General features: G+C 36.0%; 5 protein-coding genes across 12 annotated transcripts in view; 1 reads left to right on the top strand and 4 right to left on the bottom strand.

Moving 5' to 3' along the window:
• Positions 1-21,061: 21,061 nt before the first annotated feature.
• Positions 21,062-23,269, bottom strand: LOC113105716 (UPF0462 protein C4orf33 homolog). Of its 2 annotated transcripts, XM_026266976.1 has the most exons (6): positions 23,141-23,269; positions 22,531-22,742; positions 22,162-22,222; positions 22,026-22,077; positions 21,588-21,787; positions 21,062-21,496 (listed from the first exon to the last, which is right to left on the bottom strand). In XM_026266976.1, exons 2-6 carry the CDS (start codon positions 22,709-22,711, stop codon positions 21,397-21,399), a joined length of 594 nt encoding a protein of 197 aa, XP_026122761.1. In that variant the 5' UTR covers positions 22,712-22,742; positions 23,141-23,269; the 3' UTR covers positions 21,062-21,396. The 2 variants fall into 2 exon arrangements, with proteins under 2 accessions (XP_026122761.1, XP_026122753.1); XM_026266968.1 differs by lacking the exon at positions 23,141-23,269 and having other exon boundaries at positions 22,531-22,961.
• Positions 23,270-23,321: 52 nt separating this feature from the next.
• On the top strand, positions 23,322-35,182 carry LOC113105689 (sodium channel and clathrin linker 1-like). Its single transcript, XM_026266927.1, is given in 22 exon segments — positions 23,322-23,345; positions 23,934-23,975; positions 24,081-24,148; positions 25,447-25,496; positions 25,810-25,882; positions 26,142-26,197; positions 26,623-26,752; positions 27,991-28,113; positions 29,755-29,825; positions 30,123-30,213; positions 30,305-30,378; positions 30,577-30,754; positions 30,862-30,960; positions 31,561-31,632; positions 31,723-31,797; positions 32,961-33,106; positions 33,206-33,224; positions 33,227-33,406; positions 33,652-33,848; positions 34,194-34,272; positions 34,376-34,471; positions 34,983-35,182. Coding segments are annotated over 21 exon segments (1,974 nt in total). The 5' UTR covers positions 23,322-23,345; positions 23,934-23,941; the 3' UTR covers positions 35,046-35,182.
• Positions 35,183-36,207: 1,025 nt separating this feature from the next.
• Positions 36,208-44,546, bottom strand: LOC113105697 (clathrin light chain A-like). Of its 3 annotated transcripts, XM_026266940.1 has the most exons (7): positions 44,255-44,546; positions 41,759-41,787; positions 40,884-41,001; positions 40,676-40,787; positions 39,397-39,450; positions 38,009-38,044; positions 36,208-36,921 (listed from the first exon to the last, which is right to left on the bottom strand). In XM_026266940.1, the coding sequence occupies exons 1-7, from the start codon at positions 44,439-44,441 to the stop codon at positions 36,750-36,752; spliced, it is 708 nt and encodes a 235-aa protein (XP_026122725.1). In that variant the 5' UTR covers positions 44,442-44,546; the 3' UTR covers positions 36,208-36,749. The 3 variants fall into 3 exon arrangements, with proteins under 3 accessions (XP_026122725.1, XP_026122732.1, XP_026122741.1); XM_026266947.1 differs by lacking the exon at positions 38,009-38,044; XM_026266956.1 differs by lacking the exons at positions 38,009-38,044; positions 39,397-39,450 and having other exon boundaries at positions 44,255-44,543.
• Positions 44,547-45,104: 558 nt separating this feature from the next.
• On the bottom strand, positions 45,105-48,634 carry LOC113105679 (sialic acid synthase-like). The gene is made up of 6 exons (XM_026266916.1): positions 48,406-48,634; positions 47,535-47,750; positions 47,182-47,281; positions 46,442-46,596; positions 45,947-46,213; positions 45,105-45,545 (listed from the first exon to the last, which is right to left on the bottom strand). The coding sequence occupies exons 1-6, from the start codon at positions 48,535-48,537 to the stop codon at positions 45,336-45,338; spliced, it is 1,080 nt and encodes a 359-aa protein (XP_026122701.1). The 5' UTR covers positions 48,538-48,634; the 3' UTR covers positions 45,105-45,335.
• A 9,967-nt stretch (positions 48,635-58,601) lies between these two features.
• Positions 58,602-71,903, bottom strand: part of LOC113105655 (bifunctional UDP-N-acetylglucosamine 2-epimerase/N-acetylmannosamine kinase-like) — a 19,550-nt gene continuing 6,248 nt past the window's right edge. For 2 of the 5 annotated variants that reach the window (XM_026266903.1, XM_026266869.1), the window contains exons 2-14: positions 71,377-71,400; positions 69,531-69,739; positions 66,769-67,223; positions 66,458-66,610; positions 63,990-64,202; positions 63,676-63,763; positions 62,796-63,006; positions 62,184-62,231; positions 61,278-61,407; positions 60,980-61,201; positions 60,450-60,632; positions 59,459-59,575; positions 58,602-59,369 (exon numbers count right to left, since the gene is read on the bottom strand). In XM_026266903.1, the coding sequence (XP_026122688.1) occupies positions 59,134-59,369; positions 59,459-59,575; positions 60,450-60,632; positions 60,980-61,201; positions 61,278-61,407; positions 62,184-62,231; positions 62,796-63,006; positions 63,676-63,763; positions 63,990-64,202; positions 66,458-66,610; positions 66,769-67,223; positions 69,531-69,700 (2,226 nt within the window). In that variant the 5' untranslated portion in view covers positions 69,701-69,739; positions 71,377-71,400 and the 3' untranslated portion in view covers positions 58,602-59,133. The remainder of the gene's footprint in view (positions 59,370-59,458; positions 59,576-60,449; positions 60,633-60,979; positions 61,202-61,277; positions 61,408-62,183; positions 62,232-62,795; positions 63,007-63,675; positions 63,764-63,989; positions 64,203-66,457; positions 66,611-66,768; positions 67,224-69,530; positions 69,740-71,376; positions 71,401-71,903) is intronic. The other 3 variants (XM_026266894.1, XM_026266877.1, XM_026266885.1) reach the window with 2 other exon arrangements.

Raw genomic sequence — 71,903 nt, 5'->3', positions numbered from 1 at the left:
TCGAGCATAAATTCCAAGGTGGATATTTTGACATATTTCGTAGGTATTTGTCGGCAATAGAGCAAAATTAAGCAAATTCGATGTTCAAGTGTTTTGATCAAAACACTTGAAAACGCCAGTACTGAATTTGGCTCTTTCACATCTTTTTGTTTGTTCAAACTGCGATTTGTATTTGTTTGTTTAGGTGCAGGAGGGACTTCGAGGAGAACTTCGCAGAAGAGAGCTCAGTTCATTGTCGCTGTCCGTTATACGTGTCTCTCTCTCTCTCTCTCTCTCTTTCTCTCTCTCTCTCCGCACCGCACAGCACACAGCGCGCGAGTTAACAGCTACTGTTCAGCTTTTCCGCATCTTGTGTTTGGATGCTTTAATGTATAAATCGACAAGCGGTAATTAAGGCTTAAAAACACGTGGAAAAGATAAGCTTTCGTGACGGTGCACATCAGTGGCCCGTCAACTGTCCTGAGCATCTTTTTAGGCTGGCCTCAGCCAGTCATTTATATAAAATATCAAGGTGAAAGTCATCATAGCTTGCTTAGTATAGACCCAGCTCCCAACCCAATTTTCAGAATTGATTAACGGCGATAATTTTTTTATCGCCCGATAAGAGTCTAGCGTTAACACAGCACGTTAACGCCGATAACGGCCCACCACTAATATATATATATATATATATATATATGTATATATATATATATATATATATATATGGTAACACTTTAGAATAGGTGACACCTATTAGTTGCTGATTAGCATGCATATTACTAGATTATTAGCCATGTATTAGTGCTAATTAAGAACATATTAATGCCTTATTCTACTTGACCTTATTCTACATCCCTAATCTTAACCAATAACTAAACCTAACAACTACTTTACTAACTTTTAATAAGCAGCAAATTAAGAATTGATTGAGAGAAATGTCATAGCTAATAGTTAACAAGTCTTATCTATTCTAAAGTGTTACCGTATATATATTAGTAATTGAGTACCATGGTAAATTTCACAGTAGCATAGCAGGACTACAGTCTGTTTTGGTAAGGGAATGTGAGTCTCAGGGTCTCAGACTAGGCTTAGTTTTGGTCTACAGGGTTTCCCTCAAACTCTGTTGTGGGTGTAGCTTGCTTGTGTTGTTTTGTGTATATGTTTGTGGCTCGCGTTCCACTCAAGTTATTAAACACCACAACCCCAGCGGGACGCTCCCTCACTATGATCCCAGTGGGAAACTGACATGAGCCCAGCACACTCCGACACCTTCAGGGTCATGCAAACACACTCCAGAGGTATTCTAGACACATGTACACACACATTCACAATTCACCCGTGACTGGCGCATGGAGGGCAGGCGCTGGTGTGTGTCCTTCTCTCAGTCTTTGGCAAGGCCTCCTTCCATTCCCACTGGGGCCGCTGAGGGTGTGTATCTCTTTGTTCGTGTGGACAGTCCTGCTTTTCAATGTGCTTGTGAGTTGGGCATCTCTGCGTGTGTGAATGTGGGTGTATGACCGTCACGCCTCTCGGTGAGTTAAATCTGTTTCTTCTCACCGCTCCATACACTACATGATGGATGGACTGTTTTAAAAAAGAGCTACTCTCTCTCTCCTTTTTCTGGATCTCCTCTTTCTTTTTCTCATATTCCCTCTGTTCATCTGTCTCTCCCAATACTCCTCACCTCCATTTCACGTTTCAGCACTAGAAAATTTATTTCAAAATTCAGTCATGAAAACGAATCTGTTTGTTTATTAGTGGTGTTTGCTGAGGCAGTTATTTAGGAGTTTCTTCAAGACTTAACACTAGAGGATGCCGAATGTTCATGCTGCTCGCTTCCATGCAATGAAACTGAATGGTGACTGGACCAAGTTTTGTTTGTTTAAAAAATTTAAAAGGGAAGTAAATTATAAATGTTCAATGGAATTATAAATTTTGCCTTAACAACTAACTGAAATAAATATGTGTATGTTGAAGTGCTGACAGAATTAAAAATGAAAGAAAAAAGCACATGACAAAATGTATCAAATTAGTCAAGTTCCAAAAACAAAAAAGGAGACATTATCTCAAAAATGGGACATTTTAGACTGAATGACCAGGTACCAGTGTTGTTCTTTTTAACTATAACTATAAAAAAAATACTAAAAAAAAAAACAATTCTAAATAAATAAAACTAATATAACACTGCCAGACTGTCAAGTTCCAAAAAAATGAAAAAAAATTAATGAATGTGGGAGAAATTGGACAGAAGACAGAAGTCCAAAATAGACAGATGTGACCTGCAGAAGCCATGATTAGAATATTCTGTTGGATTTCAAAGACATTCATTTTAGTCCCTCGGGTTTAGTCCCTTTGGTTGTAATATATACTGACATTTCTGAGTCTCAGCCCACATGTAAATTTGTGATAATTCCAAATTATTTAATTATACTATCAGATCACAGTGTAGTGAGCTGAATTCACCTTCAGCTGATCCAAGATGTTATTAAGAAATTATTCAAAAAGTCATGGCCAATCTGAACTGTGTTTTTTGAAGCTGCAGTAGTTTGTGTGCCCGATGCCCGAATTATTAATTACCTAAAAAAAAGTAAAAGAAAATTGTAGGCCAATTTGAGAGAGAAGTTGACTGAAGACCCATTGCTCTATGCTATCAAACATTGCTTTGCATCATTGCATCCTGACCACTGGCTCAACCAATAATGTTTTTGGTAGGACTAAATAATGTATTTCATGAGCAGAGAAAGGATTTGATATGGATGTGTTTTAGAATAAAAAATCATGCAAGTCAGCAGTACAATGCTCCATCTTGCTCTTTTCTTACACCTTACATCACTTCCAGACAAACCCCATGAGCCTTTACAAGCTGAAGAACATTAAAGAATGACATTTGGTTTTGATGAGCATGTATTGCATACATGTATTTTTATGAAAAAGAAGAGAAATAGTTCCTTGGTGAACTCATGCAGTCCAAATTCAATACAATACAAATCATGAATGATGCCCGAAAACATAGTGACAGTGATAAAAGTATATCAAATGGTGACTTCCATAACACAGAAGTCTTGTCAATATATTTAATAAATGAGTCCAACAGACACGAGTTCATTTGTCAAACCTTAATTGACTGAAAGTGGCTTTGAATGCTTTTTGATTTATTACTTGAATATACAGCGCAGCATTTGGGTCAAAACTGATGAGAGCGACTCCGATGGAAAGACGGTGACTGAATCTAAATCATTCAGATGACACACAGCCTGTATCTCCATCTCTTCAAATTACCGAAATCCCAAATGAAAGAACGCAGCACCCATGAGAAAAGCATGGTGAACGTAGTCCCTGCTTCTTGTGACCTTGACAGGTGGGAGTCCGGCTCAGATTTATTGTGGAACTGGTAAGAAAGACAGACGGACAGAGATAAAAGGGAGAGAAGGTAAAATTTGTTCATGTGACATTTGCTAAAAAGTCCATGCCACATACCATCATTTTAACTCCTCTCTTTCTGTCCCTCTCGTTTTCGCCTCTTGTCAAATTGAACCATGGGGAAATCATGCAGGCCAGACAATTGTAGTGTTTTGAGAAATGTGGTCTACATTCACAAGTAGTTCTCGATGTCAATTAGAGCACCCTTTCTGGCCTCAAAACACCACTAGAATTGTATTTTTTTTTCAACAATAAAACATTACCTTTGCGTGTTCCTAACACTTCTGAAACCATTTTTTTTTTTTTTGGCAGTAGAAATATTTAATAATCTAAATAATATAATTTTACCTGAAATTAGACTTTTTTGTGTGTGTGTGTTAGGGCTGGTAATTTAACGTTAAATTCACATTAATTAGATTAATTTATTATGGAGCAAAATAACCTGTTAAAATGATTAACGCATTTGACGCACTTGCCATTTCATACAGTCGACTGATGAGTAATATGAGGCAGAGCAACAACTTACTGCATGATGGAGCCTAGAGAATATCCCTAAAATTCAAGATATGGGGCAAAATGCCCATTTGAAATATGTCTCATATTTACATCGCATAGTTAAGAAATATCACACGAGAAGTATAGGCTAAGTGCATTATAACACAAGTGCAAATGTGATACATATCTTATAAAACAGTTCACTAAGTTAATATTGTGGTATTTTAGACAATGTTGTCTGTGTTGCTCAATTTTGCCAACCAAAATGTAAAGACAAATCAGAATTGTTAATCCCAGAGCAACCCACAGCGACTTGCTTTCATCTGAAAAAAGAACTTTGGACCAATGGCAACAGTACATTTCTTCTTTTTCCGCAGCCCAGGTAAGATGCCTTTGACATTGTCTGTGGTTCAGGAGTGGCTTAACAATAGGAATACGACAACTGTAGCCAAATTCGTTAACACTTCTGTGTGTGGTGGCTATTGATGCCTTGCAGGGGCGATTCTAGGATTTTTTCAACTGGGGGCACAAGAGGGGCCAGGATTAATACAGAGGGGCCAATCTTGTGTTGTTTGAACTGTATATATCCAAATCATTTCAACAGTTCAGTAACCTTTAAAATCAGTAATAAACAGTGATACCCTATTATATTTTAATAGCAGGTATTCACTGCTCTAAATAAAAAAAAATCAAATACAATTTGTATTAACTTTTCACTTTACAAAAGTGAAAGAAAAACTGTAATAAATAAAATAATCCAATGTATGAATAGTGTACAACTCACAAATAATAATAATATAATTTATTTATAATAGCCTTATATAATATATATATAATAGCCTTATTTATATAAATGCAGAATAACATTAATAATTCGTAGAAATAAATACACAATTATTTAATTAATATAACTAATATAAATTTAATATAATTTCATTATATGTTTTTGTTTATTATCCACATCCCATTCAATTTGCATAGCAGCAGTTGCAGTAAATTTGCATTGATGAATAAACAAAATCAACTTATGTCAAGGCTAATTAATCTTGAGCATATTGATTTAAAAATATCATATATCCATACTTTGTTAGAAAGCTACTTGTTCAAAAAGGTAGCTTTAATTTAACGTAAAATATGTGGATCCTATAAAACAGTTTAGAATAGCTTAATTAGTCCAGTGTTATTTTAGTATTAGTTATTTATTTTGCTATTTAATCATGCATTAAATAATTATGTATGATTTTTTTGAGAATGTTTCTTGGTGTCATCAAATGATGTTTTGTCAATAACTTCTGTCAAGGGAGGGAGAGAGAGCTTTCCAGGGTGCAGACAGCAATCGCGGAGCACCATGGTGATTTTAGAACGCCAACTGAATTTATTAGGAATCTACAGACGCAAATAGACTAAAGGTGTAGAAAAATAAAGACCTATATGTGTATTTTGGACTTTTTTTCACCACAAGTCTGATGTTACTGAAGACAAATCTCAAAATTGACCAGTAAAAAAAACAATGTTTTTGCATGTGTCTCACCCATATAGACTTAAAAAAAAAAGTCTCAAGTGTGGAGTGTTAGATAAACATTACACGATTTGTTTCGTCACCTCACTTGAGTGAAAAAAGTCGCTAATCGACTGCATGATTCAATAATGACTTTATTAGAAGTGCTATTATAGTTTTTTTTTAAACCATTGCTTTAAATTGCGTTGTTGCCTATATCGGCGCGTTCGGCCGGAAAAAAAAAGTAAATCGTAATGCAGTAAACCCCTTTTACATTCAGCATCAGAGGAGCATAGTAAATATAATGATTAGCATCTTGGTCTGCTCTAGGAGATAACATCGTCATCGAGCCTGGTCTGTCTAACACCGAAAGACGTTAACGTTAGTACCAAATACGTCTTGCACTGCAACAACTCGCTAATCGAAAAACATAAGCTATTTAAAACAGGTGGTTTTTTCGTTGGAAAACAGCAGCTCGCTGGTCCTCGTTGAGAAGCATCGCGACGCAATCATGAGTTATTTACTAAACTGAAAGATTATAATTTGAATTTGTGAGTGACAGACAAGTAGAAGGGTGGGGGCCCCCCAGGGGGCCAATCAGTTTTCAGGAGGGGCCAGTGCCCCCATGGCCCCTCCCCTGGCTACGCCACTGATGCCTTGACCCCAGCCTCAGTCCATTCCTTGTGAAGTTCTCTAAAATTCTTGAATCCAGTTTGCTTGACAATCCTCATAAGGCCGCGGTTCTCTCGGTTGGTTGTGCATCTTTTTTTCTACACTTTTTTTGTTCCACTCAACTTTCTGTTAACATGCTTGGATACAGCACTCTGTGAACATCCAGCTTATTGGCAATTAATTTTAGTGACTTACACTGCTTGTGAAGTCTGTCAATGATTGCCAGAGACCATTTTGAATGCTTAGGAAACCTTTGCAGGTGTTTTGAGTTGATAAGCTGATTGGCATGTCATCATATTCTAATTAGTTGAGATCGATAATTGGTGGGTTTTTGCTAAATGTGAGCCAAAATGATCACAATTAAAAGAACCAAAGACTTAAACTACTTTAGTCTGTGTGCATTGAATTTATTTAATACATGAGTTTCACAATTAGTTAAATTACTGACTAACTATACCTTTCGTCGACATTCTAATTTATTGAGAAGCACCTGTATATGCCTTTTTTTCTTACCTTATTACCTTATACCTCAATATCAAAAAATCAACAACATCACTTTACAAATTCCAGATTATTTAACTTTTTATTTAATTATTTGTTTTTGTACCATATTTGTACTGTAACTGTTTTTTCTTGTGTTTGTGTAAGTTTTGTGTGTAAAGACTTTTTATATTTCTGTGTAAAACAGAACAAATAACTCTTTGCAAATTGCTGATTATTTTATTGCTTTGTTGTTTTGTTTTTCTTACCCTATTTTGAAAAAGTTTTTTCTTGTTCTATGAGTAAACCAAGCACAATTTTGTTATTTTTCTGCTTAAAAAAAAAACAAACATTTGGCAACTTGCAAATTATTTTACTTCATTTATTTTTTTATTTTTTTATTATCCTAGTTTGAAAACTTTTTTAATGTGTACGGTAAATCTGTCTTAGTTTTGTTACGTTAAACCAAAAAAAAAAAACTGAATTAAAACTTTTTTTTACAGTTTCTCTCTAGATACCAAGAAATCATAATTGTCTGGATAGGTCCACAGATGGTCCAGCGGTGGTCCACCAGCTCAGAGGATGGTCACCCACACACACAGAACACACACAGTGTGGGATCAAAATCTATTTGGACAGGCTGTCACAATTCTGAGCATAGTAGGGCAGCTGTCTATGGCTGACTGGACAAGGAGCAGAGAAATCACAGCTGGACAGCACACACACTCCTCACTTTCAGCCCTCGGAACCCCAGAGACTTCACCAAGTTTGGTTGTCTGACTGTCTGCAACCTCGTCTGACCAGAAGAGCTGCGTGTCTGGTGTGAGTGTGTATTAAAGACTACTTCTGTTCCTGTCTTGTCCAGTTGCTGTCTCTCTCCTAATCCCACAATCAAATGTGACCCTGGACCACAAAACCAGTCTTAAGTCGCTGGGGTAAATTATTAGCAATAGACAAAAAAAAAACATTTTATGGGTCAGAATTACAGATTTTTCTTTTATGCCAAAAATCATTAGAATATTAAGTAAACATCATGTTCCATGAAGATATTTTGTAAATTTCCTACCGTAAATATACCAAAACCTAATTTCAGATTAATAATAATCATTGCTAAGAACTTAATTTGGAAACTTTAAAGGTGATTTTGTCAGTATTTAGATTTTTTTACACCCTCAAATTCTAGATTTTCAATTAGTTGTGTCTCAGCCAAATATTGTCCGATCCTAACAAACCATACATCAAAGGAAATATTATGATGTATAAATCTTATGGTTTTGTGGTTCAGGGTCACATATGTATCTGTACCTCATTGAGTCCTTCTTTCTGTCTTATTCTCTCTGTTTATGAGAACTTTTGCCTTTTACATTTTAAATATAAAACTTTTAATCTGTTTTAATCAAATAAAGTCTTAATTTCACAAAAAGATTATTATCAAATATATTTTTATGATTTATGTGCATTTCAAACAACTTTCTAAAATTCATAATTGAATAAGTAGGTCATCTAAAAGAGTATAACAATTGACACTGGCATCTCTCTGTGCTTCTATGATACACAGCAATTTTTTTTTTCTCACTTACTCTTTATTTACGCAGTTTGCATAAAGCCCCACCCACAGTTGCATCTCATTGTTAAAATGCCACTCCACATGAATAATTAACCTCCTAAATATGTTATCACTGGCTTCGATTAGCTTACATTTCACAGAATGTTTGCTTTCAAGCAGAGTTTGAATGTTCTGGGTGGATTGTGGTGTCAGATTTGTATCGTGAGCCTTCACAGAACATTGAATGTTTGTTTCGCTTTTAAAATTCTGGATGAACACTAAGGTTTCTACTCCAATGGGCCTTGTATGACTCTTCCAACCTGTGTGCTTGAGAATCTAGGTGTCTGAGTGGGTGGTGTGTGTGTGTGTGTGTGTGTGTGTGTGTGTGTGATCTGACAAGCCTCTAGAAGGGGCTGTCACACATCAGTGCATCTCTCTCTGTCTTTCCACATGAGTCCATCCCACCTTCCGTGTTTCAACTTCTTTCTTTCTTCCTCTCTCCCTTGTGCTCTCATGTAATTATTCCTATCCTCTGTCATCCTGTGTGCGTCACTCTTAATTGTCTCCCTAGCACCGCAACCCAAATTGAATTCTGCACATAGTTCCCCTCTCCATCTCCCCCGTCACTCAACGATCCCGACACAATCGTGCTCTTTCTCACACAAACACACACGGACCAACCATTTCTATTTGTAACTAATTCCTTGCGGGTCTTCAGTGTCTAATGTGAACTTGCTTGTGTTTGGACTTTTTTCCACCCTTTTCTCCACAGTCATTTATATATTTACTCTCCGACTCTGACCTGGTAATGGCAGCGTTTGTTTACCCATTAGATGTGGTCTCCTGTGGTGACAAAATGAACCGTAAGCATGTTGTGTCTGTGGGAGGTGTTGGCATGTCAGCCCCAAGCCAGTCGCCGGCTGTGTCATTACACTCTGAGCCATACACACACACAGTTCATCCACACTGGGTGTCCCTGTCAATCCATAAAGCTGAACAAATCCCAGGCCCACGTTGCTCTGTCATTCCGTCTGCCGGTCATTAGACAGTTACGACGCTATAAACGTTGTGTCTCACTCTCTCACAGAGACTCTGAAAAAACTCATCTAGGCCTGACAAGAGAAAGACACAACGTTCTGTTTCTGTCCGACGTCAAGACAGGCAAGCTATTCTGTTTTTTTTTTTTTTGTTTGTTTGTTTGTTGTTGTTTTTTTTTTTTTTTTTATGTTAAAGGGATAGTTCACCCAAACATGGAAATTCTGCCAATAAGTACTCACCCTCATGTCATTCCAAACTTTTTTCTTTTTTTTCTGTGGAACACAATGATAGATATTTTGAAAAAATGTTTCAGCAATTTTTTTTTTTTTATTTAAAAAAATAAATTGGACTGGACAATAAAAGTCAAAGGTCTCAAAAGGACATAAAGGTACACTGTAAAAAAAAAAATAATAATAATAATTTAAAAAAAAGAATTTAAATTACTACTATTAAGAATAAAACTTACTTTTTTATTGATTGCATGATATTCACACAATAGCAATACATTATTCGTAATTAACTGGTTCTCCCTAATTCCTCTTTTTCATCTTTTAAATGTTCTTTTCTAAAATAGTCTACTGCTTATGTACACTGCTTATGAAAGACTTGCCTTTTTGTGGACATTCACACAGAGATCAGTCCCTGGCTTTTCATTAAACTCACAAACCCTCTGCAGTCTTTTTTCGAACCCCAGTTTGGGAAACCTTGATGTAATGAAACATTCAATGCACTTCATGTTGTAAATAAATCTTGCTATTTGTATTTTTATATCAATATGGTACAGGATTATATTATTCAAAGAAATTTGATAATTGAGTTAGGTCAAAAGTAAACAAAATATGCAATCTAAAAATCTAATGGTCTGATTATATTAGCTAAAATGTGTGATGTAATGGATGACGTTATAACTACAATTTTTGTCATAATGTGGAATCTGTAATGGACTGCAATTTGTAAGTAATCTACCCAGCTCTGATTGCAAGTAATTAAAAATTACAAATTAAATTTAAAAAATCATCAATGACTACTCAATTGTGCCTACAACTTCTAACCGTATTTATTAAGTGATATAATGTTAAAACTAAATAACAAATAAATACATGTAAATTACTGATTAAAGATTTGAAAAAAATTATATAATCATAATTTGTCATGCTTTTTTTTTTACCATAAATCTAGTTTTTACTTACAAATACCATACATTTAACAATATTTTACAGTAAAATAATATATACATATATTATAATACATATAATGTGATGTTAAACGGTTTCATTTTTTCAGATAACATAATTAACAGGTTTTAATGTAATAACAAATGTAAAAATGACAAACTTTTCAAAATTATTTTAAATGTTCAAATAATTTTAACATACTTTTACTGTCTTCTCATTCTAAATCTATGGGTTCGATGTGTTACATTGAGTTTCATACTGTGTCATTAAGAATGGTTTTAATTGCAATGTTTCTATTATCATTTATCAGAAATGGTCATTTAGACACAATGAAAAATGAAACGAGATGCTTGAGGAAGAGTATCCACAAGTTCCAAGGGCTGTTTGTGTGTGCAAGGTGCTTGTGCTTAAAACCCTGTGCTTCATTATATCTTGATGATTTTGCAGACCTTGGCACACATGCATACAAGCTCACACTCACACATAAGTATACACACACTTAAACATATGAAAGAAAGAGCCACAGTGCCATCTACTGATCACACAGCCTGTACTCTCTCTCTATCTCTCTTTCTCGTAGTAGTTGCAGAGATGGCTTCCTCCATCATGCACCCCTCCTATCAATAACAGGTAGACACGGCAGTGCTAGATTGCAGAAGCAGCTTGTTTGTGTTATTGTGAGGCTTTGGATGTGAGTTGAGGGAAAAGAGACGAGTGCGAGTGCATGGAACCGACAAACTGAGGAAATAGTGAGCATGTCAGTGGTCAGCCCCTAATTTCTTAGATATTTCAGATCTACAATTATATTATCATATACAATAAAGAATTATTTTTTATCACATACAGTGAAGATGTTTGCACTTAAAAGCAAAACAGAAGTATTTTTAGTTGTGTTCTAAAACCCTCTTTTTTTATCATCCTCTTTAGGTCTTACAACATGTCCACACTGGAATTGAATTCGATTTTGAATGGGTAAAATATATGTATTTTTAAACTTAACTATTTATAACAGTGTTATTTTATATTATACATATTTCTGTTTAGCTGTATTTTTATTTCAGTTTTAGTCATTTTAGTAATAGAACTCAAAATGATATTAATTTTAGTGAAGTAGAAGTTATCATCTAATGGTTGCCTTAAATTGATTTTTATGCAGGCAGCTCAGCAGTTTGGGAACATCCGCAATGATGATGATAACCCGATTGTGTGGGAGGATTGACATTGTTTTAAATAAAAATAAAACATGCTCAAGAAAACACAGACAGCCGTAGTAGCTGCTGTCAGGAGTTCAGAGCGATGAGGGAAAGAAGTTCAGGTGGGATCAGCTTAAAGACACACTCAACATTCTTATTCACATCTTCCATAACAGGATGTGACAAGTTCTATAAAGGCTCCAAAACTCAAACCTATAAACTTACACAGACGCAGGCAAACATAGATGGCAACATCAAGATCAGGACCCCGTAACCATTTTGGTTAGCAAGAGACCATCAGATCCATGAGTGGATCCATTTAGCCCTTTACATAGCTACACTCCATCCCAAGAGATAGACAGAGAGAGAGAGAGAGAGAGAGAGAGAGGGATGACCATTTTCCACAGCCAGAGGGTCCTATTTATGGTCTTACATCATCTCATACACAATACACCAGCTAATGGCGTGTAATAATCCCCCATAAAGACTTAATGTGCTTAATGTGTGGGGTCAGCAGAACAATTCTTGAAATGACATTACACACAAAAACCTTCCAATCAGACTGAAGAAGCGCCAGGCCATGGCAAACCAAGGATGGTAGTTGTTTTATTGCTGGATCTTCACGTTATTAACGCAATAGTTCACTGGAAAATGAAAATTCAGACATTATTTAATCATCTTCATGTTGATCAAAGCACATATGAGTTTCTTTCTAATGTGGAACTCAAAAGGAGAAGTTTAGCAGAATGTTCAAACTGCTCTTTTCCATTCACTGAGAATCTGCTGGGAGTGTTATTGCCTTAAAATGTGTCAGTATATGGCTTTCCAGGTTTTACATCAAGGACATTAAAAACTGTGGGAAAAAGTACATTTTAGCCTACTTTTATAAAATGTATCCTTTTGTGTTTCACAGAAGAAAAAATGTCATATGTGTTTGGAACAAGATTGTGGTGATTAAACTGTCCATTTAAGGTTTGCCAAGAGCAGAATCACTTCAAGCTGGGTGAGGTGAATGTTAACAGTGAACTTAGAAAAGTTAAAAAATAACTTTCTTTTACCATGTTCAAAGAATAGAGAGGGTGGTGAGATCTAACAGACATGTGAAGTACATACAGTACCATGGTACTGAATAATTACCAAACTCATATACAGTAGAATACAAAGGTACTTCAATTAATATCAGAATATTACCCTTTCTAAATAAGTAATGTGGTGGCACCATGGTAAAGTGATGGTATCAGATAGTAGAAATGAAATTAATGTACCATTATTGTATTTTAATGGTACTTCCAAAAAATATTAAGGGTACTACCATGCAGCATGTCAAAAATACCATGATAGTATCATGTACATGTCCATAATACCAATGTACTTCAAAGAATACCATAATATTATCCTTACTAAAAAGTAAAGTTGCAGTATCATAGTATATTGATATCATGGTATAATATCAGATGCTCATACTTACAATAACACAAGTGCTTAGATATTAGGAAATACCAAGGTATTGAATTTCACCTGGTACTATCATGCTACCATATGCAAAAATAATAATAATATCATGGTAATTTCATGGTATTTTTTTTTTTTCTAAATGCTTTGATTTTTACCATGTTACTGAATAGCATCATATTCATATATCATGTTTTTTTTACAAAGTACACTTCAAAGAATACCATAATATTACACATCAAAAAATGCAATGTGGCAGTACAATGGTATACTGATGTCATCAGATGCTTAAACTTTGCTTTTCGAAAAAGTACCATAGTATCGAAATTCAGGTACCATTGTGTCAAAGCACAGAAGAGAAAGATGAGGGAGAGTTGATGTGTGACTTCCTTAAACAGGAGAGTGAAGGTCACGTCTATGGTCAGCCTGATATAAAGTCAGTGAGCTCTCATTCCGTCGCTGTGGAGATGAAACAGTTGCTAAGGTGTGCTGCTGCTGCTGTGTTTGGTGGCTAGTAATGCTCAGCGTCTGGTCATCCTTGCTCTCAGTGTTTTTTTTTTTTTTAATGTATTTTTTCCTCTAAAATCCCAAGTGCTTACTTCATTCTTCCCTTCTTATCTACTGATGACAGAAGTCTAGTCCACAACTCAGAGAGAACCCTTCACCCTGAAATAACAACACACACACACACACAAGTGATCACGCTTTTCTCTGTCCTCCTCTGTGGATCTGTCTTCGTCTATTCTGTCTTCAGTTCCTAACTATACATCACCCTTTTTTAACTTTTTTAAAAATCTATTTACAATTGAATATACCTGTTTTTTCTTTTAAAGTATATTTTAGAGTTTATTCCTGTGATGAAAAAGCTGCATTCCCAGCAGTCATTAATGTAGTCTTCAGACATTATTCTTTAGAAATCATTCGAATGTGTTCATTTGGTGCTCAAAAGACATTTTTTATGATCGTCAATGCTGACAACAGTTTTAACATTTTTAAAAGATAAAAACTATCATCATGTCATGTTTTCCCAAGAAATGTTAAGCAGCAAAACCTGGTTTCAATTTGACAATAATTTGACAATAATTTGACAATACGTGAGCCGTAATAACTGCTTATATCTGATCTATATATATATTCCCCTTACTTCTTGTATTCAGATTAATTCCTTTGGGACTATTTTTCAGTGCCTTTTAGCCTATGAATTCCAATTCCTAGACTGAGATCCCAAAGCATTTTATATTCTAATTGAAGTCCTCATGATCCCAAATGGAGGGCTCTTGATTCTAAATGACACATTAGATGAATCTTGATGGTGAATTCCCTCTGATCTTGGCACGCGTATCTTTATTTTTAGTGCAGTTTCTCTGAGACGTATGAGCACTTGGAGTCCTGATTAGCTGGTTGCACTCAGCACCTAGTAAAATTAATTGTAATTCATTCACAATGGCATCAGATTCACGCAGATGTCTTTTGGCAGCTGGGATATGTCAATATCAAATATATGCCCTAAAGAAATCACAGGATGATGGTCTTGCTGAAAGATGTTTGCGTATGAAGTCAGTTTTATCAAGCCTGTACTTTTAAATTCGTGTTTATCAAAATGGATATATTTGAAACAATTTCCTTTTGAAGTCAATGTAGTTGTAATGGGTGCAGTCTAAAATGTGTATTTTTGAGATGTTATATTTGGTAATTTCAAGTGTTTTAACTCTTAATCGATCTTAATAGCAGCCTGTGTGAATTTTTCAAAAAGTGACATGACATTTGAATGAATTAAGATCAATGTTGTATCACAGGTGTTTTGTTAATGTTCTTTCTTGTTTCAGTCTATTGAAATAATTGAAAACCGCTTGTTTTTATAAACATTGTAACATCTTAGATGATTCTAGCACATTACCTGTCAGTTCATCAGCACTGAAAACATTCTTTTTCCTTTGTCAGTTTTGAGTTCTGACATGTGGTGCTGTCAGATTGCAGTTTGTGTTGTGTAACTTGATTTGTGTCACATTTATTTGTGCACATTCTGTATGTCTCTCTGGTAATTGTTATCTGTAATTACCCTTACAACAACAAAAAAGAATTCTATAATAACCATTTTTTTGCCATGAGTACCACAGTTACTACAGTTATTTTTGTTAGGGTTAGAATAAATGAATAAATATTCTGAAAGCTTGGTCTGTTTACAGGAGGTAACATTTTAAAGAGGGTCATATGATGTTGCTAAAAATAACATTATTTTGTGTATTTGGTGTAATGAAATTTGTGTTTATGTGGTTTAAGATATAAAAAAACATGTTATTTTCCACATACATTATTGTTTCTCCTCTGCATTTCTGAAACACGTCAATTTTTACAAAGCTCATCATCTGAAAAGTGAGGTTTGCTCTAATTGGCCAGCTATCCAGTGTGTTGTGATTGGGCGAATATCTCAAGTGTGTGATGGAAATATTATGCCCCTTGCCATATTGTGATGCTGTGTGTCCTGGTCAGAACACCGAAGTGACAAGACAATAACAATAAAACCCATTACAAACCAGCTATTTGTTGCATCCAGTGGGGACATAATTACAGATTGTAATGATTTATACTGTGTTTTTACGTGTTGCATTGCATCGTGCTGTGTAAACATAAAACCATGTCTGCATTTATGATTGGAGAAACAACAAATAAGCCTACTCTACACTGCTCAAAACTCACGTTTGAATCATAAGTGGCAAATCCTTTACATATGTAAATGTACTTACAGACTGTTAGTCAGGACAGCTGCCATTGTAGTCTACTCTTCCAGGATCAGGAAACAGTCCTCAATAAAATGTGCTGCACACATCTGAATATTTGGGTTGAACTGTACTGGAACAGTGTTGTAAATACAACTTAACCACTTATTTCTAGTCATGTGCTCTTTTGGATGACCAAACAAAGTATAGTTTCACTTTCACAATGAAACACACAGCACCTACACAACATGGCAGCAGGAAAAATACTACAGCGAGAATTAAAGTTACACCTTCTTTCTTTGTGTGAACATTTGGGCGGTGTTATGCAAATCTTCCCACATTGTGACATAGACATGAGGGGGCGTGTTTAAACAAGGTGTTTAGGGGAGCGTGGACGAGTCTTAACTTTTATAAAGAACATCTCTTTGGGTTGGAGACTTTACGGATCTTATGAATTCACGAACAGCATGTAACAATCCAAAGAAATTTGAAATCACATCATATGACCATTTTAAATTATGTAGATTTACTTATTTCTAGATTAATTCTGATTAATTCTATTTGACTGTTGCTACAATATTTCGTGAGTGTTTATACCTGCAATGAAGGTGGTTTAGACATATAGCTGTTTCATGATTGTGCAAATTACATTTAAATCAAGAAAGTTGAGAACCAAGATACATTTTAAGTAAATAAATCTAAAATAAATAAATAAATGAGAAACAGTCAGAATTACAGTGTAGGTGGAAATATTTTCCTAAGGGCGGATAAAGCAGAGGATTAGAGAGAAAATCGGGCTAGAGAGAGAGAGAGAGAGAGAGAGAATAAAAGGATTCAGACAGATATATATGAAAATATGCTTTTCCATATGTTTTCCTTTGGATTCACCAAAGGACCTCTTTTTATTTGAGCTTTGTTTCTTGGAATTTTAGCAATTGCTTCTGTTTTATTTTCTTTTGTTAAATATGGTTAGTAATTTTTGCTAGCTTAACAAACGTGATTTGTGTGATTTTTATATTTCTTTGGCAATAAATATTTAATATATTTTAAAATTAAATGAGCTTAAAAATATAAATTAAATTAATTTTTAAAAAAACAACAGGTTTTAAATTTGAGCTTGGCAAATCCAGTTAACAAAACGATTTATGTTCATAATTAGTAATTAAAAAATTGTAAGTAAAAAATTCTTTTACAACAGTAATATTTTTGTTTTGATTCAAGGAACCCAATTTCAGTCAATTGTCTGGCTTTGCTTATTGTCATTTGTCCTTACTCACCAGGACCACAATCTTCTTTATTTTCTTCTCTTCGCCAATCATGGTGTGCTCAAGGTGTCCTCCGAAGACAGTATCAGACATTATGAATGCTTGTTGATTTTGTCAAGGTAATAACCTGAGCAGTACATGTCTTAGCTCTTAGATAATTGGATAATGAGAAACTTCCGCCATGAAACAGATGGTACAGGTCTGAAAGCAAAGTGACACAAAAAGATTGTCTGAGCTTTTCTGACTTTAATTGGAGTGCAAGAAATGATCCTATTGGACATGCAGATGAGCATTTCTCTCAGCAGAAAAAGAAACAGAGTTAAGTGGAGTGAGACGAGTCAGTTTTATCTTATGCCTGCTATATATGCTCTATGGAATTCTGATATCACCACAGCCGGAAGATAAAGAAGCATATGACTCAGCCAAAGCAATAATAAAATTTTCCCTCTCTCTCTCTCTCTCTCTCTCTCTCTCTCCCAGGTTTAGTCACCTTCTTTATTGTGGCTTATGAAATATAATAATAGTATGATAGTACTTGACAAGCAATTAATGCCCTTTTGTTTTCTGTTTTTGAGGAGCTTTTTAATCGAGAAAAGGGCAAGATGCCTCAGACATTTTCTATTAATTAAGCAAAGAGACTTGTTTAACTAATTGATGAATTTCCATTGACTACTTAGATTTTTTCAAAATGGTTATTTAATGTTTTGTAGGGTAATCAAGATGTTGCACAGTCCATTAATCCTTATTCAACATTTAATTAGAAAGCTTTCTAAATGCTTGCAGAACCACAAATATTCCTGCATACAAAGGTCATTTAAGACGTATTATAGAAGACATTACAGAATATGATTGCGAGTATAATTTTAATTTTCAAACAAAAAAAATTAAATAATAAAGACACACGCTGATGTATTATTGGCACAGTACTAACAGTTAACCTTTGCTGCACCAACTAAAAAATAATTCCAAACAAAGCCACAGCAGAATTAAACCTGTAGTGCCGTTCCTAAATGAAATCAGTTTAGTGAATAATTCAATGACTCACCTCTACTTTTTTTGTACCTAAATAAATAAGATTTTATTCAATATCACCCCTTATACCCTAATTTACTATAACATTACTCCACTAATATAGTCCCCTGAATGAGCGCATTAAAATGAGTGAGTGATTTTGGTTGGACTATGGTTTCAGACACCACTTCAAATGGCTGTAGGCTAGCTGCGAGAAAACTGTTAGTGTCCTGACATATTAATTTCCATGTGTTAGCATGGTATCTGGCGTACTGTGTCCGAATTTGCTTGCTTATTTTCAATCACTCATCCAGTAGATTATGTTAGTGGAGTAATAAAGGAAATAATGAATGAGGGTATGAAGGTGCTTAAGTCTTATTTATTCAGGAACAAAACAAGTATAAGTAGGTCATTGAATTAATCAAGGAACTGAATCTCTGATTCTCCAAAATATCAATAACTAATTTTAGACAAAAATCGAAGTTATGGTCTTTTGCCTTTGCACTGCAGTTTTGTTTAGCTAGTTTGTTTTGTCAGTGATATTAATCAATAAAAATCTGTGCACATCAGGATGTAAATGTTTTTTTGGCTGTCTGACTGCAGCATTGGTCTTCAGCTCACCCATCTGTGGCTCTCAGACAATTGGAAGTTGATATTCCATCAAACTGACCCTCGTGCACAAACAGAACATCTCGCTGTGAATTAACCACTTTATGAACAACTCCACAGTTACAACGATCGCTTTAGAGCGTGACCTCTAAATGTCTTGTGGAAAGACTCATGGCTCCGTCTCTTGTGTCTCCACTGCCTCATTCTCTTTCTTCATGGGTTTAGTATTGACAGAAAAGCTGAGAGTATCCAGATAACGTTTTCAACCTTGTCTCTCCGCATACTCTCCCATTTATGGCCATATAAAGTTCAATACTGTTATTTTGTGATTTAGTGTCTCTGCTAGCCCTGCAGGCCGTGCCCTCAGTGGACCCGCTCATCTTGTTCTCATCCAGTCATTCATTTTCCTGTGCACCGTGATTGGGTTATACCGAAATGTTCATTCATCACACAGAACGACCTTTATTCCACTATCAATCAGCTGGTGTCGTGCGGGTAAAGGCTCTCCTCAGCAGCCCTCCCCCCTCCAGCACTTCCACACAGCACAAACAGCCTGATAATGTTGTGTTGCCTGCCATCCTCTCTTATTACTGCCTCCCAACTCAGATTTATCATCTTCCCCTCTCCTTAAAATCTGTAAAAATAACCTCCGCTTTGCGAGTGTGGTTCTTCATCATCCTTTAGTTTTAGGCCTCCTTCTTTTATAGTGGCCTTTAATGGGCTTCACTGATGTGCGTGCGTGAGACAGTGTATTGTACTAATGTTTATGATTATGACAGAGTTATAAAGGAAAATATTCTCCCTGACAGCCCCATTTTTATTCAGAAGCGCTTTTTTATAGAAACACGTTTTTGGAGCTCAGAGTGCAATGATTGATATTTTTTTGTGATGAAAAAAAAACTATAAATGTCAAAATTAGCTCTGATGGAAAAGAAAAACGCTTTGTTAACTGCCACTAGACACTATTGCAGGTTCAAAACATTTGTTTGTTAATGTGTTTTCCAATAGATAGGAATCAATATTTTAGTGCAGATATTACCTGCCTGTGACAAATGGATGGAAAGGGCAAAAGCGACAGGTAAACAGGTCCATTATGGATATAATGGAATCAAATAACAAACATGATTCATTCTTATTTTTAAAAAAGGAAGTGACAATATTCACCCCTCCCTTCGGTGTTCAGGGTTGTATCTTATGTGTATTAAGAGTTCCATTTCCCTATAGCTAACGCTGTTCAGCTAGCAAAAATATCTCTGAAAACATGCCAGTACCCAATCTACCCATTCCGTTCTGAACAGATCTCCTGTCAATTATAAAATGTCAGTGCATAAATTCTCCCTGATTTAAAAAAACATGAGTGGAAGGCCATCTGATTGATTTCGCTCTGCTCCTAACAAGAAGCAATTTGTACTCTGCTATTTGCCCCAGTGAATAGATTACATGTGGAGAGAACAACTGCTCCTCCAAATGTGATTACTCAGAGTCTCTGTGTGAAATTTGAGTACGGGCCTGGATGTGATTCTTTCTACTGGGTTCTGTTTTTATTTATATATGTTAAATATATTAGTGATGTGTCCTGCCTCCCTGCATTCCTTACAGATGGACTTGAGTAACATCTTTTTCCTTGCTATAGGCTAATACATATAAGTAATTAAAACATGAATGATACACACATTAATATAATATAAATAATATAAACTACATATTTTATAAGTGTATATATTTAAAGCTTATTAATATATACTAACATAATTAATAAATAAATTACCCTACATTTACCAGCAATTTAATTACATATTAACAGATTAGGCTACATGATGCTTGTTTCTAAACTCTGAGTTTGAGCTAATGACATTGTAACATTAACCCTTTAAAGGGCTCCATTTTCACCAAGTTATGATATCAGAAATGTTTCTGTATAAAACAGAACTAATTTAAAAATCTTTTTAATAAAGCCCTTCTTTCGTTAGCCGTGACCTTCGCTCTCAGGTACCGAGCGCGCATTCAGCTCACGCCGGCAGTGCGCGCTCCAGTCAGAGCTCGTGTCAGGAGTTCGGCAGCGCGAGAGCGGCGGCTCGGTAATTAGTCACTGTTAATATTCATTTAACGGACAGCGGCTGTAATTAAAAACCCGTGTTCCGTTTTATTAGCAGCTAATTTGTAGTTTACGCAAGCGCCTATTGATTATACGCATGGGTTTGTTGAGAGAAGTTAAAGCTCGGCTGCTTATAAAGAGGTTTTATATTATACTTCAGCGAACAGATACTCAAGGTTTCACGAGACCTAGTTTAATATTGCAGCAGACCAAATAATTAAAAAAAGGATTTAAGAAATCATACTGAGGAAGGTTTAGGCACATTTATCTATTATAATTATATCTATTACATTTTCTGTTGAAACCCTGAAGAGACTTTCTGAGATTTTCTACATTATTTTCTACATAATTTTACAATTAGAACATCTGTTACCAAGCTCCAAAACAGAAAAAAAATAAAGAAGGAGAAATTGTTTCATTTCCACATTTACCATCTCCTTTATTTAATGGTTATATTAATTTCAGTCTAAAATTATTAATTCAAATTGAATAGATATTTGGTGCTGAATGGAATATACTTACTGCTGAGTTTAGTGCCACATTTCTGATAAATGATTTATTAATTTGTGATAATAAAAGCCATTTTATTGCCATTACACCCACATTAAAACATGCTACATTATTAACTTTGATTAGACTGCAATGGAGTTTGTTCTCTAACATCACAATGGAACCAAGTTGCAAGTGATTACTGCATAAAAAGGCTAGTTATAAGCCAGTTTTGACTTCATCTGTGATTTTCAGCTGGTCATTTGTCTGCCAAATCCCACAGGTCAGATTCTGGCTGAACCCAGTCTTCTCCCATGATGCTTTGCAGCGTGAAGTCTTGAAAATACTCAAGTCGATGACTGTTCAGATGAGAGAAGAAATCAGAATATCCTGGTGATGTTAAGATCCAATTAAAGGAAACCAAAATCATTTTACGATATCTAAACTTACAAGTCTGGTCCCTGTCCTTCTTGTAGGTCTTCTCTAGGAACAGGATACAGAGCCTCATAGGTCCTTCCTGCTCCAGAGCCATGGATGGCATAGGAATTCATCTTATTAATGCCCTGAGGGAAATACCTCCAAGGTAGAAGTGCTTCTCCCTTCCACTTGTTGCCCTCTATATCGGCTTTGAATAGTAGAGGGAGCTGTTGCTGTAACGGGTAATAGCATAAAAAGTATTACAAAATAACCAGCTTATGGTAAAAAAATGTCATGAAAATACTAATATATTATATATATATATATGTGTGTGTGTGTGTGTGTGTGTGTGTGTGTGTAAAATAATAATAAAACGCTTTGGATAAAAGTTTCTGCTAAATAACTAAATGTAACTGTAAACGTAAAAGCTGAAAACCACAATAAACTGATGTACAATGTGTATTATGTTACCATAAATGCATTATGTTTTCCATTCAATAGCAGAATCAGGTGTTGTCCATGTCTGTGATATCAAAACATTAGTCAGTTACACATTAGCAATGACAAATCTTCATGCTGTCTGAAAAACACTGTAGGCTTAACTTACGGGCAGACTTCCACCTCCAGATACTGCTCAGTGTTGTTGTTCAGGAAAAATGACTCTACCACTGGAAAATTTGTCAAAGAGCAAAAACTGTCAGTTGGAAATTTACAGAAAAACAGCGGAAGGTAGACATTTATATTAGTGTTTCATAAACTTTTTCCTTTAATTTGCGATCAAGTTTCCAAAGTTCAATCTCTTTTACTTCTCTGATAATTATCTGGATAGTCCAAGGATCAGGGCTGCATGTGCATATACAACAAGATAAGCTGATTGCACTATTTTTTTTATATTTGTTTCACATGAAAGTAAGAAACCAACTCTATAAACCAAAATGTACAAATCTGACCACAATTATAGTACAGATGAACATACCCTCATAGTCCCAGAGACCAGGAAACGGCTCTCCAGGTGGTCCAGCGGGTGCAGGGGGGTCATTAAAGAAAGGAGCAGTCACTTGCATTAACAGTCCATCCTCGCCAGGTGAGAAGCGAATCTTTACCGGCTCATGATCCACAGGTACGCTGTCCCAGGTATGCTTGATATGGAACTCCATGGCAGTCAGGAGGATACAACCGACGCAGACACTGTTGAGCATGGTAAAATCTTATTTTCTTCTATCAAGAGCTGAAATAATAATAAATGACTATCTAGCTGAATTTAAAAAATAAAGTTCTCAACAGCTTTACTTCTTATTTGTCTACGTATATATATAAATGTTAAGTATCAGTATATATCCACAGTTCTGTGCTCTAATACATCTTAACCAGCTCAGGACACAGGACTGTCTGATATGAAATAAAGTTCAACAGTCATTGATAAGCTAAACATCTGATATCATAAACCCTGATATCGTGGGAAAAACACTTCCTGATTTCTGGCATATATCAACTAAGCGTCCAACAAAAGTTTCTGTAGTCAGAGGCATAGTCTGTATTAAAAAAAAAAAACGAAAGCAAAATATTTAAGTAAATTAAAGTCTTACCCTATTCCATCACATCGAGGGTCCTCATTTTTTATAGTTCCTCAATTCAAGAGCCATGAAAAACAGGAACTCCATAAAACGCTCGGAACGCAGACGAGTCCAAGTTTCCAGGGGACATTTGAATAAGTTGCATCGCGTCCGTGGAGATGAATCTGATTGGCTGGGAGGCTCTTTAAAGTAAACTACAACGCGGAAGGATTTGTAGGTTCCTGATATCGATCTTTATAAATTAACATTTATTTACGTTTTTCTGCTACTTCTTTAATATATTTTATATTACGCGATGAAAAAAAAGCATTTGTAGTTTTTAAGTTTATATGACAGAGTGTTTAGCACGTTTAAAATGAATGTTGAAATATGTGTAGCCTCTAGCCTGCTAACGTTAGTTAGCCAAATCTCCGCATGGATACCAATGACGCTTAATGCTGTTGCTGAGATTACAGACCGAGTTCGCATTTTCATTTAATCTATTGAAGATTCTATAATTTTGTGATAATCTAATTTAATCATGTACGTTTACTCGATTAGACCAAAATGATAAATGATATGGTTCTACAGAGTCAGTTAATTAATGGTAAACCAATATTCCTCCACAAAGACAGTCTCCAGGGGATTCATTTGTGCTGGTTGTGTCTAAACTGACTGCTTCAGTTAGGCAAATTGTCCCCCGTTGCGTACAACCTGCCTGCCCACCCACTTACTAAATGTTATTATAGTTATGTTGATGATACAGTTTTGCAAAGCATATGGTTTGCAGTAAAGTTTGTCCTAACAAAGTTTATTGCTGTTGCAGATGCAAAAATGACAAAAGAAGTCGAGTTTCTTCAAGATCAAGGTGAAACACAGGCTAGATAACAGAAATAATGGTGTGCAGATACATGCACGGTTTTACAATCACGCATATTCATCAGCACTTGAACTTCGTTTGGTGTTTTATCAGTGAATCGTCTAAACTCTGTCCTGGATCAGTATCAGGATGAAGTTCCTCCTCCTTCCTCACTATCACAGGTTAGTTATATGAGATTTAGAGTTTGACACCCCTGATGTAGACGTGATGTAGATCATCTCTAGATATTTTTTTAGTAAACTCCTATGGTGCATAATTAATTCTTTAAGTGTAAAAGACAGTTCAATAACTACATAAATACAAGTTCTATTATCATTCTCGCCCTCATGTTGATCCAAATATGTATGACTGTTTTCTTCTTCGTGTAATGCATAAGATGTTAAGTAGAATGTGAGAACTAACCGCTTCAGTCATCATTCACTGTTATTGTATTAGATTATATGAGCTCATCCAGTCTCTCTCTGTCTCCTGAATGATTTTCTGTTTCTTAATCTAGATTTTTTTTCCCTCTTATCACAGCATTTATCAATGTTTAGTCCCATGACTTTAGGAACAAATTTTTAAAACAGGATGGTATAAGGACAAGAAAAATGGTTCTGATTCAGAACTGTTCACATTAAATTGTTCTCTGAATGTCTTCGCTTCTAGTTTTTGATTAAAGCCTGTCTTTTCTACTCTTTTCTCATCCTCTCACCATTTGTCTTATCTAATTGCTTTGCGTCTCTATCTTGTCTCTTCTCTCTCTCTCATCTTGCGTCTATTATTCTCATCTTTGCTTGTCTCATCTTTGCTTTATTTCTTCTCTTTGCATTTATTCTTGGATCATCTTGACTGCTCTTTTTTTCTATCCTGTCTCTTCTTTGTTTATATGTACACTTTAACGGTTTAATTATTATTTATTATTAAATGTTGCATGCACTTAAAAAAATACAAATAAAAGAAATTAATATCTTCCTCAGTATTTTTGTTTTTGTTTTTCACGTCATTATCAAAACTATCTAAAAATCTTTCAATCAAAATGCATTTACTTAAAAGGGTAGTTCACCCAAAAATGAAAATTCTGTCATCTTTAACTCACCCTCACGTCATTCCAAACCTGTATGAGTTGCTTTCGTTTGTTGAACATAAAAGAATATATTTTGAAGATGGTGGTTGCCATTGACTTCAGTAGTATTTTTTTTTCCTACTATGGATGTCAATGGCAACCATCAACTGTTTATTACCAGCAATCAAAATATCTTATATCTTCACATAAGAAAGCAAATCATACAGGTTTGGAACGAAATGAGGGTAAGTAAATGCTGACAGAAATGTAAATTTGTGTAGATTTTTTTTTTTTTTTTTCTTGGTCTTAAAAGTCTTAATGTAACTTTGTAAAGCCTGCAGTAATCCTGAATAAAGCCTCTTGGAATATTGTGTGTAGACTAAAAATTCATTCATTTTTTTTTGTCTTTATAAGACTGGTGATCTGGTCATGGAATCTGCAGTTCCCTGGCGCTCAGACAGAGGGTGAGTCTCTACAACCAATTAAAAACCTACTACTACAACCTCTAGCTGAAGTTCCCTAATATTTTAATCATGCATCCAGTTCGTAATTAAAAATCAAAAAACCTTTTCATGAACACCGTACCGCTGTAAATAATCTCATTTTGATAGAGTGGCTCAAACTTGTACTGAACTTAAAGAGACACATTGTTATGAATGTTCTGTTTATTTTTCATACCGTTGACCTTTTTTTTATTGTGTGTGTGTGTGTGTGTACATATGACATAGCTTTCTATAAAAAATACTTTATTAATTATGTAATACACATTGTTTTCAGTCTAATGGCTCCTCTAATTGAAGAATATGACAGACACATACAACAAATGGAGATGCAGCTCAAGTTCTATCAGGTACACAGTGCATGAAGGCTTTCACTATGCTACCCTACACAAACACTTACACACCATAAATGCTCATATTACAGTGAGGTTTAACTACTGTCTGGGCTTGATGGGGCTGATTTCATGCTGTCAGCTTTAAATTGCAGTTTAATTCCAAGTCAAGTGAACTTGTCCTATAATAAGTTTGCCATTCAGGAGTACACTGTCTCTCAATCATGCTCCTCCCACCACTCAGTCACATGCTTGTTTCTCTCTGTCAAACACTTAGAGGCAGATGACAGACGTCAAGGCCAGCCTGGAGCAGGTGGTTAAGGAAAATGAGCGGTAAGATCTTTCGAATGGATCTCCTGCTGATAACCCTCAGAATTGTAACAAAAAAACTCTTGAAATATTTCAGTTTGTGTGCAATGAATCTAGATTATAAGAAAGTTAGCTTTTTATTATTATTATTAAATTACAAAAAATAAAGCACTTTTCCATGTTATTAATTTTTTTTAGATGCACCTGTATATTACAGAAATATTACAATTATAGGAAACGTGCTTTTACATAAACCATGCCTTTAAAAGTGTCTACTTCTAATAATTTGATTTATGTTGATTATATGTTCACCTGCCAATTTATTACTAAGTTCTTGAATGCATAAAAGTCGGTTAATATTTCAGAGCAAATTAAAGCATGTCCACAGATAATAGGTTTACGAAGGTTGACCTTTTGCATTAACTGTGTATATACATTTTTATTCACAGGCTTCATGCAGAGCAGAAAATGTCCATTGAAAAGCAGTTGCAGTCTCTGTCCGCTGGAACAGGAGGAGATGTGACAGTGGACGCAGTCACCATTAGCAATCTAGAGGAGCAGGTCAAGTGTGCCATTGAGGTGAATAGCCAGACCTGTTCCAAACCACCTCTAAACTCCCATGAGTCAGTCTGTGCCACCACAAGCCCACAGGCACTTTCCTGGCCATGTATTCTGACTCGAGGAGTGATCCAGGGTTATTTCTGCTTTAAAGCTTCGTTCTTTAGCTAATAGGTGATAAGATGGCGTGGGTCGTGTTGTGCGGAACGAATGGGTTATAATCAGTGTGGAGTACACTCCAGTTGCTCCTGAGGATTACATATCAACACTTGACATTACAGAGTAATGAGATATTAGTGTGTCACTCATCAAGCATTCCACTTTCATCATGACATAGCCCTCCTTTAGGGGAGCAGTTCACCAGAATGTTATATTGCAAATCACATCTATACCTCTCTAGAGAGCACATCAGGTCAAGTCAAGTCTCAAGTGACTTTTTTTTTTTTGTGGACTTTCCCATTCATATTCACATTTCTAATTTCTTAATTAACTTAGAATTAAGTAATTAGCTCTAAATAGTTAAAAGGAGAATAGTAACTGCATAGCTATATTATATCTATCGGTTACATAATTAAATATAATTTATATATTCACAATGATGTTGCCAATTCAAAATATGCAATATTGTAAATATTGCGAAAATGTGCTAGTTTTCCACTCCTTGTCTTGGAAAAAATTAGGAGAGCTAAAATATTTAAATAACATCTCTTGTTTAAAACTCATTAGCATTAATATCATTAATACTCAGGAGTATTTGCAGACATTTGACATTTTAAAATGCTTTTATAAAAACGAGTCAGTTTGCCTCAAAAATGTATTTAGTCATAGGCAAAACATGTAAAAACTATAATTGCTAGTTATATAATCCTCTTGCATTCAGTGTATTTATACTAAAATATAAGTCCCTTCAGTTACTGTAATTAAATTGTTTATTGAGCTTTGCTTATTTTAATTTTTTTTTCTTCAGAAGTTGTAGAAGAACTCTTCAACCCTGAACCTGCTGTTCAAAAAAAAAAAAATTTTAGTTAGAGAGAAATGTGTTTAGTCCCTGCCAATAAATCTCATGAGCTTGGCATTGCTAGCTTAATAATGCCATGCTCTACAAGTTGTGCTGCTGGGTAAATGTATCAATTAATTTAACATTGTTTCTGTACTCTAACATCGCGTATCAGATAGCAGTGGTATTCAGAGAGAGGATTGGATACACATTCATGAAAGGCCACAATCATAGCATTTATCTTTGATTTGTGTGTCTGCAGGAGAAAGAACGTGCTCTTCAAATGTGGCAGACAGCTTCGCAAGAGTTGGATCGACTTCAGACCCAGCACCAGAGCTCCATGAGTGATGGACAAATACACGCAGTTGAACGGCAGCACATGCAGGTTAGAGTGCTTTCATATTACAAATTTCACATGTTCAAGTTCAGTCTATTTATAATGCATGTAGGAGGTCATTGGTTTTCTTTTTAAACTTGACAGATGTACATTTATTTACATTTATGCATTTAGCACACTTTTTATCTAAAGCGACATATTCAAGCTAGACACTTTTTTTTAATTGTATTTTTTTTAACCAGTATGTGTTCCCTGGGAATAGAACCCACAACCTTTTTGCTCTGTTAATGCAATGCTGTACCACTGAGACAGATTTCCCAGACAGATTTAGCAAATGTTAAGTGTCCATATATTTGGTTTCTGAAAACAGTTCAGTATCCTCTTAAATTTTCTCACTTATTTCTGGCATGTGTAATATGATAATTGAACACTTGAGGGCAGTGTTTAACTACATACAGGCACCGTTAACAGAGCAAACAGACCCGCAGCACTTGCCAGCAATTATGCATAGACCAGAAGGCATGGCGGGCTGAATTATTTGAATATATAAGTTCGATATTAGCTGTTGGCTGTAAAGTATTGGCTTAATTATGGCTGGAAACTTATTATAATACACATTAATTAAATATTGAAATGCTTTGTCTGTGCTCTTACTGACAATCACTGGGCTGTTTTAGAATCAGCTGGCACAGATTCAGCAACGCCCAGAAGCTCCAGCTGACCAATCAGAAGCTGGAATCACTAAGACCGTCTCTTTCAATATGAAAACAATACTGGTTCAAATCTAAATCTACTGTATTTTCCAGTTTTATTGTGAATGTGCCATTGTTTTTTGTTTATTGTAATCAGTTTTATTCCGATTAAATAATTTTGAATATTTCATTAGAATAAAATTAACCATGATTTTTCACAAAATGTAATGACTTTCTCCGCCTTTAAAAGAATAGATTTTTTTTCTTTCTTTTTTTTGAAAGCTCTCTTACTTGCAATCTATTTGTTTGCACATAATTATATAATTACAATATTTAATGTCTATATGTGTGTGTGTGTATGTATGCATATATATATATATATATATGTGTGTGTGTGTGTGTGTGTGTGTGTGTGTGTGTGTGTGTGTGTGTGTATGTGTATGTGTGTTTAGTAAATAAACCCTCTTTATACATATTAGTACATTATCCCATATATATGTCATCGGCCATTTTTCACGATCCAATCAGATCTTGGCCCAATAAAATTAAGCCCCACTGAAAAGTTTGTTTTACCCAAAAATATTGTGTTAGGAAATATATATATTATATATATATATAATTATGTTTTAATATATAATTAAGGTTTTTATTAGGGATGCCAGTGCCATGTACAGTGAGTTGTTATGCAATGGCTTTAAAGGCCTAATCCTTGTACTGTCTTAGTCACACACTTTTTTTCACACTAGTCTGGACACCACCTGTTTGAGTGAGTGTTATTCATTGTTTAGCCTTGTGTGTGTGTGTTGGTTGTGAAGAGAAATACTACTCTATTTCTGAATATTTAATGAGCGGTGTAGCTCTCACACACCCACCTTTTTCACACTTATCTCAGCTCGACCTCCAAACTGTGCTCTCCTTCGTCCTTGTGAATTGCCTTGCAGTGTGTGTTTTTGGTGTTATGCCCGGCCGGCGTTCATGTCTGTCCTGTCACACTCAGACCAATCAGCAGTTCCTGAAAACGGTGGCGGAACAGAGCAGTGAGCTGGAGGAGTTACGCAGCCAACTCAGGTAGCGTTCCAGATGGCCAACTCTTCATGACTTAACCTTGACTCTCGTTCTGTTTGGCTCCTGTGTGTATAGCTCAGTAAGCTCAGTGCGTTTCTCAAGATTCAAACACAACTTTAGTGCAGTCAACATTTACGTCAGAAGAATGAAAGTAGTTTTTCCTCACTGTTCTTGAAATGCATACCACCAACAAATCTTTCTGAATTTAAAAGACTGTAGTGCATTTTTGATCCCTTTCCCTCATCGGTTTAGAAAGTACTGAAAGGTCAACTTTATGTTTATTTTTGTGTGACGTTTCAGGCATGCAAAGCTCAAGCAGAGATCTTCTGTGACTAAAGTGGAGGAGATGACCAGACTCCTGCAGAATGTCCAGAATCAGATGCAGAGGAGGGTGAGAGACAGACAATTGCATATGCTGTTAATGTTGCTATTATTGTCCTCATATAAATGTTCTCTAATGTCATGTCTGTGTAATGGTGCAGGAAGAGGATGCAGCAGAAGCATCTGATCAGAGACTACAACAGCTACAATCAGAACTGAAGCTGCTAGAGGCCAGGTTATACACTACTGTGTTAAATGTTTTGAGTCTGAATTATTTATTTTTTGATTTTAATAGTTAACATTCAGCAAGGTTGAATGAAAGTAAAAAAGAATGTGTGTATATATATATATATATATATATATATATATATATATATATATATATATATATATATATATATATATATATGAAAATAGGGATGTATTTTTTCAGACTTCAAGCTGCAATGCAGGAGTCTGAGTCAGTGCACAGGAAGCAGACGGATAGTGAGCGGCAAGCGGGAGACCTGCAGGGTCGCTGCGCCTCTCTGGAAGAGGAAAAATTTGAAGCCCTCAGTCGCCTCCGTAACTCCATCCAGCTGGCTGAGGAGGCCTCGCTTCAGAGAGAGCAGGTCACACTCCAAATAACCACACCACACGAGCCCAACGCAGGTGCTCTTCTATACCCACCTGACTGCACATAACCTGAAATAACTTTGGCGTGTGTATGTTACTCTAGGCTCAGCTGAGGGAGAAACAGAGAGCAGAAGAGCTGGAGAAGATGAAAGATGCCATGAAGCAGCTGATCCAGGATGCTGCCATGCTCACCAGGAAAGAGGTGAGTGCTGCCAATGTTCTTGAACTTAGCAAAAGCATTTGCAAAAGAATGAGCTTGAGGCATCAGGTTTACTCTTAGACATGGTAAATTAGGCTCTGAGACTACCTAGACAATATTTTAGGCATGATGGTCCTTAGTCAGGGTAGACATCATCAAATTTGACTTTTTTTAATTAGGTTTAGATTAACTGTCGAAGGAACTCAACTTCAGTGTCTCAGTTGAAACTGAAACATTCCATCAAATTCCCCCATCTTGTAAAAGCACCGCCAATGTTACCCATGTTTTACACTGTTGTGTTTCTGTTTGGCAAGTCTTTGAATTTTGGCTTGCACTTCTGACACTAAATCTGATTTTTTTTTTTTTTTTTATGGCACAGCGTTAAAGATTATAAGCAAATGTTCTCCTGTGAACACTGAAAAGCTCTATAACCAGAAATAGCCTGACTGTTAGCACTGGCACAGCATGGTTGTAGCACAGTCAAATCAGCATCCTTCTAGTTTCTAATTATAGCATTTGGACATTCATCTTATCTGTGATCACAGTGTGCATGCATTGTTATTTGCATCTCATTCTGAATGTTTGCTTCTCTTCCTTTTATAGGTTGATAGTGTCCGTAAGCAGTGTAACGTTCAGATTCATCGAATGGCTGAGGAGCTCTCTGCCTTGCAACTGGTGACACTTTCATCAGCATATGAACAGATGTGTATAGCTACAACTGTCACCATTGCATATCAACATTATCTCTTATGGTTGTGTGTGTAGGAATGTGCTGATAAAGAAACACAGATTGAAAGAGCCAACCGGGAAAGAAAAGCTGTGGAAGAGGAGCTGGAAAAGGTACAGATACATGCATTTTTTTACCTACACATAATTAAATGGACCAAGACTGTATGTTGCTGTGATATCACAGTTTGACAAAATTCAAAAAGCTGTATTGGATTTCTGCCAGACATATTGTTTAGTGTTGAGGTCAAATAATTTAATTTTAGTCTCATCCGCCTCAGAATTGTAAAGGTGTGTTTTGGCAAAGCTCAGTCGTGAATGCATGTGGCCTTTCTTGAAGAGTGGCTTTTTTCATATTTTTTTCACATTTGTGGAAAATTTGTGATATTGTTGTCACATGCACACAATGAACAGTCTTTGTCATAAATTCCTGCAACTGCTTCAGAGTTTCTGTAGGCCTCTTGGTCACCTCTATGAACAGTTTCCTCCAGGCTCTTTCCTCCAGTTTGGAGGGACGTCCTGATCCAGGGAGGGTCTGTGTTGTATCAGATACCTTCCACTTTTTAATAATAGACTCCACTGTGCTTTTAGGCATTGATAAAGCCTTTGAAGTTTTTTGGATCCATCTCCTGACTTGTGCCTGTCTACAACTTTATCCCGGAGATATATATATATATATTGACAGTGCCTTGCCACCCATAGTTGATTGTTTGCTTCAGTTGCACTACCAAGGACTGAAATGCTCCAGGAAAGTTATTTTCATGCCGGGCTAATTTAAATGACCACAGCTGATCACAGCTGAAACTTAAATAGTTTTGTGTGTTATTGATAAGGTGTTTAGCTACATCTGATTGAGTTTACAAGTCAGTTTTAGGAGAGGGGTGATCCTTTTTTCAACTCAGTGATTCAGATTTTTTTATTTTTCCTATTTTTTTCTGACAAGCTGGATAAAACAAAAACTGTGTCTGTCTTCATTTCAGACTGAAAAGCAATAAAATGTGATTGTGAAATGTGGTTTTCTTTTTAAAGAGGGGCGATTCTTTTCTATACTGTATATTATATTAAAGTGGGAGTAATTATTTGATTGTTTTCTGAATGATCATGTGACGTTAAAGACTGGCGTAATGGCTCCCATCACAGAAATAAATTACTAAAATATAAAAGTTATTTTAAATTGTAAAAATATTTCACAATATAGTGCAGCCTTGGTAAGCATAACAAATGTCTTTAAAAAAAAAACAATTTGAATAATAATAAATCGTGTGTTTGTGTTGTAGGTCTATAAAGAGGGCCGAGTTGGAGAGCCTGAGATGAGGAAGATGCAAGCTCTACATCAGAGATGTATAAATGCTGAGCGACTGAAGGACGAAACACAACTCACACTCAACAGCACAAAAAACAAGATGAAGAAGATGGAGTTGGAGTGAGAACACACACACACACACATGCTCATAAACTAGACCGAGAGCAAATACAAGGGTGCATCTATAATAGTTAACTGCATTCCCTGGTGTTTGTGTAGGTATTCGGAGGAGCTGTCACGCTGTCACGCTGTCAGGAGGAGGTGCGGAGGCTGCAGTCCGGGCTGACGAGTGCAAGAGAGGAGAGCACAGCTGTCAGTGAAGAGAGACTCCTGCTGCAGCAGGAGAACCAGCAGCTGCACAGAGACATGGAAGCACTGCGCAAAGAGTGTGCGCTCGCTCAGAGACGGGCCAAACATCAGGTTACAAATAATTACATTCTCATATATATAGTCATACAAAGCTGTCAGTTGCCCTAAAAGGGATATTTTACTTCAAAATGAATATTACCCCATGATATACTCACCCTCAAGTCATCCTAGGTGTATATGACTTTTTTCTTTCAGATGAATACAAGTTTCAGTGCTTGAGTAACATAAATTAACGGAAAAACAGAAGCATAAAAATAGAGGAATATCATCGAACTGATTTTTGTTTGTACATGTAGGTGTCTTCCATGCAGCAGGAGCTGTGTGTGAAGGAGCAGGGTTTGGAGTCCAGGCTGAGAGAGATGGAGGAGAGCAGTAAAAACTCCAGCGCTGGTATGACCAGACTGCTGCTCGCTCAACAGAAAACCATCAGCCGCTACAAAGACGAGGCCAAGAACCTCACACAGGCTTTCCAGCAGAAACTCGGCAGCCTCAGGTGAACGCTCAAACACACTTGACACGCACCGATCCAGCAGAAGTGTTGTTTGCTAAGGCAAGACACTCCATTACTGTTACTCATGTTCAGGGTTAGTGATCTAGACAGACCACGAAGTATTAACCTTCGGTGTGTTATTAATCCTGCACGGATAAATGGGTGTGAATGATACCCAGAACACCTTTAATGCTCATGCTTCACTCATTAAATCCTATTACTGTCGTATTGAGAAATAACTACCATTTAACGAGCTTACTGATTAAATATCATTCGAATTCATTGAATAAAGCAGGTGAAGTCTGGATCACAGCATCAGTGAGGTTTAATTAAAGACTGTCATTGCAGGTCAGAGCTGAACAGACAGAAACAGCGTGCTCAGGAACTTGAGATTCAGATGGAAACTGATCATCAGAAGATATTGGAGGTGTGTACATGCAGATTTGTTTGTATTCGGGAAGATATTGTGTGCTGTGATTAGATTTCTGTGGGGTTTTCAGTGAGTCATGTGATGTCATTTTTACCCCTAGTATGAGAGGCAGGTTTCAGAGCAGCAGGAGAAGAACATGCGTCTACAGAGACGTCTTACTCAGGCAGAGCAACGTGCAGCCAGTGCATCACAACAGGTATACACTCCACACTGGATATTTACACACTTCCTGCCTGTTGAATGCAACCGAGGCCGCTCACTTTGTCAGTGACCTTGGTTCTGGAAGTCATTGTCCTACTGGGATTTTAAAAAGCATTCATTTTAGAATTATAAGTCGTGACCCCAACCCTAATGGCTACAAGGGCGATCACTACATTACAGACTTTGATTTGAAACAAAAAAAGAGAATTTTTAATTTAATAGTTCACAATGCTCATACACAACCAGAGTGGATGTGGGTGGGCGCTATATTGTTCACTTTAAGCATGATTTAAAATTCTCTGATTTGTGGAGATTTTTTTTTTTTTTTTTTTGCATAGTTTTCCACCAGAAATTCTGCTGTTGAACAGTCAACTTTCAAGGTTTTAGTTATCGTTAAAAATCAGTTTCCCTGATAGAGAATCTGAATGGGATTTTCACTATGGTACTCTAGAGCTGCTGGATTGAGGGGTGCACAGAATTCCTCTAAACTGCTTTTTCTGTTTCAGCTGAGTGTGATATCACAACGGAGAAAAGCTGCATCCATGATGGATCTTGAGACTTTATCGTAGATGGATATCATCATCTTCAAAAAAGAATCAGCCTGGTCAGTTTGCTGTTGGGATTAACAAGTGTTTAGTCTCAAAAGATTTCACTGGCAGGATTACCCATGTGTTCATTGACTATTAATTTAATAAAAATATTTAAATAAACTGATGGAATCACTGCATGTTGAATGTAATATCCTGTAGGATTTTGTATCAAAGATGGCCTGTGACAAGTTACTACCAAGCCAAAGTATACCACATATTTTATTGTTCTGGTTAGCCATTCTAAGAACTGACCATTAAATACAGTCATTTATGCCAAAGGGGTATTGTATGTTTGATTCGGACTGGTTCACAGACATTTTAAGGTGTGGAGTTTTTCAGGACATTCACAGCGCAGCAAAGTGAAGCTTTACAGTGCTAAAGACACTTAAGTCTATCAAAGTCAAATCAAGATGTCTTGTTTTTAATTAATTCCCTCAAGTTAGTTTTTGTTTTGTTCTTAAACAATCAGGGTTCCCAGAGTTTAAAAAAACCAAATGCCTCAGGAAGACTAAAAGTGTGTTTGCTAGAACAGGAAAAGTCATGGACATTGATACACATTTTTCTTATTGTCAAGCTCTTAAATATTTTAGTAGATATTAATACTTAATCATGGAAGTCTGTTTCTGCCAATGTGGAGTAAAAAGTCATAATGAGAAATGTTCTCATGAGTTAATTTGGGGAGGGGGGGGGGTTGAATAATTGGGATGAATTATGATTCACATTGAGAACAATTCTCATGATAACTTTGCATATAAGAAACATTCTCATTCTAATGGCTTAGCATCAGAATGTCTGTGAATTTGAAGTTCAAAAGCCTAATGTAAAGCCATGATCTAAGAGTAACTCACTCCAAACCTGGATTCAATATTTAAACTTTAGTTCTTACATATACAAATTTATAGTATTTCCCATTATTCATATATATGCAAATATTTAAAATGTAAAAATTGTTGTATTTTCATATTTGGTTTTTAAACCATAATAATTATAGGCATCTAAAATTTTGCAAATTTGAGATTTAATAAAACCAAAATTTGTGTACTTCTAGGGAAACTTAGGTGACAAAGGTTAAAAAAAAAAAAAAAAGGAATTTTTCTTTTCCCAAACAATGCAAACACTTAAGTGGCAGGGAGTCACAAACTAACATTTCAAATGTGTTTAATCATACTGAAACGGGATGGACAACATGAGGCAACATTCACCGGGGTACAGCTCGGTTCTTCAACAACTTGTGCAATCATCTCACAATGAAGTGTAGTGGACCAGTTTTTCTGTACATAGTTTAACACACACAAGCTAATATCCATCATCTGTATACAACATTACACAAGACGTTTAGTACTGTATTCCAAAACATCTTAGGAGGGAAATGCATAGTTTGATAGTGTTACAATGTCACACACTGTCTCTACATGGAAAAATGAACATGGAGTTTGGTCCTTAAAATAGACACCAAAAATAAAACAAATCTAAACATCATTATATATGTATTCATAGATGGAATATATATATATATAAACATATATATATACCCATATCATATTATGTAATAATATAATATAGATTATTCATATATGGAAATTGAACTCAAAGCCATTGGGATGGGACCACAAAGGAATCGATCAATGTTGTGAAACCCAATGGCTGCTGGGATTTGTAGTTTTGAGGCTCCAGAGGCAGCGCTTAGCGGACGAGCGGGGCCTGTTTAAGGGAGATGAGGACAGAACGCATGCGGGAGACGTCCTTGGCCTGCTTGCTGGACTTAGGGTTGAAATCGCAAAGGCGCGCAACGCGCTCCCATTCTGTGCCAGGACTGTTCACATCCAGCTCCGACACCATGGCTTCCTCAGCCGCCCTGCCGATGAAAAATCACAATCAGCGTCGAACAGAAACTAGGAACACTCTCAGACACGTCCCACTTAAGCACACAACCTCTGACCTCCTTCATGCTTTGAGAATTAAAAAAAAAAAATCTAAAAGATTCACATCTTGACATGATCAACAAATTATTTTCCAGAAATTGTGTTTACCAAAAGGAGCTTCTAAAATTGGTTGAAATGTTTCATAAGATTCTTTTTTAGGAGGTAAGAGGCAAGTGTACCAAAGCAGCTCTGTCCTGGGTGAAACTCAATTTCTATTTCCATCCAACAAGAATACATTCATAGAGACATTCTTCAGGTGACCACATAAAAACAGATGGTAGTTTGAGCATCATGCCCCCAACCCACCATTACCAGATCTTGAAGGCAGGAAAAGGTTCCAAAACAGCCAGTCAAATTTTGCAGCAATTCAGCTGGTTAAAATAAGTTGTGGTACTTTGAAAGTCCTTGTATGATGAGACATTCCTCATCTCTTGATGGTCAGAGGAATGTCAAGGAATCACATACGCTAATGAGCCTTCAATGCAGCAATTGACAAGCCAATTAGCTTATTTTAACCACCAAATCTTTGTGCAAAGGCTGAAAGTGCCATGTGTTGGCAGTGACCAAAAGCAGGGCTTTCTGCTAAGCATGGGGGAACTAAACCAAGTTTCTGGCAAGCCAAACACAAAAGAGCTCTGAACATAAAAATCTTCAGAGAGCTTTTTAAGACCATATTTGCCTATTCCCGTTTCCTCCCGGCCCATTACCAACCCTTTCCGCTGCCGTGGACTCCAGTAGAGGTGCATTAGCCTCTCCACTATCACACAATATACACAGCAAAATGGGTATGAAAAGCCAATGAGGTAAATCACGGTCACAATCAACTACATCAACGCACAGGACTAGTGCACCAACACATAACCACAAAAGGACATCCAGAATCTTAATTTTACCAGAAACATGTTGATAATAAAGACAGCAATTCATTGGGGCATTAATTTGCAATAAGTGGTATTTGTTCCTTGAACATATTTGGTTTTCTTGTCTTTATTTTTCCTTTTTCTTTTTTTTTTACTTAACTGGTCTAGGCGGTAGCAAGGATGGTTAATGTGAGTGCTTAAAGGTGCATAGAGAAAAGAAAAACAAGGAGAAACAGATCACAAGTCAGATATATAGAAAACCAAAAGAAATGAGATTTATGCAGATGACCAAAGCAGACATGCACTGTTCAAAATCCAAGTCATCTTAGGAGTGTTTCTAGGTGCGCTTAGCTTGCAGCCGTCATTAATGTATGCGCTACTCGCGGCGTTCAGCAATCTCAACTGGCACTTCAGTTGAGACATTTACCAAGCAAAATAAAAGCAGCTAATGTTTACAGTAGCTCTGCAGTATAGGCAGAAGCAGTAAGAGGTCCATGGTGAACATGAGGGCTGCAGAACTAAGAGGACAGTTCAAGTTCTAGCCTGGGAGAGCTTTGCTCAACTTAGGCACACCGTACTCTAAAATAATCCATCTAACAGAAGCAACTAGGTGTCTGGCTGAAGTATAAGCCATGGGATAAAGGTGCACGAAGTCTTGAGTTATTAAAAAAAGATTAAATAACTCAATATTTGACTACTTTGAGATTGAGCCAACAAACAGAAGAAAGAATTGGTGGTCAACATCAGTAAAACCAATCGACAGTCCTCGCAACAACAGATGATGCAATATATGAAAAAAATAATAATAACAACCCACCATTTTCTATGAACAAGAAAATAAATGACCTAGTGCGCCATTAAGAATAAGCTGACGTTTGAAAAATAAAAATAAATTAAGCAAACCAAGTATCCTGTTAACTTTGACAGAAAAACACAAGGGGGAAAAAAATATTTTTAGCATATGTACTACTGGCTGGGTTTATTTATTGGCTGGCTTTGCTATCAGCTAGACACATAGTTGCTTAGAAATGCACTAGTGCTATATTACAGAAACGCTACTACTGCTCTAAATAGAACTAGTATAATCAATCTCAATTCATATAAACAACATTGACTAATCTCACAATTTATACAAATGATAAGACATATCTTAAATGTCAACAAAATGCAGACATTGTGACAAATGCATGACATAAATGGTTAAACATTTTGTACATTACCATGAAAAGTACCAACAACAAAAAATGAGAAATTAATGAATGGGCAAGGCAGACATAAAATCTGCTATGTAACTTAAACATGGGGGAAGGGACAACATGCATGGTGTGCAAAATGATTTGTCCAATTACTCTTGAAAAAAACACACATATATATATATATATACACACACACACATACATATAAGACCCTGGTTTGAAATATGAAGTTAACCAAGAGTTTGGTTAGAAATGTGGAAGATTACCAGGTGATGAAAAAAAGATAAGATGCAGGAATATGACTTATTGGGAGATGCATGTGAAAAGAAAGGATGTTAGTTTGGCAACATACACATAACCAATCAGATCAGCGAAGGGTTGTTTGTAGAAATCCTCATCCAGCACCCTGGGAGTCCCAGAGGAGAGCAGTGAAGCAGGAGAGAACAGAGAGAGTGGTAAAAAGGAGAATAATAACACTCTTACAGAGCCAAAACACTGCAGTGTTAAGACCAGGCAAAGTACATAAAAGTAGACATACAAGAGAAAAAAACAGAGACAAACATGACATATAGAGACAAGGAAATTAAGCCAACGATTTTACATTCAGAGAAACGACATATTCAGAGAGGGATTTAAGGAGACTTGTCATTTTTATTTGTGCCAAAACATGCACTTGAAATTAAAATAGGAAATGTAACCTTTTACCCAATATCATTTGCTTTTTAATACAAATACAGAAGAATTATGTCAGTACATCTACTGATAAATTTCATTAAAATGCTTCACTGAAGCAGAAAGAGCTTCTCATACAGCTCATTCTTCTAGCTGAATACAACATTTTGTGGCAATCATAGATATAGTAACTGCTTCGGATTGGTCCAGGCTTGATCATGTGACCAAAACACTGCAGAAGTATCAAAGGGCACGATCACATGACCATTCAACAAGGTCAGATAGCTTCTTCACAGTCCTCTTATATCATTAGTCACGACATCATAACATAATTGCCATTAGTCTTAATAATAGGAAGTTTACTCAAAATTATCCTGAATCATTTACTCATTCTACATGTTATTCAAAATTTGTATTAATCACGTGTATATTAAACGTTTCATTTTTGAGTGGACTATTGTTTAAAAGAACAGCTCAACCAAAAAAAATGTTAATTTGCTGGAAGCATTATTGTGGATAATGGATTTTAGCCAGAAGAGACAGTTTAAAGTTAAAATGCTTGATTTAATGGACACACAGCTTTGCTTGCTTCACAAGATGTTAATTGATGAACTTGAGTGGTGTCGATTATTTTGAGGTTTTCATTAGTGGACTCTCATTCTGACGGCACCCATTCACTGCAGAGGATCCATTGGTGAGCAAGTGACGTAAAGCTAAATTCCTCCATATCAGTTCTGATGAAGAACCAAATTCATCTATATCTTGGATGGCCTTAGGGTGAAACATTTTCAGCAAATTTCATTTAAAAATATATATATTTTCTCTTTGAACTTGAGCTCGAATACAACTTGCTGTACAAAAAAATAAGCCATGCACTCTCTAGTGTTTTTCTAATCAAAAAGCAAGAGACAGAAACTATGGCTCTTCTAGATTCCAGCTGCTTGAATAGTGTCGTGTACCTGTTGTTGACTTTGGTCTTCTCCAGCTGCTCGTTCTGCCTGGTGTGCCACTCCTCCAGCTCCAGCTTCGCATTCTCCTTCCACTCGGCCTCCTGCTTACGGGAGTTAGCATCTGAAAAACAGCAGAGGTGAATCTCTCTCAAACCTTAATAACCTTAATAGTTTGAATATATCTTAAGGAGAACATCTACGACTATGCTCAAGCTACCGAGCTGTTCCAGCCTCTCGAGCTGTTCTTCTCTCCACTTCCTCAAGCTCTCTGGCTCCGCCTGCAACCGATCAGCATTGGAGATAGCCATATATGCATCTGAAGGACCGTTACTCTCCTACAGGACACAAAGCAAAAATTAGGAGTCCAAACCATACAGTCCCACTATTCCACTTTATGCACTTCTTAAGAGCATCAACTCATTTGGATCAGTGATGTATCAATTATTTTAAATTAATAAGTTTATTTAAATTGTAAATATAAAACTGTCTTGTTAAAATGTGACTATTAACACTGGGCATTCACTACCCTTCTCAATGGCTAAGTTAACCCTGTAAAGCCTGACATTTGAAATCATAAAAATACATTTTAAAATGGAACAGTTTATCTTTTTTAAAGTTTGCATATGCATTTTATGTATTGCACCATGTTTTATATAACTATTAGTTTATTAATTTATTAATTTAACTATTTATAACTAAATAATTTAATTGCCTATAGAGTATAATACATCAAGAAAATAGAGTTAAATGAAAAAAACACCTTAGATTTATTTAAAATATGCAATTTAGTACAGCTGCTGTTATTCACATAAAAAGCTTAAATTCAGATAGCTTGGAATGCAAATCTCCCAATGACATGACATTTAAACACTGCCATTTCAAAAAAGATATGATGCAATGAGAATTGAGAGATGTACAAATAAAAGTGTAACACGTGTTACAAAGTTTACGTTAAATTATTAAATGTAATCTGTACATGTACATCAACACACAACAGTCTTTGCAGTGTTAATGTGGCTGTAATACACGCAAAAGAGAAAACTAAAGTAATAATATTAACACACTGTGATCTGATTTTAATGGAGTACTTACCCCATGCAGATCTCCATTCAATGCTCCACCTGCCAAGATGAAAAAAAGAGAAGAACATGGATGTTAAAGTCAGTGTCCGATCAATTTTTCATGCATCGAATACAATCCATCTGCATGAATCACCCGCAGTACAATTATTGAGCAAATATACATTACACAAAGGCTGTTTAACCTTTCTGTAGCTCAAACAGTAGAGCATGCTGCTAACAAGAGAAGACCATGGGTTCAATTCCCAGGAAATTCATGATCTGAAAAAAAAAATTTTAAGTCACTTTGGATAAAACTATTGGCCAATTTGATAAATGTATATGATCAAGAAACAGTAGTTATTTTGCAATAAAGTGTAGTCCATAATAAAGCATTACTTTAGTATTTAATTGATGGACAGGATATAGTCTTTCCCCCTGCCTAAATCCCTGGTTTTGCTGACTTATTTTCCTTTCTTTCTGAATCAGTGGAAAACATCAAGTAGCATTTCTTTAATAGAAGCGATTTTATCACTTCTAGCAAAGGTTTTAACATTTTCATCAAGCAATACATACGAAGCAGGCACACAATCAGTAATAAATGACACAAAATGTTTTCAACACATGCAAGTCCATTTTAATCTAAGAATAAATGAACAGACAGTATGCAAGCCTGATTGATTTTCTGCACACTGCACTGCATAATATTTCCAAGACTGTGGTCTTCAGTCATAGACCTAAGACAGACTGTGCCTTTGTGCCTGTGAAACAACATCCCCTTCATCATTTATTCAAACATTTCAGCCAAAGCAACATTCAAACCAACAGCCAGTTAAATGTGAATACCAGACACCTGCATCCATTGGAAATATTCTCCTCATTGCAATTAAGCCACATTTATACAAAAAATATTAACTATTTACTATCAAAATAAAAAATAAAAAAAATAGATGTAACCATAGTACAGGGTGTTTGCTAACCAAAGGCCTCTAAAATATACTAATTTCAGTCTGTATCTGGTAATAAATTAATTTGAAAAGGTGCAATTATAGTTTATATATCTGTAGAGATACATTAAACTGTGTGATGCTTGATTTTTGTCTTGATACCTAGTGTGCTGCCTACCTATATAGACTTTAACTAATTAATTTGAAGTAATTTCGAATGTATGAACTAAAAAAAAATGTAGACCATATTCAACTCGCTTTGGATAAAAGCATCTGCCAACATGTACATGTTTTCGGGAATCACAGAGACTATCAAATCTTTAAAACAAACCTTTTGAGGCATCATAGGAGAGTTCAGATCGATCATTTATGGCCATAACCTTCAAATCAAATATTTATGCCATTGCAGGTGTGTCTAAAATCCTCGCATCAAACATGAAGATGCATTGGAATAAATAATTTCTGACACTTGGTGCAGGCGAGTGGTTGAATCCAATATTTTGGGAATCAAATGTGCATTCAAGTTAATCTGAACACTCAATAAGTTTTTATACTTAAGCATTCAATAACTGAGGTCATAAAATGCTATCTAAATAGTAGGGGTAAAACCCGTGGTACAACACCCACGATACATACCGCGAACTGCCCACTGTTAAAATACTAAAACACCTGAAAAACACTGTTTTATTTGTATCTTTGCTCTATTGTATTTATTTGTTATTAATTTATTTATTTTTATTTGACTAACGTTAAAGTCATTTTCTCCTTGGAAAATAGCACATACCAAACCGAACCTGTCTGTGACGGTAAAACCGTGAACCGACCGAAACGTGAGCAATCTGAACCCTACTAAAGCATCTCGCTAGATTTGAAAATACAGCAGTGGTCTTGTCATAACCAAATCCAAAGGATGGCTGGACACTTCAGCATAAAGACAAGACAATATGAACTCACTCTCTCACTCTCACTCTCTCTCTCCCTCTCTCACTCGCTCACACAGACTTTAGTCCAAAGGTCTTTAAATACTTCAATAAAAACTCCTTCAGCGTTCAAGGAACTGAAATTTCGCTGATCCAAACAGTACTACAGTAATCAATCGACACACACGCATAAAAACATTAAATGTGTGTTCAAAGAGAAAATTATACACTTTGAAGACGAATAAAATTACGATTAAGCCGTTAAATGAGAAGTATAACCGTTACCAGAGGGAGATTTATAAAGAGCTGACTTGACAAAAGATAACGTCATGTTTTTCTGCTTCCTTTAACTACCAGTCCAGTATGTAAACCATTAGGACATTCAAACGACTGTTTGGACACGTTTTCTTTGGCAATGTAACGTTGCTCTACATTAACAGCATAGCACGTATTGTAACGTTAGTTGTTTTTTTGTTTTTTGTTACACACACATCGGGTTAACGTTACTTCACAGACACACAGCTCTGAATAAAGGCTAGCTGGCTAACGAGCGAATAAAGCAGCTCTTTGCTTTAAGTTAGCTGTTTTTGTCTTGGCTGCTCGATTATAAATGGAGTTTGTTTGTTTTTTAGATGTATTATTGTCGATGTCGTGTAAACCCACCGTCTGGGTCATGGCTCAGGGATGAAGGCACTTCTCCGCTGTCCAGGATGCTGAAGCCCTCGTCATTCTCGATGCCCGCGATTTCACTCTCCTGCTGGGCCAGAAACGCTGCCGCAGGGTCCTCGTCTGCCCCCACACCGTTTCCTGCGCTTCCTTGAGGGGCACTAAGCATATCAAAATCGTCCATAGCTCGCTAAATGTGTTTAGACTAAGAACAACTGAAAACACAAATCAGCCTTCTGTCTAACTCGTCGACGGCTCCAATGTCAGTGGGGGAGGTGCTTAACAGAGAACAGACGCATAGGAAACGGCCGCCCAGCCAATCAAAGTTGTGTATTTTTGATGGGCAGTTCTTCTGTCTATACAAACGACAAGAAGTTGAGTAGTCGACCAATAAAATGACTAAATCGTGCCTGTGCGAATCCCGTGACCATCAGCGTGCCCTGATAGGGCGTTGCAGCAATGTGGGATTGCATACGTTTCAATCTATAATGAATATAAACATGCCTTTCGCAAAAAGAAACATGCTGGACATTCAATGTAAACTGAAAGCAAGATGTATGTATAATTTTAGCTGACAGGGAAAAAGACTGCTTTTAAAATAAATAAATACTAGTAATATCCTGCTAATTCAATAACACATTCATGTACCTTGGTATAAATGGTACTCAAAGACAATTATGATAATACCATGTTATACATACATACATACAAAAAAAAAAAAAAAGATTCATGGTATTACCATGGAAGTACCCACAAACAAACAAAAACTTTCATTCATTTATGCATATTAATAAAATCCTACACATCTCGGATATCATTAATTCATCTTCAAAATGAGACAGATTTCCATTGTTTTAATTCCATTATTTATTCAACAGTATTTGGCCAATTTTAACCCATATAAACAAAATTAATTGGGTCTTATGGTATATACAGCATTTGTTATATTATTGCATTTGTGTAATGTCTGCCTAACAATTTTAACTGTGGTTCTATAATAATGCATTTAATTTGGGCTAAAACATGTCAATTTCATTCAGGTCTGATGAAGACGGACAGACTGTGGAGACTGTTTTCCTCAAGCTTTGGCTTTTTTGCCGTAGTTGTCGACTGCATCCTCAGTGATGCTCTCATCCTCCTCGATATCTACTGTCACTTTCTTCCCCACCAACTGGAAGATGACTTCCGGAGCTATACCCTTAGGTTCTGCTACTTTCACAGTCATCATTTCCAGGGTTAGTTCTGTACCTTTTGGGATGGCTGTCTTTGCCACCACAGACTTCCCGAGCTAGAGAGGAGTGAAAGATGGAGAAGAATTATAGAAATGTTTTTTCAGAGTGGATTAGTTGTATACAATGTGGTTGTGCTGTTCAAAACAGAACAACCCACTGACATAAAAAAAGAAAAAGCCACGTTAAAGAAGGAGTAGCAATACTAGGTAGCCAATGGATAAATGTGAAGGTAAAAAAAGAAGAAAAGTTAAGACAGGATGTTTTTGAAGGAAACGGGACAAGAACAGGAATGCAGTTGAAGGAATCATAATTTTTAGAGTTAGTACTTAGGGAAAAATCCCCAACCCTAAGTGTGAGCTATAATAATAGTGATGCTCGTCTCTTAACACCACTCATGGCATGTGAACATACCATGAAAAGGAAAGGAAAGTATTTTAGTTTGTAGCTCTTCTTGTACCTTGTCATGGCATGGCACCTCACAGGGCAGCATGCGTTTCACACCAGTGCCCAAAGCTTTCTCCACAATGCGGATCGATCGCACCAGCTCAGCCAGCTCTGCAGGCTCCAGAGATGCTGCATGATCACTGCCTTTCCAGGTCTTGTCCAAGGTCACATGGCGCTCCACGACCTTTGCTCCCAGTGCAACTGCTCCAACTGTGATGCTGACCCCACTTTCATGGCCTGAGTAACCAATGGGAATGTCTGGAAATTCTTTTTGATATTCCTATAGGTTTGGGGGGGGGGGTTGTACAAAATTATACATATTTTTACTTTAAGGTGACTTTGTGATATTCATTTATATAATCATGATAATAAATTATTTAGCTAACCATATAGTTATATAAGGAAACTTAAAAGTACCAAACATTGGGATTCTGATTTTGATACACAAGTGCTGTACCTGAAATATATAAAATGGCTTCATGAGTTTGAAAAGAGCTGGTTTCTTTACCGTGATAACCCGCAGGTTGACGTCCTCAGGTTCCAGTGGATATGCACTTGTGCACTGCAGAATGCAGAAGTTTTGGTTGTGTTCCTTCACAGTTTCATAAACACGACGCATGGTCTCCATGGACTGCATCCCACTGGATACTACCATGGGACGTCCTGAACACACACAGACAAGCATCAGAAGTTCAGTTTGTTTCGTGATTAGTATTAAGAATATATATTTGAATTAATAACATTTATAACCTATGCATGTTGTGATTTAGTAAAAAAATATAGTATAAACATATGGGTTATATTGTGAAATTATTATTACAATTTAAAACAAACTTTTTTTTACACTTTAATATATTTGATATTGTAATGCCTAAAAAGATTGTGGAAACCTGGATATTTTTTGACAAATAGAAAATTTATATGAAATGGAAATATTTGTAATATTATAAATGTCATATTCCCTCAATTCAATGGATTTTTGCAGAATAAAGGTATTAATACAATTTCAGAACAGTAGTCAGTAGTATATATTTTATTTTATTATAATTTAATTTATATATATTTGTATATATATATATGTGTGTGTGTGTGTGTGTGTGTATGCGTATATATATTTTACAAATTTAATTTATTTGACATTATTAAACATCTTTAAGACATTTAGCATTCAACGTTACAATATCTTACTGATTGTTTGTGATAATATCATTAAAAATAATTATAACAAATAAAAAACACAAACTGTACCTTTTTGAGCAGTTTTTTTGAGGTAGGGAAAGTTGTTGGTGTCTCCAGATCCAACTTTGAAAAAAGGCACATTGAGCTCATGCAGGAATTCTACAGCCATCTTTAAAACACGACAGAAACACTACAGTTAACTTAACATTCTTGGTAAGTATCAAGTAAATGCTGTAATAAAAAAAAAAAAAAAAAGAACAGTAATAATTTCAAGACAAGTACCACCAGATACCAAATCATCCCATCTTTCCTTGTTATCAGCAGTAAGTCTGAAGCCAAAAGATCGTATCAGAAATAAAATAATAAAACAAGTGAGTAGTCTAATATTCTGCGCATGCGTTCTGCGGCTGTAACCCGCTCACCTCGTCCATTCCTGACGCAGTGAAGAAGATGCCCACTTCTTTAGCGTACTGCTGCAGCTCCCTGTACTGCTCGTGACTGAACTCTAGATAGCGCTTGTGCTCTCCGTATGTTTTCCCCCAGGAGTGTTTGGAGGTGTACGGCCGCTCCAGGGCTTTCTTATTGAACTTAAACTCCAGCTCACTCTTCTGAAACTTAGCACAGTCTGCCCCGCAGTCCTAGCAAACGAGCAACAGTTGCATGCAATAAATAAAATACATAAACAATGTAAAATAACAATACCTTAATGTAATGACGACAGAAAAAAAGGAGTAAACAGTCTTATACTACATATGAAGACATTTATATGGTATATTAATATAATATAATTTACATTTTTAATAAATAATTCCATTATGAATGGAATGTACAATATGTTCTCGTGGCTTTCTTTCAGAAAACACAAAATAATAATAATATAAAAACAAAGTTTACAGCACCTGTATCTATTAACAAAATGACAAAACTATGTTTTTGACCGTATAATCTTATTACACGTCTTTATAACTGCAGTTTTGAGTTAAGCGTCAAAAGATATTCCATTGCAAACTTCCAAAGTGTGAGGAAGTGATACGAGACGAAGCAGTTCTGAATGAACATTTCCAAGTATTTAATGCTCCGTATCAGATTCAGCAGCAGGCTGACAGCTGTCCTGACTGTACCACAGTAACTGCTGGGAGGAAGGTTAAAAAACATGAACTATTGCGAGCACTAACTAAACAGCTGCCGTAACAATTAAAAAAAAATCCAAAACTTTTATTATTATTATTTGTAGGCTCATCGCTAAAGATAAATGAATCGTACCGATGTAAATAAATATAAATACACTCATACCTTTGCCATCTTGATCATTTTCTTGGCGATTTCAATGTCTCCCTGATGATTCTGTCCGATCTCTGCAATAATGAAACACGGGTTGTTCCCTCCGATCACTCGACCGGGACATAACTCAAACTTAAGAGGCATTTTAAATCCAAAGGAACACACAAACACACAGCAAGAAAAGCTACAGATATCTTCTTCTTCTTCTTCTTTTGAATTTGCGGCAGCATAGACGCATCACCGGCGTATTACTGCCCTCCTCAGGTCATTTGAGGCCTCGGTTTATCCTTTAAATCCTTGCGTAAAGTCCAGTCTTGTGCAAAAACTTCATAAAAATCTTTGTAGACTCATAGTCCTTTGGGTTAAGAATAGTCTGAACAGATATATTAGAGACTCCAATAGAGAATTTCAATGTTCTTTCTTGGATAATACTTTTACATTCTACCCTACCGAACATAACCTCCAACTCTACTTCACTTTTATTTACTGCACTTCTTGCCATTTCATCTGCCTCTTCATTTCCCTGAACACCAATGTGAGCAGGTACCCAAATAAATCCAACTGTACTCCCCATTTTATTAACTCTATTAAGTGTTACTAAGACTTCTACAACTAAATCTGCCCTGGCTTCACTTTTCCTTCCCTTTAATGCCATTAAAGCAGCACTTGAGTCTGAACAAATTATTCTTTTCCCTGGTCCATTTTCCTCCACCCACTCCAAGGCCAATAAAATAGCCACCAGCTCTGCAGTAATGGCTGATATCTGTTAACCGCTTTCCATTCATTAACTTCAGCTGAGAAATACTTACTCCTATTGCGGTTTTCCTACTTCTTAACTTCATTGAACCATCCGTAAATATCTGCACATACTCGGGCCAGATTTTCTTTAAATGATTATAAACCATATCCACAGGATTACCTTCATATTTCTTTATTTGATCTAAAATACTTAGGTCCACTTTAGGGACTGGCAGTAACCATGGAGGTACTGGAGGCCAAATAATTACTGGCGCGATCATGATATCATTCATCCTGAGCTTCCTTACCTATTGACATCTTCCCACACTCTTTTTTATTTCCATCCCTTTTCTGGAGTTCCCAGTGTTCCTCTAATAAAATCCTAGCCGGGTTAGAACAATTATGACTTCGTAGCTTTGTCCAATAAAACAGAAACAATTTATTCCGTCTGAGCTCTAATGTAGTCTCCCCCATTTCAATTAACAAAGCATTAAGTGGAGTAGATCTCATTGCTCCTCCACAAATTCTCAATGCTTTTGCTTGAACTACATCCAATTTGTTTAAAACAGATTCTGATGCTGATCTATATACCATGCAACCATAATCAATATTAGCTCTAATTATTCCCCTAAAAATCATCATTAAACACTCTCTACTTGCACCCCAATCTATTCCAACTAAACATCTTAAGGTATTAATAACCCTCTCACACTTTTTCACTGTATTATTTATGTGCTCTTTCCAAGTCATTCTTTCCTCAAACCAAACTCCTAAAAACTTAAATGATTTAACTTTTTCTATAGGACTATTATAAATACTTAAAGTCTTATCTAAAAGTTTCCTTTTTAGACCAAACACAACATATTTTGATTTTGATACTGAAATTCTAAAACCCCATTCATCTGCCCATGCCTCTACTTTATTAATTGCTTGTTGTACTTGTTTATAAATATAATTCAAGTTCCGCCCTCTTTTCCAAACAGCTGCATCGTCAGCAAATAATGCCATTCCAAAACCTCTATTTAACTTACTAAAAATATCGTTAATCATTACATTAAATAACACTGGGCTAATAACACTTCCCTGAGGGGTTCCATTTTCCACATTTTCCTTACTGGACATAGATCCGTCTACTCTCACCTGAATGGTACGCTCCTTCAGAAAATCTTTAATCCAATTTAACATCCTACCTCTTACCCCTGCATCATATAGCTTTATCATTAAGCCCTCTTTCCATACTGTATCATAGGCTTTTTCTATGTCTAAAAACACACTCATGACAACTTCCTTATTCGCCATAGCTCTTCTAATATCTAAGTCCAACACTAATACTGAGTCCATAGTAGATCTACCCATTCTAAAACCACTTTGATACGGAACAAAGAATTCCTGTTTCTCAAGCATATATACTAACCTATCCGTAACCATACGTTCCATAATCTTACATAAAACAGCTGTAAGAGCAATTGGGCGATATGATTTAGGATCATCTGCATTTTTCCCCGGTTTTAATATTGGAACAATTGTTGCATGTTTCCATTCCCTCGGCAAAATACTACATTCCCATACTGCATTAATTAATTCCAAGACTTCCTCTAACACGACATCATCCAAATGAAGAAATATTTGATATCCTATTCTATCTCTACCAGGCGTTGTATCTTTCCCCCTAGCGATAGCTTGTTTTACTTCTTCCACTGAAAAATATGCATTCACCGCCCTCATGTTATCTTTATTATATTCAAGTTTATGCTTCTCATTTTTTAATTTCTTTTCTCTTTCCTTTTTACTAATTGGGCTAATGCTTTTAGAACTATGCACCTCCTTAAAGGACTTAACTAATAAATCAGCTTTGTCCTTATTTTTAACTGCTTCCTGTCCCTCAAATTTTAACACCGGAATTTTATTAGTCCGATACTCTCCTGTCATCCTATGCACCAGTGCCCATAACCTCCTAATGTTTGTTTGAGGTCCTAAAGTACTACAAAACTTACGCCAGCTTTCCCTCTTTGCATCTTTTATAACTCTTCTAGCCTTAGCCCTTAATCTCTTATATTCTATTGCACATTCTTCCATTGGAAACTTCCTTACCCTTCGATATGCCTTATTTCGAGCTAACACTGCTTGAGCTACAGATATCAGAGGAGAGGAGTCACTTTCACTGCTTTACACCAAAACTACAGAAATTGCCGTAAATTGTTTCGTCATACAGACCGGAAGTAGACGCATTTCCGCGCATGCGCAGTACAAATCGTGTTTCCGGTACGGATCGAGTAGTGACAAGCATAGACGTATAAATAGCTAGACGCCTCATTGGCCGCTAGACCGCACGTCAACTTCGCCGCCATATTGAAGCGGGCAACTCTCACATCAGGACAGAAGAAAACATACCTGACTCATCGACAGATTGGACACCTACAAACCGTCACACGATAATAAAAACAGAATTCGGGGTGTTATCTTTCACAGGTAAGACTCAGCTGTTCTTTCTCGATGTTTTTTGGTCATTTTTAACATTATGTTGACAGCTTAATTAACCACCAGTGTCAGACTATTAATAATAGATAGCGATATCGCTAGCGTAGTTAGCAGTGAAAGCTGAGACTTTATAAGAATTCAAAGTTTAAATGAATTCTTATTATGTTTTAACTTATATTGCCGTTTATATAATAAACTAATTATGAGCACAATATACAGAGTGAGCCCTTTGACTGTCTAGATTAATGATGGAGCTAAAGCTTCTCTCTTTAATTTCACTACCGTTACTTGTTTACAAAGATTAAGTGGTAACACTTTAGAATACTAGTCCTTTAGTTAATGTTAGTTAATTCATTAACGAACATGAACAAACAATGAACAATACATTTATTACTGTATTTATTAATCTTTGTTCATGTTAGTTAATGAAAATACAGTTTTTCATTGTTAGTTCATGCTAATTCTGAGTGCATTAATGTTAACAAGCACAACTTTTGATTTATATAATGCATTAGTAAATGTTGAAATGAACATCAACTAAAATTAATAAATGCTGTAGAAGGATTGTTCTTTATTAGATAATTTTAACTAAAGTAGTTAACTAATATTAACTAATAGAGCGTTATTAAAAAGTGTTACCGATTAAGTTTATCATCACTTGATTATAAGGATTGCATTGCCTTTCATAAAACTGTGAACTGATTCTATGTATTCTTTTTTTCTTCCCTTTTAGCCATTTGCAAACAGGACAAGGACAGCCTTAAGGAAAGCTGAGGAAAGCTGTTCTCAGAGACGAGACTATACCTCCACAGACTAGTGTTGTGTTTGTACTAAACCCAGAGCATGAATCGACAGAATGACCAGCTCATATTCAAATACTATAGACTGCATTTAAAAAGCTTTGCACAGGCTGTTTAATACTGATAATGTACTGCGTGTGTCTTTACACAAAAACTACATGTTAATAGCCTAGAAATGAAAAACACCAGCTGCAATATCATGATAAACTCATTGTGATGTTGTTATAATGATTATTAATTTTGATTAATATAAAGTTTTTTGAGGGGAGCATCTCATATTCTGGTCTGTGATAAACATAACTATACTTTGAGATTTTGTTGTGCAAGGTAAACCTCACACACTCACACCCAAACATTCATATGTGTTAACATACATGGAAAAATAAATCACTGTTTCAAAATGTGTGTTTTCTGAGTGTGTGTAATGTGCATTATAGAACACACACACACACACACACACACACACATATATATATATATATATATATATATATATATATATATATATATATATATATATGTGTGTGTGTGTATGTGTAGGCCTATATATTATACTTAAGGAGCTCATTAAACACAATTTGGAACTCGTCCACATTTGTTTTGTATTGTGTCTTAATTTGATTAATAATTATTACACAAATAGTATTTTCAAATTACATTTCAAAATTTTATATTTTACTCTTTAATTTACTATTAATTTATTCTTCATTTTTGTATTTTCTGTATTATTCTACCCTTTATATTACATATTATTCTTGCTATTGTTAACCATTTGTTGTTCAGTTATTTATTATGGTATTATTCATATTATACATATAATTTTATGCTATTATAAATCTATTATATCACATATGTTATTGCACTGTTGTACTTGCTTTTCATATTATTCACTTTACTTTAAGTTGTACTATATATAAATTTTAATATAACATATCACTTTTACTATATTTCTACTGTGCACTGTATCAGTGCAGATTTTCATTTTCACTGGATCCATAGCCTCTTGTTGTGGAGTTCCTCTCTAGGCTATATTGTGTCACTTTTTGATTTGTATATACTTGTTTTATTAAATTTTCTCAATAGTAAATTATTAGCGTTTAAAGATGTATTACTTAGATTTTATCACAGAATTTCAAAGGGAATGAGCTGTGTTCTGACCTGAGACACGAAAGAGAGAAAAAAAGAAAGGAAAATGTTGGGATTGAACACAGAGAAAGCAATAAAACAACTACATTTCATTTAATGTATATTCAAATTACATTACATGCATATGTCACAGTTATACACTCTAAAAACGGCTGGGTTATTTTTTAACCCAAAATGCTGGGTTGAGTCTGTTGGGTCATTTTGTTGGGTTATTTAATTTCTTTTTAAACACTTTTGGGTAGTTTCAGTTTACCAGGTTTTGGGTTAAACCTGCTGGGTTGCGTCGCTGGGTTGTTTCAGGCCAGCGCTGGGTTATTTAACGCGCCTTGAAGATGTTTAAATCGCTCCCCAACTGTCATTTTGGAAGAACAACGGGGCAAAGCCACGGCTTTCAACTGTTTTAAGGTAAGTTTATTTAATGTTTTCATTAATAATTATTTTAAATTGGCAGAATTATAACTTTTTTTTGCGGCAACAATACTGTTAAACGTCTACAGGCCAACATTATTTACGTTAAATGATGAACTGTTAAACGTACCTCAAACGGCCAACCTACGTTACGTGACTCGCATAATCGTGAGACGACAGATTAATAGTTTTATTAAGTTTCAGACAGTGACGGATGGCTGAAATATGCGAATACCTGTGAAAATAGAGGAAAAAGTCGTTTCTGACACTGAAAAGCGAATTTAACATTTAAGTGAGTCAAATGAGTTCAAAAAGTGAATACGACTTTCTGCTCTAATTTAAACGCCTGCAGTTGTCCATATCGACATGTAAATCATACAAATTACGTACAATATAGTCGGACTGCAGGTCTAAAAGAACCGACGATCCAGTTCAAATAAACCGGTTCAGTAATTCTCGAACAAATTTCCCGGAAAAGAATCGACGTCTCAGGGCATTTCAAAGTGCGCGCACGCACAGCGATTGACTTAGGACGCGTTAGTGAGGTGTTTTGATGCTTTTGTGGTTTATAAAGTCTTTTTACATACAAATTATAATTCAAAATGTGTTTTTTCCTGTCAGAAAAGCACATGGATACATTTGTGAGAGAATAACTCGTCGAGTGCAGTCTTATTGATGCGTCTAACGGTAAGTTCGTGTTTATTATACATTTTACATAATTGCTTGTCTGTTATAATCAACTAACGTTAACCCTTACGTAACTTAAACGCACATATATTTGTATTTCGTGCTATAGTTAAAGCTAACTTTGTGTTCAGAATGTAACTTACCTAATTTAGCAGCGTAAACATCATATTATACCAGTTTTCCAGCTCGTGTTTTTGACTTGTCCTTATCACTTTGGTACATCTATAAGTGTTTATATATGGACTGTTTTAAAGCTGCGGAGTAACCCCGTACCCCCGTACCTGCGTGACTTGTCATAGAAATGTCTGTGTGCGCGCATGCAGTGTGATCTCCCTTATCTGTGCCAGTGACTGTGTGTGTTTGATATAGCCAGCATATTAACATAAAACTGTGATTTATAATAACTGGAACATCCCATTGATTAGACAGTTTGAAAGCACACCTTTCAGCCAATCACTATATCATATTCTGTTTATATATAACAATTTTTTTTTTTTTCCTTATTTTAAAGGTTGGAACAAACATGGAATTCCTTAACCCAGCAGAGTCCACAAAACCCCATCCAATTGTCATGGCGATTTAAAAATGCCAGCAGATCTCTCAGACATTGATCATAATCAATGGACAGGTAAGGATATTCTGGACTATTTTCCAAATAAATTGCTAATTGTATATTTAATTGCATTTTTCCACATGTGGACGCATACATTGTGACATAGTCCAAACGCAATTGAAAAGCATTTGAATTACAGATGCTTTACACAGAAAGCTGTCAATTTGTGTCAAGCGTGGGACTATACTATGGGGCATGTTTTTATTGGGATATATTCTGTAGTTTTACCCCTAATCTCTCACTGTATGCACTCTGATGCTCGTCAGCAAAACAACATTGCAGTTCTACTCTTATTTACCTATTTGCATCTTACCCTATATTTTATTCCTCAGGTGAAAAGCATTTGGTTAATGGTGAATATTGACCAATAGTACCATGTGGCTCTAACTGTTAGCAGGGGATAGTAGTTGCATTTGGGGTAAAAATGACAGAATTATTTATTGTGTGAGGTGCCAAGAATATAGGGAGATCCGGGTTGCACTGTCTGTTCTTTAACACGCATCTCTCGGAGCGGCAGCTGCCTTTAGTAGTGCCTTAACCTCCATTGTTCAAAGCATTTGGCTCCATAGTATGGTACCACCTCTAGCAAAAATTGACAGTTTTCCATGTGAGGCTAAAGTAAATTGCTAAAGTAATTGCGATTCCCTTTGAGTTTTGGCAGGTAACGTGCAACACAGTGAAAAAACAGACATAACAGGTAATTAGTAACACCTCATGTACTTATTCTTATGTTGCATCTACGCTAACATTAGTCTGTTTCTCTCTTGTTCCGAGGTCACCGTAGCCACGAGATCCAGTCTGTATCCAGATCAGAGGGTCACTGCAGTCACCCGGATCCAGCACTTATCCAGACCAGATGGTGGATCAGCACCTAGAAAGGACCTCTACTGCCCTGAAAGACAGCGGAGACCAGGACAACTAGAGCCCCAGATACAGATCCCCTGTAAAGACCTTGTCTCAGAGGAGCACCAGGACAAGACCACAGGAAACAGATGATTCTTCTGCACAATCTGACTTTGCTGCAGTCTGGAATTGAACTACTGGTTTCGTCTGGTCAGAGGAGAACTGACCCCAACTGAGCCTGGTTTCTCCCAAGGTTTTTTTCTCCATTCTGTCACCGATGGAGTTTCGGTTCTTTGGTTTTCCTTAGTTTGGGACAATTAATATCAAGCCATATCATCGACTTGATCGCACAGAGGGACGATACATCACTGAATCAATGATGAACTGACTTTAACTGAAAACTGAGTGTTTACTGTTGTCTCTTTGCATTATTACACACTATTTTCCTATTTAATACTGTAAAGCTGCTATGATGCAGTATTTGATCAATATGAGAGGCTTATTACTCATAATAAATGGAAAATACAGCTGCAAACGGACTTTGCTTTTCCATTTGAAATTTGGCAGTCACTGTGCATTCATGAAAACTGAAAAGGTAATTTTTGTTCGTTGTTTCTGAAAGTGTTTTTGTTCAAGATTTGCAATTGTGTTTGGATTTTGTCACAATTTGTCACATGTGGAAAACGCAATTGAAAACATAATTTGCAATTCCTTTTGAAAATTGTCCTTCCATTGACAGGCTCTAAAGCAGAGTACACTGCTCTCAGGTGATCTTTGAGTAGATCTTTGAATTTTCATTTTTGGGTGAACTATATATGTTGAACTACCCTAAGCAGTGCACATCTACCTACATAGGAGTCTTTCTATACTTGATATAAATTTAAGGACATCTTTAAATTGTTTTACATTTAAATTTAAAGAATGTTAATTGTCAATGTCATTTCACTGTGTATTTAAATAGCTAAACATGTCAAAATGTAATAGTTAAACAGCTAGACACAGGTCATTTAGAAATAATTTTCTTATTTATTGCAACTGTAATTCTGAGATTTTTATTTTATTAATTTTTTTTGCATTTGCTGGAAACAAAAAAAGGGAAAATTCCATGTTGTTTGTCATTGGTACACATCAGATGGCATTAAAAATATTTTTTAACAGTCTAAATAACCTGTATTCTTCATTATTTATTAATCCATGATTGCTTTGTTAAGCAAAAGTGAAATTATGAGAATAACCCAGCAAGAATAACCCAGAATCATAAAAATGCAAACCCACAAATGGTAAAAATGACTCTAACTTGGGTTTTCTAAATAACCCAGCATGCTGGGTTAAAATGTGTAAACCAGCATGCTGGGTTACTTTAACCCAGCATGTGTTCTGTCCAATATTTACCCAGTGCTGGGTTGCCAATTGGGTTATTTTTAACCCAGCCATTTTTAGAGTGTACTAAATTAACATTAGAATTGTAAACCGAAAATAATCAACGAAATCAACAAGTGAGACAAATGTGAGCTTTCACAATTCCTTACGAAAATTAATAATTTTCCAAACTTAACTAAATAACTGGAGGCAAAGTTTTTTTTTCTACTGCACGTAGATCACAAGCTTGAAATCGGTTGATAAATGTGAACGTTATCGTGTTTTTATTCAGAAAAAAACGCAGCTCCCCGTTTACTTCCATGTATTTTTAAGGCAGTCTTGCCCTCACTAACATGGCGGACGCGTTGACGTATCGCAGCAACGGCTCAGAGCGGCCAATGAGGCGTCTAGTTATTTATATGTCTATGGTGACAAGTGTCATGAAAAAAGCCGCGTAGAACTTCCGGGTATATTTGCACACACGGCCATGCGTTTCAAAATAAAAGTTCCCTTCTATAAAAGACTGAACTTTTCATTATTCATCATCTTTACGGGGTTCTTGTTAAATAATAATAATTAAAAAAAAAAATAGACAAAGTTATGGTTTACCCTACTAAAATTCATGAATTTTGCCACATGTGGTTTTCTGTGTAGTCTGGGTTTCTTATTTATTTCACAGTTGTAATTTACTGCATATTATGAAGTGTCTGTTTTGTGAGTGTGTGTTCCTGTGTTTTTACAGCTCACAGCAGCTTTGAGAGCAAGATATTTGACACTAGGTGGCTCAGCAGAGGTTACCTTCTATCAACCATGCATAGCAAAGCCTAAGATGTCTCATTAAAGGTCTAACAATGTAATCACTTCAGATGACTAACCATATACAAATTAGTTTAAGAAGAATCATTTGAGAAGGACAAGGTTATAAAAACAAAAGGAACAAAAATGATATTATTTGCATTAAAAACAAAGAATTATATATATATATATATATATATATATATATATATATATATATATATATATATATATATATATATATATATATACGCATACATCCACAATATTCTGCAAATATCAATATTTATATTTCAAGTTTATAACTGTATTGCATGACAACCAAATAAATTAAATGGCAATAAAAGTACATTATAAGTTTAATTATGTTCAATATACATTTCTTAGACACATTAAATATTAAATTAGAGAAGACATATTGGACAAACATTTTTCATTCATTCATTCAGGCTGGGTGAATCAATAAAACTAAACCTATAATGCTGAAAACAAAGGCTTGGCAACGGATCAGTGTAAGGCACAAAGGACAATGTGACTATCTCCATGAAAAATCCAAACAACAGAAAGCAAAACAGACAGAACTGGTGATTAAAGCTTTTTATAGCGGCCTCTCTCTAACACATACACCTTAGTTTCAGTTTACAAATATTAAAATAAAACCATCCTTCATATACTTTAAATTAAAATTACATACCTTACAATAGGCAATTGATCCCAAATAATATAGCATCTATATGTGACTAAAGAAAAAAAAACTAGACAAAACTTTAAGGTCAGGCTTAAAAGCCACTATGATCCTAACAAGGACATAGCACATGATAGGCCTTTGGTCTTTAAGTCTGTAACGGATTGGTTCCTGGTTTTCGAGCTCTTTCAGTAGGTGCGGCGGGTGGTGTAGTCCAGTACCATGCTGGCGGCACCCAGCAGCGCAGGATCCTCCAGCTCAGACACCATGACTTTGGTCCCCTGTGCCGAGAGGAGAGCTCGCTGATTGATCACCTGACGAACTGGTTTCTCATAGTGCTTCGCCAGGACACCAGACAGGATGACCAGAGACGGGTTGATCATGTGCAGGATGTTCACAATGCCCAAACCCAGGGCAGTTCCAGCTGTTAGGAAAGAGTAGAGAGACTATCAGTGCTTTTCATCACCACAAACCTCCTTGAGAATAATGTATGTACTTGAATATGTGTCTTGCCTGTGTGGAGTATGCTCTCAGCTTTGGAGTTGCCAAGGCGAGCAGCGTCGAGGAGATGAACAGCGTTCACCTGTTCTTTGTTATTCACGGTCATTCCTTCAACCAACAGCAAGTCCTCTGTCATCAAACATGAAAGAAACGTGTAATTACAATATTTAACTGTGCAACATTTGTTGTGTACTACTCTTCTTTTAAAAACCCAACCTTAAGGACGTTACTATTATTTAATGATTCTGAATGAAACCAAAAAAAAAAAATCAAGTCCTAGTGTTTATTAATTTTAGAAAAGCTTCATAACTATTATCTATCAACAATTAGAGATATTGTTAAATTAAATGTTATTAAATTATAGATATTAAATGTGACACCGTCAGGTTCACGGCAGTGAAGCTCAAAGGAAAATAAAAGGGATTTCTGGTATTTTCAACATTTAATAACACATCATATTTAATTAATACTATATCATATAAAAATATACCATACATACATATATACATAAAAAATAAACAATAAACAGTCTCTTACATGATTTTTTTTTTACAATTATATTGATTATTGTTAGCTAATCCTTTAATGGAATCATATTATAAACAATACATTCAAATAAACAGTCACTAAAATAAATTACCAAGATATTTTGCTGAGACACTGTCACTCTACAATAATTTTTTAGTAGCTAGGCGTTACTAATTTCTGCAATGTGGTCGGCCAGAATGCTGTATCATTAATCATATTAAGTCATATCAAGGCTGGGTCTGTTTTTGTCTTTAAAAAAAAATGAATAGATAAAAACTGGGGGAGAAATATGAGGTTTGAGGTTAAATGAAAGAAGTTAGACAAATACCAACAATAGTGAGGGTTTACGTCAGTTATAAATCAGTTTAGTTGTTCCGTATCAACTGAAAAGGAAATACTTGCAAAACCGAAATGATTTGCCACAGACTGGGTAAGGCGGATAACTGTGTTTTACAGTATCTGTTGTCTGTCTCACCGTCGTGGAGTCTCTTGGCTTCTCTCTGCAGGGCAAGACCCGATGAGTAGGCCTCTATGCAGCCGTGGCTGCCACACATGCACTCTGGTCCTTCCAATGAGACCACAATGTGTCCCAGTTCTGCCGCACAAAATGTGTTGCCATGGATCAGTTCATTATGCTGGATTATACCACCGCCAATTCCTGCACACATAAACATGAGGCAAAGTATTAATCACAGACAGAAACATAAGAAACAATTATATACATTTCAGCATTAGATGTGTACCTGCTTAAATCAGTTTGATCATGTATTTTTAAATACTTATATACTGTACACACATCTGTATCAATTAAAGAGAAAACCATTATTTCACAATGTTTCCTAGTTCATTCTCAGAAAAGGACGTAATTACTGTGCCATGTTTGTCCCCATGACGTACTATAAATACAATTAATAGGATACAGTCAAAATATCTGTGTGAAACAAAGGAAAAGCCCACCATCCTAGCAACTAACAGTAACGGTCATAAATAATTATAGGAACGGACCGGTTCCAGTGATAATGGTGACAAAGTTCTCTACGCCTTTCCCATGGCCAAACTTCCTCTCAGCAAGGGCGGCACAGTTGCCATCATTATCGACCCACACAGGGAGATGAAGGGCGCTAGAGATGGGTGTACGGATGTCCACCGAAGTCCACTCATTTATCAGCTTGGTGGAGTGGAGGACTATCCCATCTTGTGGGTTCACACGCCCCCCTGTGCTCACACCTGAAAGAAATAGACCCTGAATGAGTGAGTGAATTTATACACATAGAAAAAAAACTCAGGTCAAACGCAGACATACCGACACCCAGGATTCTGCAGTTGAGGTGAACGGCGTCAGCCATGGCCTGTTTGCACATGGTCAGCATCAGTTCTAGCCTCTCCTCAAACGTCTTGGGATTCGGCTGGTTATATTTCTTAACTACTTTACCCTGAAACACAAGCACATATTTATTTATTTTCTTATGCCCAACTTCAAGGAAATAAAAAGACTAACAAATATGAAGCAACAAAGGCAACCTGCTATTAAACCATCAAAAATGAAATTATGCAGGAAAAATCACACAATAAATCACCTCTCATTTCTTACCCTAAGTATGTTCCACAACATACACTACCATTCAAAACAATTTGAATCAGTCAAAGATGCTCTTTGTTTTCTAAACAAATTAATATTTTCAGCAAGGTTGCTTTAAATTGATCAAAAGTGACTGTAAAGACATTCATGGTACAAAAGATTTCTACTGCAGATTTCTTATTTATCAAAGAATCCCCCAAAAAATAAATATACCACAAAAATTATGCAGCACAACCACTAATGATGATAATATTGAGAAATGTTTATTGATAATAAAAAGCGGTTGACAAAAAATATTACGAGATTATTTCTTGAGCATCAAATAAGCTTGTTAGAAGGAAGGGTCATGTGACAATGAGGACTGGGGTAATGGTTGCTGAAAATTCAGCTTTGCATCTAAGGAATACAATAGAAAATGTAATAATATTTCCCAATATTACATTTTGTCTATTTTTGACCAGTAAATATAACCTTGCTGAGTACCCTTTGATAGACTTTTGAACATAAGTTTATGCATGCAAATTATATAAAAACAAAACAAATGCACAAATAATCTCTCTTTGCTTCCCCTGATTGGACCTTTTTTTCCCTTTTATATTGTTGATTTGATTATTTGTCTTAAACTGGTACCTCTTCATCACTTTGACTGGAAGTAAGGAGCTTGTGATAGTTATACACCTAAACCAATACAACATCTGGTCAAACTGCAGCATTCATGGACTTCTTTAAATATAGATGGAACTTACTTTATCACTTTAGACTGCTTGAGCACCAGTATGATGTTTTGAGAAATAACAGGTCAATATATCAGCATATCCGATTAACTGGCTGATATTTAGCCATCTTGAGATTGTAGTAATATTGCAAAATAAATAAGTCTGAAACAATTGTGTGTCTATATTCAGCAATGCTTCACTGTGGCCAAATAATGAAAATGTAACTAATTACATATTTAATGTTAAGTCTGTCAGTCTGCAGTCCAGGAAACTGCACCATTCACACATAAAGAGCTGATGTCACAACCCTTCTGATCAAACCTGCCGCTGTTTGTTTTACAGTCAGACTTGTGTGCATCAGATGAATTAAATATTTATATAAGTGCTGCATATCCTGCTGCATAAAAACACGTCACAATCTGGCAAACACACAGGCATTGTGTAACCTAGGGCCTGTTCATGTTCTGCATCTTCTAAAAGATGGCTTGGATCTCAACACCTGAATCCAGAGGTTTGCTCTGCATACCTTCATACAGACTATGGCGACACGAAGGTTGGTCCCTCCCAGGTCAACAGCAAGAGCACTCTGTGTCTCCAGAATGTGGTCGATATCTTGAGAGATGCACTCCTTCACTGGTGGGAAACAGAACTTTTTCTGTAGTGGCTCAGAAAGGTCAATGGACTGCATGAACTTCAAGATGCGTTGGACCGCATTTCCGTCACCGTAGATCTTGGAGCTAGAGGACAGAGCCAGAACACACAGGGGATGTTCAGGGTCGGAGTTTACATTTATGTTACATTTGAGTTATCAACAAATAGCCAAAAATGAGTGGATTTATCTATAATAAAATTTTATAATTTAATGATGACCAAAAAAATCAAATATGCAGCATAAATCAGCTTGCTCAATATCAGGTTATGGGTAAATTAGACCAGTGTTGTTATTGTTAACTAAAAACATTAAATGTTTTCGCTAATCGAAATAAAGCATGAAACAAATATAAATATTAGATGAAAATCTTAACTTGCCTTCTCAACTAAACCCAATAAAAATAATTGTATATTCAGTTATAAAAGTTTCAATTATAAGAGAAAATTAGAAATGCTGCCTTGACAACCAACAGAAATCAAATTAGTTGAGGCATTAAACCTACTAAACTAACTAAATTAATATTAAACTAATTAAACATTAACTAAAATGGAAAAATAACAAAATCTCAATAGAAAGCATAACAAAATTACTGAAACTAAATCAAATTAACCTGACAACTTAAAATACTATAAATAAATGTTAAATCAAAACAATTAATAATATATAATAAAATGATTTGAATATTTTGATAAATATTTGACCACATGTATATATTAAATATATCTAAAAATATATATTAAAAAAAGTTAATTACCAGGGGTAGCGTTTTCCAAACTGCAGCTCCAGGGCATGGTATATTTTATTGTGCGTGTCTGCATCTCGCACATGTAGAACATTTTCTCCTGTTTTTAAAATAACATGAATTGGTAAATCTGGTCTATTAAGGCTCATACTGAAGACTTAAACACTCTGGGTCTTATGCCATGCTGATTTTAAAGATCCAATTAATGTACATCCTGGATGTAAAACAGCAAACACAATAAAGAGTCCTCAGTGGTAATCATATCCTGCCATAGTGTCTGATTTCCTCTGTAAAGGTCAGTTATTCATCTTCAAGACTAATGTCACCTGTTTCTCGACCCGTCTGGCGAGTCCCCAGGTTAATGACAGGCGTTCCGAACGCTCCAGCCTCACGAACTCCACAACTGCTGTTCCCGATCATGCAGCCGGCATGAGCCACCAGCTGGATGAACTGATCGAACGGAACATGCTTTACCGCACGGAAGTTCGGATGCTGCTCAATTCCCTTCCGTCTCATCACACGAACCATCTCCTTACTGCCTACATGAGACAAAACACAGACGAGTATGGTTTTAATAGGGGAGAATTTTACTACACTTCCATTGCATCCATTGCATTTATGTTTTTTATTTTTATTTTTTTAACTATTAAATAAAATGTTTTGCTAATAAGTCACAATTCCATTTTTTACGAGTTTACATACAATTCAGAGTACAATTCTGATATATTCAGTGCTATTGTTAACTAAAACTAAAGCTATTAGAAACCATTCATTGAAATTGAACAGAAATAAAACAACAACAAAAAAACAAGAATTAGATACGTTTTGTTGTTTCTTAAAATTTTATGGTAATGGTCAAAATACCATATTTTTCGAACTATAAGTCGCACCTGAGTATAAGTCGCATAAGTCCAAATATACGTCATGACAAGGAAAAAAACATAAGTCCCACTGGACTATAAGTCGCATTAATTTAGAACCAAGAGAAAACATTACCGTCTCCAGCCACGAGAGGGCGCTCTCTGTTTTCAGTGTATGCTACAGGAGCACTGAGCAGCATAGAGCGCCCTCTCCAGCTTTAGACGGTAATGTGAACTCTTGGTTCATATATCTTAGTTCATTTCTCTTGGTTCATGTAAAATTAATTTTGATAAATAAGTCGCACCTGACTATAAGTCGCAGGACCAGCCAAACTATGAAAGAAAGTGCGAAATACGGTAGTTCCTTTTTTCCGGAACTTCAACAAAATTTTTTAAAGCAGACATAATAAGTTAATATATATGTTACATGTCATATATGTAATTGAATAATGTATTATAATAATTTAAGTCTGTATTTTAAAGGTCCCATGACATGAACATTTCACTTTATGAGGATTTTTTACATTATTATAAGGTATGGGTGTCCTGCTCTGCCTTTGAGAAACAGACGGCCGATCTGGAATCTTCCCCTTATGTCGTCATAAGGGGACAGGTTACCTCCCCTTTCTCTGCTTTGCCCACCCAAACATTTACAAATAATTCAGTCGCAGTGTCAGCACAGGCGTTACAAACAGACTTTTACGATATGGATTCGACAGCACCACCACAAACAGAACACAAACACCACAAACTGTTCATTAATGTCTGATCTTTGATCAGTGATTCCTGATGTGTAGCTAATCATTCAAGTTCACACAGACTTTCTTTCTAAATTGTTTAATCCTGTTTAAATGCATGAGTGAATCAAGCCAGTGACTGAATGATCAACTTCAAGTTGTTTCTCTTAGTAGCATGAAACAAATCTGTTATTTAAATTGTGATTTAACTACAGGGAGCGATTAAAGAAGCTCCCTTTATTTTGTTTGGAGTTGTCAATCACACATTGCGAGTATATCTGCACACTTATAACTGCTGTTATAATGAATGTCGCTGTTATGCTGCACAACGAAGCTCTTACTGTATTCATGTCGATATTGTGTTTGCTGTTACTTGTGGTAAAACCATTTTGTGAGAGAAAACACATTGCAATGACGAGATCACTGCATTCACCCGATAAACAGACTCTGTCTACTCAATCACTGCAGCGACTCATGTGATGGGAAAAGATAAAAAAAAAAAAAATGCTATAATCAACACTTCCATGATTCGATAATCTCGACTAAAAAAAAAATATATAAATAAAAAACTAAAAACACCATACAGATGTAATGCACATTTCGAATGTCAGCCAATCACAACAGTTGTACTTCTCACAGCAGACACGCCCCTTCAAACAGAGCATTCAAGCCAGAGAGGTAAAATCAGGATATAAAAATGCCTTTTATTTCTAAATTTTAAATGTAAAAATCATACTAACAATATAAGAACACCTCAGGAAACATTAAAAAAGCATTTAAACAAATAAAATAATCCATGTCATGGGAAAATTAACTAAAATGAAAATTAAAATATAAAACAAATTCTAATTAAAAAATATATATAAATAATGATTAAATTGTGTCTGAAATGTTTGCTGAATTATTAAGTATATTTGAACCACTACCTTAAAATGACTCAAACTGTGATATAACTTTTTGGTCATGCCACCCCCACCCCCTTCCTTGCATTTCTGTAAACAAGAGTTATATTCCAAGGTAAGACACAACAACTCTGCTTTGACTGAGTGTCTAGACTGTCCTTAACACCAAATTTAAAGCAAAACATGACTGTTTTGTCTGTTAGAGTTCTTAGAGAGTCCTTGGAAATTATCTTATACTGCTAATAAAATCCGAGAAAAACGAGAAAGGTCAGACAGAAAGAAAATAAGAGCTGACCTGCATCGATATTCGGGAAGAGAATGAGAGTTCTCTTGTTGAAGGAGATGAGAGCCTCCAGCATTAAATCATAGATCTTAATGGAATTCTGGATGTCTGTTGTAACAGGATGCTGCAGAGCTACAATGTAGCTCTGTTCCTTCACATCATTCCCTGTTTAAGAAAAAAACAAAAAAACAATCACATATACATAAATGATAGCATTAGTAGTTTTAACTTTAAATTAGTTATTTTGCACTCTTTTGTTTGTATAGTCTTTATTGTTTATTTCTACCAAGTGCTATTTCATCCCATTTATCTATAGTACATACCAAGCCACGACTTGATGATATCAGTATAATCATCTCGTTGGTGGGCGGAAAGCAGCTTGTCGTAAGATGGGCAGCCAGCCAATAAAATGCGAGAGTGGTCTTCGCACATAGAGATGAGGTGTCTCTCGGCCGTGCGTGTGCAGACGGCATGGTAGTGTGCCAGTTTGGAGATGGCGTGACGAATGGAATCATCAATGGTGCCGCTCACTTCTCCACCTTCCAGGTGCAAAATGCGTATGTTCATGAGAGCCGCTGCTGTCGCCAAGGCCAGCGCGTCGAAACGGTCGCCATGAACGAGCAGAATGTCAGGAGCGAGGCGCTGGAAGACATCGGGGAGCTTCACAAGCGCGAGACCCACAGACTCCACCATAGCAGCTTCATCCTCACCACGAACAATGGTGTGCAACTTAGAGCAAATGTCAAACTCATCCTGCAAAATCATACGGAATGTGTTTCTGGGAAAGAGAAAAAGAAGGTAATCATACATTGATTCACTTGTGGTTACCCGCTACAATATCAACACTGGCCACCACAAATAGATTTCCAAAATGCTTTGAATTCGCTGAATAAACATGAGCACTGCCCGTTTCAAAATCAAAACAGCGCAGTTGTTGTTTTATGTGTATTTGAAGGTCACTGACTGTCTTTAGAAAGTCTTTCTGTACTTTCCTATAATGCCCGATAAAGTAGCATTTAGAAGCAGAGCGTTTAAAGCGCTTCCTTCTGGCAGAGAATTAATATGTATTTTCAATCTTCGGGTCTGCTGTTTTATATATAGCCTGTATTTCCCCAAAGGGAAGTGCTGCTATGCATTGAGTGTAAGTCTGTGGGAAACACCGAATCATTAAATATGACTAAGGGCTGCAGTTATAGTCATGTCACTCAGTGGCATGGCAAATCTGACAAAAACTATGTCAAATTTAGTTTATTTTGCTCAAATAGTGTTTAATGTTCAGTGTTTAAAATAGCAGTAATAACAAAGCGTATTATTCAAGCTAGATATTATTCAAGCGAGCCAGTGTGCATGTGCAGTCTCAGAACGCTGACTGTTTCTATAGCAACCGGGACTTCTAACGGCAGCTGCAGTGATGCTCCAACTTCACCGTTTAGCGATTGGCCCTTTCATTCAGAAGGCGGGGCCTTCTAGTGATTGATCGGCCATATTGTGCATTGCATTTTTCCCTATTCAAAACTTATTACATATAGTGACGTGTCTTTGGTATTCTTTAGTCTCTGATGCTGTCCTCTGAACAATGCAATTTGTGCAATATAAGGGCAATGAAAACAAATAATTAATCTCTAGGTACCTCACAATTTGATTAGGTTACCATTCACAGGGCTGCAATGTGAAGATAAAAACTTTTTTCTTACTATGTGACAACTTTGCACTTTCATTGCAAAGTTTGAATAATAATGAATTTACTTCCAATAACTTGAAAACTTCCAATAATTTAATTATTTTCTCTATGTACATTAAGTGCAATTAAACATTACTCTATGTGCAAAAAGTGGGGTTGAATTTTAAACCGATCACTTAGTATTTGAAAGAGTATGTTAAATTCACTAAATTAAAATTGATCGCTTGCTGACAGGACAAGCCTTTATGCAAAACTGAAATACTCAGGGGACTTTCGCAACTGTTCAGATAAGGATACAATTGTACATTTTTAGTTATGATCAATAATATTTAATGAAGTACTTCTGACACATTCTCATGTTTAGGACAACTTCGGTTAGGTTACGCACTTTTCCCATGGCAGCTCACTGTGCGTCCACCACTGGTTTCCAGATTAATCAGTGGCTAAATTTGTTGCGAATTATTTTTAGTTATGATTATTATTTATTTTCGTGATTAGTTGGTGCAGACCTGATATGCATCGAAGAGCAATAGATTCTAAAAGCTGTTAGAAAGATCCATCACAATTCAGTATGCAAATAAATTGAAGAAAGAATGTCAACTGGGATTCAGTAATCAAAATTATAAATGGCATCTTCGCTGTGTTACGATTAAAATTGCAACTATTTTACATACATTTTCAAATTTTATATTTATTCAACACCAAATACTGAAATGTAGAAAGCAAAACCTGAATGGTAAGAGACAGCATGTTGACCATTTGCTTTGAAAAAATGTCTTTGCTCCAAGTAGGTAATGTCAAGTTTACATGACCCAAAGAGAAGTCAAAAGTGGTTTGACTTCATTGATAAAAGACAAAGGCTTCTATCCACCATCAGCAGCCCACTCTTAGAGCCAAACTCTCACCGGCAAGAGCTGCATTCCAACATTTCCATGGCAACAGTGAGAAATTGTGCTGATTCATGTTCTGAACCTCTCAAGCCCAGATGAAGATCTATGGCTTATCTTTGTAAGTTAGTCAATACGGACTAGAATCAGATCTTTTTAAAGGTATAGTTCACCAAAAATTTAAGATTCTGTCATCATTTAATCACCCTCATGTCATCATTTCCTGTAGGACTTTCTTTCATCCATGAAACACACACAAAAAGATTTTGAAGAATGTCTCAAAAATGTGTCTGTACAATGAAAACCAGTGGGGACCAAAACAAAGTTTGGACCATACCGACTTTCAATGCACACCGACTTTTGTGTTCCAAAGAAAGAACAAAAGTATTTAAGGTTTGAAATGACAAAACCTTTATTTATTTAGAGTCATGTTTGTCAGCTGCTCTGATATGCAATATCCCTTAAGCAATATACCCCTATGAAACGACTTAGGATCAGCATAATCAAGCAGTCTTACCCGTAATCATCAATGAGATGTGAACCCAGCACCACCACCTCCAGGTCAAAGATTTCAGGGTGCGACTTGATGCCGAACATAATGGGTGCGAGTTTAGAGTAGTCCGCTCTGTTACAGGTGGCCACGCACACGCGTAATCGTTCTTTTGATCTCTTCTCCGATCGCTCCATCTTCTCCTGTGCTTGCTGGGTCCTCAGATAGTAAAGCTCCTAAATGAGGAACAAGATTACAAATCTATACAGTATTCTGGAAATTAAAGAAGAATAAAAATGCAAATTCAGTCACAGCTAAATGCATGACATGTAGCTGACAGCCTTATTGCTTTTGCAAAGTAGTTACTACGTAAGCAAATAATTCAAAGCAAATTCATTAAGTCCCATCCTTCCACTAGATGAGATAGTCCCTGACATGTAAACTAAAGTTAAACAGTGCAACTTGAACCCTGTATTGACAAACCAGCATCCCAGATTGGAACGTTTCATATACACTACCGTTAAAAAAAATTGGGGTTGGTAAATTTTTTTTAGGGCTGCTCCGATCACGATCGGCCGATCGTTATGCGCATCTCGTCAGTAAAGCCGGTTCTCTGATCAGTGGTAAAAACTGTGAAGCTGCGCAAATCCACGTTCATTTTCAGCGTTTATTTGCGCATCTTCTCAGTTAACAATGGCTCTGTGTAGTAACAGCTGCTCTGTGTGAAATCACGCACTTGAGGGAATTTACCGCTGATTAGAGAACCGGCTTTACTGATGAGATGCGCACAACGATCGGCCGATCGTGATCGGAGCAGCCCTAAATTTTTATTTATTTATTTATTAAAGAAGTTAATCCTTTTATTTGGCAAAGATGCAAAAAATTTATCAAAATTGATGGTAAAGACACTTATAATGTTAAAAACAACGCTGTTCTTCTGTACTTTCTATTAAAAGATAAAAAAGAAAAAACTGTAATAAGAAACATTTCTTGAGCACAAAATCATTAAAGTGTTCACTGTATTTTTAAAAAATTAATAAATGCAGCCTTGGGGAGCATAAGAGAAAAATAGGGCTGTGCAAAAATTCGAATGCGATTTTCATGCGCATCTCATCAGTAAAGACGCTCCTGTGATTAGTAGTACATCTCCAGCACGTGCGTTCAGATCAGGGTTGCCAGGTTTTCACAACAAAGCCTTTCCAGCTGCTTCTCAAAACTAGTCCAAAACTACCCCAATCACGTCCCGGGGATAAAATAATTTTTTGGGCATTTTAGGGTCTAAATATCACGCTATTGGGATGGCTTCAACCCACGGACATGAAAAACAACCACGGACTTGGAAACACTGGTTCAGCTGGAGTGGATTTTACTACACAGAGCCGTAGTTCACTGACAATCTACACAAAATCACTTTCAAAATCGGCAATGAATCGCTTGCAATTTTGAAATTGATTTTGTGTAGTTTGCTCTGTGTAGTAAATGTCAACCAGTGTGGCCAAGTCTGCGGTAGTTTTTCATGTCCGAGGGTCGAAGCGACCCAATACAAATAACATCATATTTAGCCCCTAAAATGTCCATTTTACCCCATTTGAGCCCCACCAAAAAAAAAAACGTGTATTTTATCGCCCGGAACGAAATGCAATTGGGCTAGTTTTGAGAAGCAATTGAGCAGATTTTGTTTTGAAAACCATATACTACTAATCACATGAGTGCCCTTACTGAAGAGATAATCGAAAATCGTACGAATCCCAAACAATCAAACAATAGTATAGGTTTAAATAAAAGATAAAATAGAAAGAAAAGAAAATTAGTCTATAATAATTCAGAGCAAGCCTTTCATGCCAGGGGTTGCCAAATTAAGAGGGATACTTACATGAGTATTCCTGACCTGAACTCTCTGAGGCATGAAAACAGAATAAAGAAAGAAAAGAGGTATATATTGCTATGTCACTTCATAGAGGAATATAAAACTATGAATCCATTACGAAAGCCACCTGCCTGACTACACAATCCTTTACTGCCCTTTAGCACATACTGATAAATGCTCTATCAATGCCAGCGAGGACACCGTCAAACTTTTGTACCTAGTATTTAGACACTGACCATTTTAAAGACTTTAAACCTGTTTTACAAGCATAAAGCAAACAAAACAACTGGGAAGTAGCAAAAGCAAACTACATGGAATGGACTATGCTTAAAAGTGCCAAATTATAGGGAAGTCCATTATAAATATATATATAAATAACCAATCCAGCTAAAGTCAAACTATATTTAAATCGGGACGCATGAAATAATAGTCAAAAAAATAAATAAATAATGGAACAGTTTATCGAGCCTTTAGACAAAAAAAATAAAATAAATAAAAGTAAAAATGCCAAAACTGAGCAAAAGTATGCAGTT

The sequence above is a fragment of the Carassius auratus genome, chromosome 1 (genome assembly GCF_003368295.1).
Source record: "Carassius auratus strain Wakin chromosome 1, ASM336829v1, whole genome shotgun sequence".
Lineage (NCBI taxonomy): Eukaryota > Metazoa > Chordata > Actinopteri > Cypriniformes > Cyprinidae > Carassius > Carassius auratus.
The sequence above is the reverse complement of the archived record's forward strand: the minus strand, read 5'-3'. Positions and strand labels throughout refer to the sequence as shown.

What these genes read in the sequence shown, in the direction of transcription:
- LOC113105716 (XM_026266968.1), bottom strand. Translation starts at nt 22,753, where the DNA reads ATGCTCAACAGTGTCTGCGTCGGTTGTATCCTCCTGACTGCCATGGAG. An exon ending in GAAAACATAATGCATTTATG is followed by an intron (nt 21,788 to 22,025) that starts GTAACATAATAC and finishes TACCCGTTACAG; the next exon opens with CAACAGCTCCCTCTACTATT. An exon ending in GAAGGACAGGGACCAGACTT is followed by an intron (nt 21,497 to 21,587) that starts GTAAGTTTAGAT and finishes TCATCTGAACAG; the next exon opens with TCATCGACTTGAGTATTTTC.
- LOC113105697 (XM_026266940.1), bottom strand. Translation starts at nt 44,441, where the DNA reads ATGGACGATTTTGATATGCTTAGTGCCCCTCAAGGAAGCGCAGGAAAC. An exon ending in CCTGAGCCATGACCCAGACG is followed by an intron (nt 41,788 to 44,254) that starts GTGGGTTTACAC and finishes TCATCTTGGCAG; the next exon opens with GTGGAGCATTGAATGGAGAT. An exon ending in AAGACCAAAGTCAACAACAG is followed by an intron (nt 39,451 to 40,675) that starts GTACACGACACT and finishes TGGGACTCCCAG; the next exon opens with GGTGCTGGATGAGGATTTCT.
- LOC113105679 (XM_026266916.1), bottom strand. Translation starts at nt 48,537, where the DNA reads ATGCCTCTTAAGTTTGAGTTATGTCCCGGTCGAGTGATCGGAGGGAAC. An exon ending in CTGCGTCAGGAATGGACGAG is followed by an intron (nt 47,282 to 47,534) that starts GTGAGCGGGTTA and finishes CGTGTTTTAAAG; the next exon opens with ATGGCTGTAGAATTCCTGCA. An exon ending in TCAACCTGCGGGTTATCACG is followed by an intron (nt 46,214 to 46,441) that starts GTAAAGAAACCA and finishes CCAAACCTATAG; the next exon opens with GAATATCAAAAAGAATTTCC.